This window comes from Mya arenaria, chromosome 14 (genome assembly GCF_026914265.1).
Source record: "Mya arenaria isolate MELC-2E11 chromosome 14, ASM2691426v1".
Classification (NCBI taxonomy): domain Eukaryota; kingdom Metazoa; phylum Mollusca; class Bivalvia; order Myida; family Myidae; genus Mya; species Mya arenaria.
Genome location: NC_069135.1, coordinates 20,044,748 through 20,116,836, shown reverse-complemented (window position 1 = coordinate 20,116,836; position 72,089 = coordinate 20,044,748). Strand labels below are relative to the sequence as shown.

Here is a 72,089-nt window from a genome sequence, read left to right as displayed (position 1 = left end):
ACACATGTATAACAAACGTAACGTTTGAGTGATAAACCTTTTTATGCTTACTAAATAATGCATTTATGAAAAATAGTATTTACTGATTACAAGAGTGTAACGTGTATTCAATAGCTGAAAGCGCATAAATATTAAATGATTGGTGAATGCTAAAAGATTTACTGAGATCTACTATCATAAGGTAGAAATACAGTGTTTTATGCACATTTCATTCAAATTAAGCACGGTATATTTTATAAGGAGCATTGTTTTTTTAGCTCACCTCAGCACAAAGTGCTCAAGGTGAGCTAGTGTGATCGGTCTATGTCCGGCGTCTGTCGTCCATCGTGCGGCCTCAACAATTGGTTATAATGATCTTCTTCTCCTAAATCCCTTGGTAAATTTTAATGAAACTTCATAGGAATGATCCTTGGTTGGTGCTTTTTGAAAATTGTTCAAAGAAATGAATTCCATGCAAAAGTCTGGTTGCCATGGCAACCTAAAGGAAAAGCGTCAACAATTGGTTATAATCATCATCTTCTCCTAAACCGCTTGGTAAATTTTTAATGAAACTTCATTGGAGTGATCCTTGGTTGGTGCTTTTTCAAAATTGTTGAAAGAAATGAATCCCATGCAGAACTATTATTGCCATGGCAACCTAAAGGAAAACATTACATTTTTTTTCTTGGCAAATAATGCCCCTGGAGAAAAATTAACCTCACCCAGTGGGTTATAAGTTCATTAAATATACATTTTGTTAAAATTTAATAGTTATGTAAAGTTTACTCTTGAAACAAGGGCAGCTAGTCTTGCTATATGGTCTCCCTTTTCGATGGAGATTCCGCTACTTTGTATTTTTAATAACGAGGGAATAGATTTTAAATTTTATCAAGTCTTCAACATAGTCACTTCTGAGGTAATTATTGTTCTTTTTTAGGTTCATAGATTAAAATAATTATTATACACTTTATTCCTTAGAAGAAATTTCATTTTTACTTAATGATAAATTTAATAATCAGACTTTTCCATTAAACTTCATGTATATCATTGTAAACTTCATGTAAATTATTCTAAGCTACAATCTTATTTTCTGTGTGGATAGTGAATAAGCCTTATACAGAAAAATTTGATAACCTGTATTTGAAGGATGGTGATGTTGTCCTAGATGGAAGAAGCAATAATAGAGTATAATTGTGTACTAATCTTTGATTTTTAAATCTTAAGGCAGATTATGATTTTATTGGATTGTGCACTGCTTGTTGTTTGTGTATCTATACTAAAAGTTATTTCAGTGTGCAAGCAATTTAACATAGTTTTGTTAGTGTGCAGGCAATTGAACAAAGTCTTGTATGTTGTTTGTGTATCTATACTAAAAGTTTTTTCAGTATGCAAGCAATTTAACATAGTTTTGTCAGTGTGCGTGCAGGCAATTGAACGAAGTCCAGTCAGTGTGCAGGCAATTGAACAGTCCTGTCAGTGTGCAGGTAACTGAAAAAAAGTCCTGTCAGTGTGCTGGTATCTGTACCAAGTGCTGTCAGTCTGCAGTCAATTATCAATTCCTGTCAGTGTGCAGGCAACTGAACAAATTCCTGTCAGTGTGCAGGTATGAGAATCAAATTCTGTCAGTGTGCAGTCAATCATCAAGTCCTGTCAGTGTGCAGGCAACTGAACAAAATCCTGTCAATGTGCAGTCAATCGACAAGTCCTGTCAGTGTGCAGGAAACTGTGACAAGTCCTGTCAGTGTGCAGGCAACTGTGACAAGTCCTGTCAGTGATTATCCAGGCGACATGTTTGACCAGTATGTTTTTCAATTTTGTTTGGGAACGAATATCAAGCTATATCGATTACAAAGGTTAGACTCTTTTACTTAGGTGAGCGATTTAGGGCCATTATGGCCCTCTTGTTTTACATTTAGTCATCCTTTTTGGTATATTAAAACAATTGTATCATTTGTGGTAAATCTTATTTGGGAGTAAGAGTGCATCTGTAAATTAGTTCTTTATTATTAGTTGAATGCAATGTATTATTCAGGTAGAAATAATTTAATGTCTGAACTTGAAAATAATTCATTTTTAAATAATATCGGGATTTTGGTACAGTAGAATCTCTATTTTAAAACTCAAATTCATGGAAACAAAACCTTTATTAATTTCCTTTAAGGAAGTCAACAAAAAGGATATTTGTTTAGATCAAATATCAAAGCTCATTAGTATTTGCTGTTTGTCTTCCTTTTTCCATGAAGAATCACCTGTTTAATACAAGTTAAATGAATTGTTATTATTATTGATATAACTACCTTTATGTTTCTCTCAATGAATTAATATCCTTATCAAGTGAAATGCAAAACTGTTCTAACAAGCAACAAAGAAGTTAGAAACGATCATAGTCATAATCAATGCACAAGTTTATGTTTTGATTTGTCTCATCTACCAAGATGATTTTGTATCATATACTTTTTATGACCTTTTTGAAGTAATATGATATTATTATAAGATCTTTTATCTAACTTTAATGAAAAATATACCTCAAATCAACTGAGTTTGTCCAAGAAAATGCAGATTTAAATTTACGCACATGAAGAAGACTAATTCCAAAAGTAAAAAATTAATCGCAAGACATTGTCAATATTTTACACTTGTACTAATAATGATACTTCCTATTTTAAGACGTAACGGAAAATATACAATTACGTATGATTATGTATGTTTACATAAACGATAAATACATTTGGAGGATTAGTCCACTTAAAGGTCACTTTGTAATCAAACAAATACCATGAAAAATGCATAATTTTAGCAGCATTCAGTGAAAATATCAATATTTTGGATTTCAAAATCAACTCTTAGTTATGGGAAACGTATTTTGTATTTAACATATAGAAAACAGCATAATACTACATACTAACAACTGATAAGCCCCGCCTAATCTGGATGCTGATTGATCAGTCGGGTATCTACCGGCTAGTTTGACTGACAGGCCGCGTCATGTAAATTTGATCAAAAACAAAAAAATACACTTAACTGCCAGTGAGTGCTAGAATATCTTATTCAAATTCAATTCAGTCTTAAAACATTTATATGTTTCACAAAGTGATGATCTATTAACATCGTCCTTCCAATTTTGTCTTCAGCAATCAGCAAATTTCTAGTTTTAAGATGATGCATCAATTCTATATTTATATATCTAACATCCTGGGCAATCCAACCATAACCCAAACTATACCTAATACATATGTCTTTAATACAAAACTGCCAGGTATGCCTACCTTAAAGTGACACTCTCCTTCGGAATCAATACACACATAATATGTTTAGCTATTTTGAGTGGTAAACCTTTAACTACTTACTGAATAATGCATTAATGGAAAATATTAATTACTGATAACACAATTATATCTGTGTATTTAATAGTTGAACACGCAAAAATATTAAATCATTGGTGAGTGCTAAAAGATTAACTATGATCAACTATCGTCTCATAAGGTAGAAATACTGTGTTTTCTGCACCTTTATTTCAAATAAAACTCGATATCCTTCATCAGAACATTTGTTTCAACATTTATTCATTTGTTTTGGTGTATTAAAACATTTGTATTAATTGAGGTAAATCTTATTTGGGAGTAAGAGTGCATTTTTAATAATCAATTACTATAAGCATTAATCCTTCAACAGTAGATAAAAAAAAACAATTATAGAAAGTACGTGATGTCAACGCCATGTATTTATATTTTATGATCTTAACAATGAAGGCATGTTTTTATAACCTGAACTGTCATAATTAAGCTACACTTTAACAGACAGTTTTGACATATTTCTTTTAGTTTTTGTCTCAGAATCAGCTGATTTTGGTATCATTGCATTCAATTCAGTCATATAAGATATCTCACAATATTCGATTGGGAAACTGCCGAAAATTTCATTTTTTCTTAAAGCATTAGTACTTCTTTTAGCCATAAAATATCATTTCTCCAACATAAATATGAAAACCTACAGTCTGATATTTTGCCAGTAATCTTGTATCACTTAAATTTCCAGACATTTAGGCAAAAATTGGCCCATTCCAATACAAAAAATAAAAAAAAGTTGTCAAAATGGCCAATCTGTGAGAGTGCAGCTTTAGTATTTCAAGGAAATTAATCTTTCAACATTATTTTATGGTTTGCATCAATATTTTACACATTACATACTATGTTCATCTAAAAAACAACAATTATTTATAGAACTCTGAACCACGATTACAAGATTTTATATTTGTACAGAATGACAGCATTATGCTTTCTTTTTAACACTCACTCCAAATTGTTTAAGAGCATTACGTGTTAAACATAACACATTTTAATTCCGATCAATCGTCAATTCCATGCGTATAAAAATAACAGATAATTTGCAGATTACAGTTGCAGTAGTTTTATTCCATGTCTGACTGTAACGTTAAAAAAGTCAACATTTTGGAGAGGAAGGTGAATTGATTCACCACCATTATAGCTTTAAAGCAACATTTCTGTAGAATTCTAATTTGCAGTTTTGTGATAAATGTATTCAAGGTCTGACAGTGATTTTGAGGAAGACAGTCTTCCAGAGAAAAGCAAGAAACCACGGCATCAGACATCCGGGTCCAAAAACAGGAGCCTATTGTCTTCGAATTATGTGGATGGAAATACAGGTGCGACAAATATTTGGTTTAAAAGGTACACATCTTCCTGATCGTTACTGGGTTATAAATGAACAAGAGTGTCATGGAACCAATGTTTGTCTGTTGTTGTTGTTGTTTTTTCGGTGTTAATGAGGCATACCACAACTATAACTAATGCCAGAGTTATGGGCCTTGCTGTACATGTGCTTATTGTCTCGGGCGACATGTGTACCAAATTCAAGTTTAAATACATAAACTTTGAGTTATCTTTTTTGCAAGCCTTCATTGACAAGGCCAACAACAATAACAAGGCTATGCAAATATCAATATTTTTTTATTTGAAAAAAAAGCTAATATTTTGAAAGAACAAAGATTTTATTTAAAGTCACACAGATATTAGGTAACCAAAATGATACCACCTGAATTCCAATAATGAAATTGAATTTACAATGAATTTAGTCTCTATTTTCTTTTTTCAGACTCTAATCATTGGGTGGAAGTGTTCGTTGCCAAGGAACAAAAATGGCTAAGTATAAACTGCGTCTAATGTCTAAAATTCAGCATTGTTGGATAATTGGTTACAGTTTGACTATCCATAATCGGTTCCATAGATCAATCGTTTTTTTTTTCATTTTTCTTTAATTGACTAACCGCAAACAATACAAGAATAAAACTTCAATAAATAATTATTCTTGTATTGTATGCTGTTGAGTCTATGGTTGATTATGACCAATAACAATCAATTGTTGCCGATATCAGGCCCAACCAATCAATTTTAGAATACAATCAATAATGGGAACATCTCCATCTTAAAATATCTCTTGTTATAATTAGTCAGAACATGTACATATAATGTTGTTAAGAAGTATATGTAATACTCTTGCCAGTGATTTTTGCTTCATTTGGATCATTAATAATGAAAATTGCTAAATTAGGAACTGAAATATTAGGAGGTTTTGATTTGGTAAAATGAAAAAGAACTTAAGTTCTTGTTAATAAAATGGTTGTGTTGTTGTTGGTAATTTCAGGCATAGATGGGGAGAGCTTGCAAGTGAAGAAACCTTATGAGCTAGAGAACAGAGTAACACCGCCACTGTCTTATGTGATTGGAATATCTCAAGCTCGGAGTCAGAAGAAATTGATTTCTTTCTTCTTTTTGAGTCTTTGATGGTTAGAACTCAGCCACTTTCTTTGCCATGGGCTTATGTGGTGGGAATACCTCAAGGTCAACACCTAAAGAAATTGAGATTTCTTTGGGTTTTTTAATCTTTGATGGGGAGAATTGAAAGGTGAGGCAGGCTGAAATTGTTTGTGCCTTCAGTTTTAGCGCACAATCAAGCTGGCATCACTGTATTCCATTATGCCATAGTATTGCCCTAAGGTGTTTTTTTTATAAAGAACCCTTACTCCCTTTATAAAAAAACATTGAGGTCAGTAAATGTCTTATAAGCCATTGGCCCGTATGCTATTTCAGTTTCACAACCTACAATAATATATGAGTCGGATTTCTTTAGCATAGATGAACTGACTGTATGACTATATTTTGTAATCAGATGGCCACCTAAAGGATGTCACAGCCCGCTACGCCAGCCAGTGGTTGACTGAAACCAGAAAACTGAGAGTAGATCGAGACTGGTGGGGGGAAACACTGGCGCCATAGAGCAGCCCAGACAAACAAGCAGACGAACAAGAAGACCAACAAATGGCAGCAAGTCTACAACAGCAACCCATGCCCACCAGTGTGGGTGCTTTTAAAAGCCATCCCCTGTAAGTCAAGTCAAGTCAAATGAAGTATAAATTTATTGTCGGGTACTACAAGAACAGTTTAACATAAGCTATAAATAACTTTGACCGACCATACTAAATAAATATGATATATAATTACAGTACAGTATATAAACAAAATAATAATGAATAGTATAAAAATAATGGTCTACCATTTAGTTATAAGTGCATACCATTAAGTGCAGGAATAAAATATTTTCACTTAAAACATAATTTTATTAATTGAAAAACAGTAGTATTTGCACAAAAGGTAACTAAAATTTATTTAAATTATAATACCACAAATCAAAAAGTCAAACCATGCAGGTAGATATCATAGCATGAACATCGTTACAGTAAGTCAAGACTGCAGCTTGAAATGACAATGATATTAACCATAGCAAAATTGCTAGGAAATGAAATTATAATTTTAAATCTGATATTCAAATGGGGACCTTGAATATAGATGTGCCCAGAACAGAAGATGAACTATGGCTGTGATCTACCTCTGTAACTTTAAGCTGTAACCTTAAGTGACTTAATATTTAACACTGGCTTGATTACAGCTTTGAAGCCATCTAATCTGACAGATAACCGATATTAGAAATAGTATATACTAGGGCTAAATAGATGTGAGTCATCAACAGACTCTTGTATAATCCAGGGCTGTTAATAATGAACAGTCTCAAGTCTGAGTTCAGACTCAACATCTTCATTTCATTGTAACATTCCTTCTAGAAAAGAATTGATAGTGAACTTTGCTGAATTATATTACTGTTTGAATATTAAGGTATTATTTACATATCTATTTATGTTCTTTCATAAAAAAAGCTTTGCCCTTGTCTGTCCGTCTGTAAGTATATTGCGAACTTGTGTCATTCAAAACTCCCAAACTTTATTATTTAGAGTCATGAGACCTTAGGGGAATGTTGTTGAGATGAAGAAGTTGTGCACCTAGGGGTTTCTTTTGTAACTGGACATAGTAAGGGGAGTGTTATGGCCCAATGAATACCAAAAATTGGCATTTTCGAACATGACCATACCCCTTAATTGACCTTATATACACCTTTGCCACACCCATTAAGTATCCGTATATCCACATTTGCTATAGCATTAATTGACCATATATACACCTTTGCCACACCCCTTAAGTATCCGTATATCCACATTTGCTATAGCATTAATTGACCATATATACACCTTTGCCACACCCATTAAGTATCCGTATATCCACATTTGCTATAGCATTAATTGACCATATATACACCTTTGCCACACCCATTAAGTATCCGTATATCCACATTTGCTATAGCATTAATTGACCATATATACACTTTTGCCACACCCATTAAGTATCCGTATATCCACATTTGCTATAGCATTAATTGACCATATATACACTTTTGCAACACCCATTAAGTATCCGTATATCCACATTTGCTATAGCATTAATTGACCATATATACACCTTTGCCACACCCATTAAGTATCCGTATATCCGCATTTGCTATAGCATTAATTGACCATATATACACTTTTGCCACACCCATTAAGTATCCGTATATCCACATTTGCTATAGCATTAATTGACCATATATACACCTTTGCCACACCCATTAAGTATCCATATATCCGCATTTGCTATCGCATTAATTGACCATATATACACCTTTGCCACACCCCTTAAGTATCCGTATATCCACATTTGCTATAGCATTAATTGACCATATATACACCTTTGCCACACCCCTTAAGTATCCGTATATACACATTTGCTATAGCATTAATTGACCATATATACACCTTTGCTACACCCCTTAAGTGACCGTATATACATCTTTGCTACACCCCTTAAGTGACCAAATATACACCTTTGCTATACCCCTTAAGTGACTGTATAAACACCTTTGCCACACCCCATAAGTGACCAAATATACACCTTTGCTACACCACTTAAGAAACCTTATATGCATCTTTGCCACACCCCTTAAGTGATCAAATATACACCTTTGCTACACCACTTAAGAAACCTTATATGCATCTTTGCCACACCCCTTAAGTGACCAAATATACACCTTTGCAACACCACTGAAGAAACCTTATATGCATCTTTGCCACACCCCTTAAGTGACCAAATATACACCTTTGCTACATCACTTAAGAAACCTTATATGCATCTTTGCCACACCCCTTAAGTGACCAAATATACACCTTTGCTACACCACTTAAGAAACCTTATATGCATCTTTGCCACACCCCTTAAGTGACCAAATATACACCTTTGCTACACCACTTAAGAAACCTTATATGCATCTTTGCCACACCCCTTAAGTGACCAAATATACACCTTTGCTACACCACTTAAGAAACCTTATATGCATCTTTGCCACACCCCTTAAGTGACCATATATACACCTTTGCTACACCACTTAAGAAACCTTATATGCATCTTTGCCATACCCCTTAAGTGACCAAATATACACCTTTGCTACACCACTTAAGAAACCTTATATGCATCTTTGCCATACCCCTTAAGTGACCAAATATACACCTTTGCTACACCACTTAAGAAACCTTATATGCATCTTCGCCACACCCCTTAAGTGACCGTATATACACCTTTGCTACACCACTTAAGAAACCTTATATGCATCTTTGCCATACCCCTTAAGTGACCAAATATACACCTTTGCTACACCACTTAAGAAACCTTATATGCATCTTTGCCATACCCCTTAAGTGACCAAATATACACCTTTGCTACACCACTTAAGAAACCTTATATGCATCTTTGCCACACCCCTTAAGTGACCAAATATACACCTTTGCTACACCACTTAAGAAACCTTATATGCATCTTCGCCACACCCCTTAAGTGACCGTATATACACCATTGCTACACCACTTAAGAAACCTTATATGCATCTTTGCCACACCCCTTAAGTGACCAAATATACACCATTGCTACACCACTTAAAAAACCTTATATGCATCTTTGCTACACCCCTTAAGTGACCAAATATACACCTTTGCTACACCACTTAAGAAACCTTATATGCATCTTTGCCACACCCCTTAAGTGACCAAATATACACCTTTGCTACACCACTTAAGAAACCTTATATGCATCTTTGCCACACCCCTTAAGTGACCAAATATACACCTTTGCTATACCACTTAAGAAAACTTATATGCATCTTCGCCACACCCCTTAAATGACCAAATATATACCTTTGCTACACCACTTAAGAAACCTTATATGCATCTTTGCCATACCCCTTAAGTGACCAAATATACACCTTTGCTACACCCCTTAAGTGACCGTATATACATCTTTGCTACACCCCTTAAGTGACCAAATATCCACCTTTGCCACACCCCTTAAGAAACCTTATATGCATCTTTGCCACACCCCTTAAGTGACCGTATATACACCGTTGCCATACCCCTTAAGTGACCAAATATACACCTTTGCTACACCACTTAAGAAACCTTATATGCATCTTTGCCACACCCCTTAAGTGACCAAATATACACCTTTGCTACACCACTTAAGAAACCTTATATGCATCTTTGCCACACCCCTTAAGTGACCAAATATACACCTTTGCTACACCACTTAAGAAACCTTATATGCATCTTTGCCACACCCCTTAAGTGACCGTATATACACCTTTGCCACACCCCTTAAGTGACCAAATATACACCTTTGCCACACCCCTTAAGAAACCTTATATGCATCTTTGCCACACCCCTTAAGTGACCAAATATACACCTTTGCTACACCACTTAAGAAACCTTATATGCATCTTTGCCACACCCCTTAAGTGACCAAATATACACCTTTGCTACACCACTTAAGAAACCTTATATGCATCTTTGCCACACCCCTTAAGTGACCAAATATACACCTTTGCTACACCACTTAAGAAACCTTATATGCATCTTTGCCACACCCCTTAAGTGACCAAATATACACCTTTGCTACACCACTTAAGAAACCTTATATGCATCTTTGCCACACCCCTTAAGTGACCAAATATACACCTTTGCTACACCACTTAAGAAACCTTATATGCATCTTTGCCACACCCCTTAAGTGACCAAATATACACCTTTGCTACACCACTTAAGAAACCTTATATGCATCTTTGCCACACCCCTTAAGTGACCAAATATACACCTTTGCTACACCACTTAAGAAACCTTATATGCATCTTTGCCACACCCCTTAAGTGACCAAATATACACCTTTGCTACACCACTTAAGAAACCTTATATGCATCTTTGCCACACCCCTTAAGTGACCAAATATACACCTTTGCTACACCACTTAAGAAACCTTATATGCATCTTTGCCACACCCCTTAAGTGACCAAATATACACCTTTGCTACACCACTTAAGAAACCTTATATGCATCTTTGCCACACCCCTTAAGTGACCAAATATACACCTTTGCTACACCACTTAAGAAACCGTATATGCATCTTTGCCACACCCCTTAAGTGACATAATATTCACCTTTGCTACACCACTTAAGAAACCTTATATGCATCTTTGCCACATCCCTTAAGTGACCAAATATACACCTTTGCTACACCACTTAAGAAACCTTATATGTATATTTGCCACACCCCTTAAGAAACCAAATATACACCGTTGCTACACCACTTAAGAGACCTTATATGCATCTTTTCCACACCCCTTAAGTGACCGTATATACACCTTTGCCACACCCCTTAAGTGACATAATATACACCTTTGCTACACCACTTAAGAAACCTTATATGCATCTTTGCCACACCCCTTAAGTGACCAAATATACACCTTTGCCACACCCCTTAAGAGACCGTATATGCATCTTTGCCACACCCCTTAAGTGACCAAATATACACCTTTGCCACACCCCTTAAAAGACCGTATATGCATCTTTGCCACACCCCTTTAGTGACCAAATATACACCTTTGCCACACCCCTTAAGAAACCTTATATGCATCTTTGCCACACCCCTTAAGTGACATAATATACACCTTTGCCACACCCCTTAAGAGACCGTATATACACCTATGCCACACCCCTTAAGTGACCGTATATACACCTTTGCCACACCCCTTAAGAGACCGTATGTACACCTTTGCCACACCCCTTAAGTGACCGTATATTCATCTTTGCCACACCCCTTAAGTGACCAAATATGCATCTTTGCCACACCCCTTAAGAAACCTAATATGCATCTTTGCCACACCCCTTAAGTGACATAATATACACCTTTGCCACACCCCTTAAGAGACCGTATATACACCTTTGCCACACCCCTTAAGTGACCGTATATACATCTTTGCCACACCCCTTAAGTGACCAAATATGCATCTTTGCCACACCCCTTAAGAAACCTTATATGCATCTTTGCCACACCCCTTAAGTGACATAATATACACCTTTGCCACACCCCTTAAGTGACCAAATATACATCTTTGCCACACCCCTTAAGTGACCAAATATACACCTTTGCTACACCACTTAAGAAACCTTATATGCATCTTTGCCACACCCCTTAAGTGACCAAATATACACCTTTGCTACACCACTTAAGAAACCTTATATGCATCTTTGCCACACCCCTTAAGTGACCAAATATACACCTTTGCTACACCACTTAAGAAACCTTATATGCATCTTTGCCACACCCCTTAAGTGACCAAATATACACCTTTGCTACACCACTTAAGAAACCTTATATGCATCTTTGCCACACCCCTTAAGTGACCAAATATACACCTTTGCTACACCACTTAAGAAACCGTATATGCATCTTTGCCACACCCCTTAAGTGACATAATATTCACCTTTGCTACACCACTTAAGAAACCTTATATGCATCTTTGCCACATCCCTTAAGTGACCAAATATACACCTTTGCTACACCACTTAAGAAACCTTATATGTATATTTGCCACACCCCTTAAGAAACCAAATATACACCGTTGCTACACCACTTAAGAGACCTTATATGCATCTTTTCCACACCCCTTAAGTGACCGTATATACACCTTTGCTACACCACTTAAGTGACATAATATACACCTTTGCTACACCACTTAAGAAACCTTATATGCATCTTTGCCACACCCCTTAAGTGACCAAATATACACCTTTGCCACACCCCTTAAGAGACCGTATATGCATCTTTGCCACACCCCTTAAGTGACCAAATATACACCTTTGCTACACCACTTAAGAAACCGTATATGCATCTTTGCCACACCCCTTAAGTGACATAATATTCACCTTTGCTACACCACTTAAGAAACCTTATATGCATCTTTGCCACATCCCTTAAGTGACCAAATATACACCTTTGCTACACCACTTAAGAAACCTTATATGTATATTTGCCACACCCCTTAAGAAACCAAATATACACCGTTGCTACACCACTTAAGAGACCTTATATGCATCTTTTCCACACCCCTTAAGTGACCGTATATACACCTTTGCTACACCACTTAAGTGACATAATATACACCTTTGCTACACCACTTAAGAAACCTTATATGCATCTTTGCCACACCCCTTAAGTGACCAAATATACACCTTTGCCACACCCCTTAAGAGACCGTATATGCATCTTTGCCACACCCCTTAAGTGACCAAATATACACCTTTGCCACACCCCTTAAAAGACCGAATATGCATCTTTGCCACACCCCTTTAGTGACCAAATATACACCTTTGCCACACCCCTTAAGAAACCTTATATGCATCTTTGCCACACCCCTTAAGTGACATAATATACACCTTTGCCACACCCCTTAACAGACCGTATATACACCTATGCCACACCCCTTAAGTGACCGTATATACACCTTTGCCACACCCCTTAAGAGACCGTATGTACACCTTTGCCACACCCCTTAAGTGACCGTATATTCATCTTTGCCACACCCCGTAAGTGACCAAATATGCATCTTTGCCACACCCCTTAAGAAACCTAATATGCATCTTTGCCACACCCCTTAAGTGACATAATATACACCTTTGCCACACCCCTTAAGAGACCGTATATACACCTTTGCCACACATCTTAAGTGACCGTATATACATCTTTGCCACACCCCTTAAGTGACCAAATATGCATCTTTGCCACACCCCTTAAGAAACCTTATATGCATCTTTGCCACACCCCTTAAGTGACATAATATACACCTTTGCCACACCCCTTAAGTGACCAAATATACATCTTTGCCACACCCCTTAAGTGACCAAATATACACCTTTGCTACACCACTTAAGAAACCTTATATGCATCTTTGCCACACCCCTTAAGTGACCAAATATACACCTTTGCTACACCACTAAAGAAACCTTATATGCATCTTTGCCACACCCCTTAAGTGACCAAATATACACCTTTGCTACACCACTTAAGAAACCTTATATGCATCTTTGCCACACCCCTTAAGTGACCAAATATACACCTTTGCTACACCACTTAAGAAACCTTATATGCATCTTTGCCACACCCCTTAAGTGACCAAATATACACCTTTGCTACACCACTTAAGAGACCGTATATGCATCTTTGCCACACCCCTTAAGTGACATAATATTCACCTTTGCTACACCACTTAAGAAACCTTATATGCATCTTTGCCACATCCCTTAAGTGACCAAATATACACCTTTGCTACACCACTTAAGAAACCTTATATGTATATTTGCCACACCCCTTAAGAAACCAAATATACACCGTTGCTACACCACTTAAGAGACCTTATATGCATCTTTTCCACACCTCTTAAGTGACCGTATATACACCTTTGCTACACCACTTAAGTGACATAATATACACCTTTGCTACACCACTTAAGAAACCTTATATGCATCTTTGCCACACCCCTTAAGTGACCAAATATACACCTTTGCCACACCCCTTAAGAGACCGTATATGCATCTTTGCCACACCCCTTAAGTGACCAAATATACACCTTTGCCACACCCCTTAAAAGACCGTATATGCATCTTTGCCACACCCCTTTAGTGACCAAATATACACCTTTGCCACACCCCTTAAGAAACCTTATATGCATCTTTGCCACACCCCTTAAGTGACATAATATACACCTTTGCCACACCCCTTAACAGACCGTATATACACCTATGCCACACCCCTTAAGTGACCGTATATACACCTTTGCCACACCCCTTAAGAGACCGTATGTACACCTTTGCCACACCCCTTAAGTGACCGTATATTCATCTTTGCCACACCCCTTAAGTGACCAAATATGCATCTTTGCCACACCCCTTAAGAAACCTAATATGCATCTTTGCCACACCCCTTAAGTGACATAATATACACCTTTGCCACACCCCTTAAGAGACCGTATATACACCTTTGCCACACATCTTAAGTGACCGTATATACATCTTTGCCACACCCCTTAAGTGACCAAATATGCATCTTTGCCACACCCCTTAAGAAACCTTATATGCATCTTTGCCACACCCCTTAAGTGACATAATATACACCTTTGCCACACCCCTTAAGTGACCAAATATACATCTTTGCCACACCCCTTAAGTGACCGTATATACACCTTTGCCACACCCCTTAAGAAACCTTTTATGCATCTTTGCCACACCCCTTAAGTGACATAATATACACCTTTGCCACACCCCTTAAGTTACCATATATACACCTTTGCCACACCCCTTAATTGACCGTATATACACCTTTGCCACTCCCCTTAAGTGACCGTATATACACCTTTGCCACACCCCTTAAGTGACCGTATATACACCTTTGCCACACCCCTTAAGTGACCGTATATACACCTTTGCCACACCCCTTAAGTGACCAAATATCCTACCATATGTGCTTCACAGATCTCTTAACTTCTTTGATTCTATTACAACTTATTATGTTTCATTAGATCGCTTTAGTATGTTACGTTGCGGAAAGGCTGGTACTGCAATTATGATTAATAAGCACTAGTGCAAGTATGTAACAAAACTAGACAATATTAACAACAATCAAATTCTCGGAATTGAACTTAAGATTGATTATCACCTGCCTTTATAAATATTTTGTATTTATATGCCTGCTTGTAACGATCTTGATTTGTACAAAGAAACTTTAAATGATGTGAACGCCCTGTATGCATTCTATTCTAGAATAGGCGCCGTCATTCTAGCAGCTGATTGGAACGGGCGAATAGTTATAGGTGTTATGTCACCTAAATCTGTACTGCTAAAACGGTTAGTGCATCAGAATAACCTGCAATCTGCTCAGAGTGTGGATGAATCAAACGCTGACTTTACGTTTATTCCTAATCGTACGGTACTCGATCATGTATTTATTGAAAAGTCAACGATCAATGACGTGTGCTCATACAGAACTCTATCACCTGATCAAATCTTTACGTCAGACCATCTGCCTATATTAATTTATTTTAGAATACAAGCGTCAATTACTTAATCCGATATGATCAGTAAAGGACAGTGAATGGACGAAGTGCACACACGCTCATTTGGTAAATTACAAATCATTTATAGCCCTAATACTCTTATTGACATACTCTGTAACAGTATAGTAACGTGCGATCCGGACGAGTTAAACGAGAGACTCGTCAGTGCACTTCATTCAGCCTCGGCACACCATCCAGTAAGCACTTTTAACGAGCATGTAAAACCATACAGGTCTGCGGAGGTAAAGCATTTCTATGTGCATGCCCGGCGTGCAAAAAAAGGAATGGTATGATCAAGGTAAACCCCGCGACGTCCATTCGCAGACTCTACGGGACTATAAAAGCGCCAAGCGTGAATTCCGGCGCACACAGCGACACCATCGTGATATGTACGAAAACAAAGTGTTTGATGACCTTGATAAATCCGCTGAATTGGATCATAGAACATTTTGGAAATTATTGTGCGCAAGAAGTAGCAAAAACTTCGAAATATGTATTTGTATTTCCGCTGATAACCATTCTTACAAACATGAAGAGGTCGCTGAGGGATTCAAACACCATTTCTCGAAAGTATTTAGTACGATGACTGATAAACTAGATACAAGGCAACAATACGAATTAAAAGACTATTTGCAAGAAGATACGTATGCCACGAACACTATTACTAAAATAATAACATTCACAGAGGTGAATAATGTCATAAAAAGCCTTGCACGAAGAAAAAGCCCAGGTTTAGACAACGTATTAAATGAACACGTAATTAACGCAGGCGCTGAGTTCACTTTGGGATTGACCTTACTGTTCAATAGCATTATCGCAAACGAGCGCGCCCCGTTATCGTGGCAAACGAGTGTCCTCATCCCCGTCTACAAGGGAAAGGGTAAGGATAAATCAGACCCCGCTAGTTATCGGCCAATTTCTATGATACCATGTTTCTGTAAAATATTTGAAAAAGTTATCCTCAATAGGCTTAACACATTCACAAAACTAATGAAAATGGACTTCCCTTGCCAACACAACACGGTTTCCAGAAAAACTTAAGTTGCATATCAACGTCCTTTAACTTTCAAGAGACTTACAATATCGAACGTGACAGCGACGTCTACGTGGCGTGTCTGGACAAGCGCGCCGCCTTTGATACCGTGCGGCACATCTCCTTAATGCTGAAGCTCGGACGTCTGGGCGTCAGGGGTAAGCCCCTTCGCCTGCGTTAATCGTCATATAATAACCTGCGTTGCGTCATCAAATAAAGCGGCCAGACATCTAAAGCCTTCGAAATCGTGCGTTGGGTCTGTCAGGATGGGGTCATGTCTACATTTTTGTATCTAGTCTACGTCAATGAGCTACTCCATACTCAATTTGCAAAGGAGATGTCTGTTAAATGTAACAACCCTTCATTCGCAGACGACATTTCCTTACTAGCAACTTCCCCCAACAGTCTGCAGAGTCAAGTTGACGTCGTATATAGATACTGCCGCCGATGGAATATCGAAGTTACAAAATCGTCAACCATAACATTTTCAAAACGTCGTAGTCCCCTCCCGAGAGTGTCGTCTATGGTGACGCTCTGATATCAAATGCACCTTTTGCAAATCATCTCTGTGTACTTCAACAGTCCAACTTGAAAATAGGCGAACGAATAAATGGTATAATTTAAAAGGCTCGAAACTCACTTTTTTCAATTATTTCACAAGGCGTTCACCCCTTATGCGTGAACCCTCTTACCTCAGTAAGTTTGCATAAAAAGGTTGTCCTACCAACACTTCTGTATGGATCTGAACTAAGGAATGACATGTCTAAATCCGATGATAATAAAATTGATGTCTTCCAAAAAGAAAATTCATGGATTGTCTACGCGTTCACGTTTAGATATGGTACAGTCTATGCTAGGGCTACACAGAATATGTTCTGAAATTGATAGTAGAAAGCTTATGTTCTTATCCCTTCCTGACCATTGTAATACGAAACAAATATTTACTTGCAAGTTTTATATGCATATACGAGATAGAAACACAGTTAGATCAGGATTCATTCCCGATATCTGCTATATTCTACAAAAATATAATAATGTTCATATGATAAATGATTACATTGTTGAATCTGTTTTGCTATCCAAATACGCCTGGAAAGCACATGTATGTCAAAAGAACAATCAATGCTTATGAAATCGACATGTGGGACACTAGAATAGCAAATAATCCAGAATTTATGTTATTTCGTATACTGCATCCATGTATCCAACCATGTGTCATTTACGTCGTAAGTAAACAACGATCAGTTCGAAACACGACGCTAGCTATTGCCAAACTATGGTTCAAACCAACTGGCTCAAGAAACATGTACTGTATAAAATGTAATTGTATTTACCAAGAAAAATTGTCGCATGTAATTGCCGAATGCGACAACACTGTCCACCTACTTAATGAGTTTTAGTGCATGTATTGTCAATTTGTTCAAATGACTTTGTAACCGAACTTGTTAGCCTTGATGCCATTGGTTTCTGTCTGCGTCTCTTTGGCGCTCCTTTGCCGCCATTACTTGATAGTTCGGATGGAAATGCATTCCTTAACGCTTCGTATTCTTTCACTGTGAAATGCATGAAAGCTTACTTCTCACAGTAGAAGTATGGCTGATGTCTAGGTACATGTACACTTATAAATGGCCCTTAGCATATATTGCTGTTTTCCGATACAAAAGTGTTAAATCATTTTCATGCGTTCAAGCAACGAGGATTACTTACTCAATTATGTATTGTATATTTAATTGTATATCGACTGGATATGGCACAATTGTTATAAAGTGTGTGTCTCCATTGTTAACATTATTTATTCTGTGTTCATTAAAATACCTCCTGTTTCGTTTCGTATTTAACACATTGATCACCTTGTTTATTTGTTTATATTTATTATTTCGTTCATATATAAACATTTGGCAATAGTTTATATTCATCATATCAATGTATATGCATGTTTATTCACCAAACACCTTTGCATGTGTTTTGTCTATTTTATATGTATTTTCCTATCTTTATAATTGGAGGCATTAAAATATTGAATTGAATTGAATGGACCATATTTCTATCATTGTCACAGAACTTAAGTGACCATATATACACCCTTGCCACGCCCCTTAATTGACCACATATACACCCTTGACACACCCCTTAAGTGATCACATATACACCTTTGCCACACCCCTTAAGTGACCACATATACACCTTTGCCACACCCCTCAAGTGACCATATATACACCTTTGCCACTACACTAAGTGACTGTATATACACCTTTGCCACACCCCTTAAGTGACCATTTATACACCTTTTCCACACCCTTAAGTGACCATATATACACCTGTGTCATACCCCTTAAGTGACCATATATACACCTTTGTCACACCCCTTAAGTGACCATATATACACCTTTGTCACACCCCTTAAGTGACCATATATACACCTTTGTCACACCCCTTAAGTGACCATATATACACCTTTGCCACTACACTAAGTGACTGTATATACACCTTTGCCACACCCCTTAAGTGACTATTTATACACCTTTTCCACACCCTTAAGTGACCATATATACACCTGTGTCATACCCCTTAAGTGACCATATATACACCTTTGTCACACCCCTTAAGTGGCCATATATACACCTTTGTCACACCCCTTAAGTGACCATATATACACGTTTGTCACACCCCTTAAGTGACCATATATACACCTTTGTCACACCCCTTAAGTGACCATATATACAGCTTTGCCACACCCCTTAAGTGACTATAAATACAGTTTTGCGTCACCATTAAAGTGACCATATATACACCTTTGCTACTCCCCTTAAGTGACCATTTATACACATTTTCTACACCACTTAAGTGAACATATATACACTTTGCTACACCACCTTAGTGACCATATATACACCTTTGTCACACCACTTAAGTGACCATATATACACCTTTGTCACACCACTTAAGTGACCATATATACATCTTTGTCCACCCTTAAATTACCGTATAAACACCTTTGCCATACCACTTTAGTGACCAAAGCTGCATCTTTGCCACACCACTTAAGTGACCGTTTATGCACTTTGGCTACAGCACTTAAGTGACCGTATATTCACCTTTTCTACACCTCTTAAAATACCATTTATACACCTTTGCTGCACCACTTAAATGACGGTATATACTTTTTTGAAGCGCCACTTAAGTGACGGTATATTTACCTTTACCACTTAAGTGACGGTATATTTACCTTTGCTACTCCACTTGAGTGACAGTATATACATCTTTGCTGCACCACTTGAGTGACCGTATATATACCTTTGCTACTCCACTTGAGTGACAGTATATACACCTTTGCTGCTCCACTTGAGTGACAGTATATACATCTTTGCTGCTCCACTTGAGTGACAGTATATACACCTTTGCTGCTCCACTTGAGTGACAGTATATACATCTTTGCTGTACCACTTAAGTGACAGTATATACACCTTTGCTGTACCACTTAAGTGACTGTATATACATCTTTCCTCCACCTCTTAAGTGACCGTATATACACCTTTGCTTACACCTCTAAATTGACCTTAAATACACATTTTCTTCACCCCTAAGTGACTGTATATTTACCTTTGCTACACCCGACTTAAGTGACCAAATTCACATTTGCTACACCATTTTTAAATTCCCTGATAAACACATGTGTTACACTGTTTACAAGTGACGTAGACTGCTTGGCCCAACTATTTTCACTTGTCCTCAAATATGCCTTTGCATAAACCATTTTTATATGGCCGTGCAATCTTTGAAGTCATCTAGTGACCTCATAAATGCCTTCGCTGAATCCTCCTTTTCAAGTAACGCCTTTGACACAATATAGCGGCCGTCGACTTGAGCTGAGGTCATATATATTGAGCATAGGTTCGAGACCACAGTAGTTTCTGAAAATCATAGAGGCAGAGACTGAGAAGAGGTAAGAAACGCATTAGCGGATGTCTGAGATTGAGTAGAGGTGGAGGATGCAGTAGAGGAAGACGGCCAATCAGAGGTCGGAATTGTAGTGAATGTTTGATATGTGGTAGAAGTTAACTGTGTAGCAGAGGTTGACGATGGTATGAAAGTGGATTAAATGCCGGAGATCAGGTGGAGGTGGAGGTCAAAGATGGAGTTGAGGTTACAGATGGCACAGTTGACAAAGACTAAGTAGATTATGCTCTGATGTAAAGTACGGAGAAAGACCAGAGTATGAGAGGCATAGTGAACAGTTTTGAGAAAAATCCTTGGATTAAGATGAAGTTTTGACGATGAAGCAATGGCTTTCAAGAGACAGAACAGATGTCGATGTTTGAAACAGCAAGGATTACTGTTGTCGGCCAAAATGAGACAGATACAGGCCAGAGGATTGAGCAGAATTTGGCGATTTAATAGGATAGAGTAGAGGTTTAACACGCAATGTTCATGTATGTCATAAGAAAAGTGGTCGGATACCGTGGGTGAACTTGCGCACTAGAAGCAATGGTTGGACAGAGTAGAGGATGGTGACGGAACAGATACTAGAGGTAGCACACTTGTAAAGATTACCTTTATTATAGTAAGAAAATGGTAAATGGTTTGGTTTGTGACGGAGAATATACTGAAGGTGGGGACTGATCATTCCGAGAACAACCAAAGATGAAGCTAATGATATAAATGGGGCAGTTTTGACATCGAGGCAGCAAAAAAAAATGGAAGTCAGTGTTTTCGTAGGTACACTTTGCAAGAGTTACCTGTTACATGAGTAATATACCTAGTTTTGTCATAAAATTAAAACAAGAAAGCATGTTGAACTTTTCGGAATTTTACTAACTAGCTTTTCAAATTTGTCAAGTTCGTTGCTTCTGATATTTTTTTCAGAAATCAAATTAACACAAAAACATTGTTGTTGCATTCCTCATCAAAATTACCTTAAATGCATGTAAGGGGTAAAATAAGTCTACGTCAGGTTTCCTGACCTATCCTTTTTTGGCCCAAGCTTTAATCTGTTGAATGCGTTGACGCTGCTGAGAATATTTTGATATTTTTGTTTTTAGTGTTGTTTGGCTTTTAACAATACCAGTTGTGCTTATACTGATTGTATAGATGTTCCCAATCATATATTAAATGTGTTTTTGGAACAGAAAAAAAACACTAGAGAAACAATTTGCCTACTAAAAAATTGAGCGGTCACTTGAAGTGACACATGCCCCCAAAAGGTTCTCGAATGTATTCAAAGGTCATTTAAAAAGAAAAATAGCAATGAAACGTGTGGATACAGATAAGGTCTTCACATGTAGCAAGTAATTGTAAAACCTGTCCATACAAGAGAATTTGACAGTCACGACCATCTATACTTTGACAAGTGTGTCCTCAATAGGCCTTGCACAAAAAATATTGTCTTGATATGTCAAGCCGCATGTGGCAAGATATTTTAAAATATGTTCATATATGAGAAAGTTACAGTCCAGACATGACCACCTATACTCTAAAATATGTCCATACAAGAGAAAGTTACAGTCCAGACATGACCACCTATACTCTAAAATATGTCCATACAAGAGAAAGTTACAGTCCAGACATGAGTACCTATACTCTAAAATATGTCCATACAAGAGAAAGTTACAGTCCAGACATGACCACCTATACTCTAAAATATGTCCATACAAGAGAAAGTTACAGTCCAGACATGAGTACCTATACTCTAAAATATGTCCATACAAGAGAAAGTTGCAGTCCAGACATGAGTACCTATACTCTAAAATATGTCCATACAAGAGAAAGTTGCAGTCCAGACATGATTACCTATACTCTAAAATATGTCCATACAAGAGAAAGTTACAGTCCAGACATGAGTACCTATACTCTAAAATATGTCCATACAAGAGAAAGTTGCAGTCCAGACATGATTACCTATACCCTAAAATATGTCCATACAAGAGAAAGTTACAGTCCAGACATGACCACCTATACTCTAAAATATGTCCATACAAGAGAAAGTTATAGTCCAGACATGATTACCAATTGGTCTGGTCCATCCTTGTCTTTATATGCCGGATTCCATAGTAAAGAAACACTAAGTCGTGATACGAGAAATTGAGACAAACGCATGGACAGACATTCCAACATTTCTTTATGTGGTTTTCATTTCTTTAAAAACAGCCTTTTAACACGTATTTTATGTGGGTTTTCAATAAATAACGTAACAAATTAAACTCAATACCCTAAAGTCAGTGGACACCTCTCCTTAACACCCCTACATTGGCCCGGGCAGGCGGTGCAAATTTAATATGCCCACCTTCGGGGGTGTTAACAAAAAAAGATTTTAGACGTCCCTTCCAATTTCTTTTGGGCATGAAACCTGAAACAAACATTTTATTTTTTACGCTAATGAACATTTGAAACCAACTTTTTGCATAGAGCCGAGCTGTTGCTTCTTGAAAGAAACAAGAAAGTTACTACCTGGTTGCCAAAGGGAAGTGATGTCATCATGGGAAGTGATGTCACCAATCATAGTTACTTTTATACTTTGAAAATATTGTATTTAAAGTCTTAAATAAAAATGAGATTTTAAAACAAAGAACAGAATATTGACATGTTTGATGACATTTTATTTTATATTTACAAATGTTATGAATACAACAAAATTACTAAGATGGTAAGGTGGAGAAATTATGCATATTGATAGAAGCACATATGAATGTTGTGAACAGAAACACTACAGGAATACAATGTTTTGTCATACTTCAACTAGGTATTATGGCAACATCTAAATTCAACAAAATAATATGACTAGCATAAAATTGTTCAAGTCTATCTATTTATTTTTTCATCTTTTTTATATAACCTTACAGGGATAAAATGTACACAAGTATATAAAAATATCCTCAGTGGCAAATTCATAATTTAGGGAATACAATAAATTGGAATCAAATGCACACAAGAATATAGAAATTTTCCAAGTAATAACTTTCTACTTGAGCTTGAAAATCAGACATGTAAATGAATGATTTTCAAAAATAATTATAGAGACAATTTCATTAAATCTTCGATTTTCTTTATCGACACCGATTCATGTTAAAATGGAAAGATTTGTTTCATTCCAGATCATTCGGCACATCAAGAGTAGCCTTATGGGTAAAACTTAGAAGCCCCCATTTTAATGAGAATCGTAAGGCTTAAGATTGTAAATTTCCACCTGTAACCCTCTTTTGGACGTAAACTGCTTCAGTAAAAATATAGTATAGATTCTGCTTGTAACCTAATCGGTGTCCCGAAGCACTCTTGAGCAGCGTAAGGTTCAAGCCCAAGATAACTTGATGAAACAAAACCTAGAAACATGTTTTGGTTGCTAAATTTATAAGATTTCGAAGACAATTATTGACAATCCCTGATGCCTAAATCAACAACCTCCAATTTGATGAGTTATTTTAAGTTAGATCATCAAAAACATTGACTTTGTTTTTAAGGCCCTTCCTTAGTATTATGAACAAGTTCTACTGACAAGATTTTTTTTATATTATACTGAATTCAAAGGGAACCATATGTTTAAAAAAGGGCAAAGGGAAATAATAATTACAATAATACAAGTGTGTGCAGTTGTCTACCTTAAAAAAAACCTGATGCTAGAAGGGCTGCAGCATTTCAAGGGCCATAAACAAGACTTGCATATCGCATACACAAGACATGCATATCGCATACACAAGACATGCATATCGCATACACAAGACATGCATATCTCATACACAAGACATGCATATCGCATACACAAGACATGCATATTGCATACACAAGACATGCATATCTCATACACAAGACATGCATATTGCATACACAAGACATGCATATCGCATACACAAGACTTGCATATCGCATACACAAGACATGCATATTGCACACACAAGACTTGGGGCCAGAAGAGCTAATTAAATGGGTTGTGAAAGTGCATAAATGGGCTTTATACATGTTTCGTACAAAACTAGAAAACAAAAGATGTTTATAATTAACAAAACAATAAAATACTGACAACATGACTTCAAGTTACTAATATAGAAACTCATAAAAAAACACACAAACATATTCACTTATAAAAATATACACTAAACATTTGAACATAAAAACAGAGTCACAAAATTAATATCAAAAATCAAATACATGCACATTCAATGAAAAAAAAAAAATGATACAATAAAAAAACTATTCTACGAAATTATTTTTTCTGTAATACAAAACTAAGCTGACCATTGGTGCAACAAAATAAAATTGTAGCGTGGCCTTGCAATTAAATCATCAGCAGAAAGCTCTAAGAATGGCTCAAACTGAATTTACCCCAACCATTATGGTGTAACTTCAGGTCAGCAGGCTTTAAATCAACAAGTAATATGAAGATCCAATTGCAATTGAGCCCCCACCCCCACCTAAAACAGCCTTCTTTAACATTGTTCTCTTATTGAACGTGAAAATACAATAATTCCATTCATCAAATTAGTTCCTATTTATAGTTCCTTTTTTTATAACAGAAGATTCATTATCATGATTAATAATCAACAAAAAAGGCATAAAAGGCCGAATTCCATTGAGAAAACATTTAAAATGTAATATTCAATAGTATAAAAGTCAAAGAACACAACACAGAAAGTCTATTGCACATGCATACTATCATTAATATGTACAAATGTATGTATTGTATTATAAACATCACCTAGGAGTTATCACTAATCTACGCTTACACAACAATGAAACCTAAAACAGGATACAGTCATAATATTCATGCCTATTGTTAAAATTCATTGTCGGTCACCCAGGTGCTTTCTTCCATTACACTTCATACATACTGTGGGAGATTTGACAGACAAACACTCGTTTATATGAATATGAATAAGGCAGGGGAGGACATTCTTCTTCCAATGAAATCACTTGTTATATTCAAATACTTTTCAACAACCCTGTGTTGTTAGTTGTCTCCACAGGCGAGTGGTCTAAGTAATTGTTTTAAAATATGTAGTGATGTGGCAACACAGTTTAATTTTATTCTGTTTCTACGGGAAAACATAAGGTGTGTCTGTACATATTTCAGCACTGGTTCCTTGTGGAATCAATAAAACTGCCCCATTTATTATTTGTGATTATTAGATTTTCCTAGCCAAATCACCCACAGTATAAAAGAAATCATAGCGCAGTTGTGTGTCTTTAGCAGTATCTGACTATGGTTTAAGTATACAAGCACATTTATTGCTAAAACAAAATGACAGAAAATGTAAATATAAGTGCAAATAAACAGTACAAATAACAAGCATGTAAAATACATAATTTGTTAACAACTGTTTCCCAGTGTCAGATCATACACATAATTACTTGTCTTTTAAGGCAATTCCAATGTGTTTCACTTTAACTCACATGGGAGCCTTTTTAAAGAGTCTCCATGGTCAGTATCACTCAAAGATAACTGCTTTTAAACCTAGTCACACTAGATTCTGTTCACCAATTCAGTGTAATAAAAAATGAAACTGGCAATAATTAAAAGGTTTTTGGATTTCAGTACATTTCATTAATATCGTAACAGAAAATGATTCACAACCTAAAACTTTAAAAACATATATTCTACAATGAGGTGTCAAACAGTATTTCAATTTCATGAATCCAATTTCAATTTCCCATTCCGGGCTGATAATTACTGTCTGTTTGATTTCCCACGGGCATTCCTACTGTAGAACTCCCTGCATTTTGCCCCATTTGAGTCCCTTGGGGAATGTTTCCTGTTGGGTGCCCCATTCCTGCTTGATTTCCATACTGAGGTTGAAACGGCATTGGATAGTATGGCATTGGTGCCATCATAGGGGGGTACGGATAGGGGGCAAAGGTGGGATACGGGAACATTCCCGGTTGCATCATTCCCCCCATTGGATACATGGACCCTCCTGGGAAATTCCCTTGTTGGGACATGTTCATGTTTGGCTGATTGCCAAAATTAGAATTCCTGTTGAACTGGTTGTTCCCGAAATTAGGGTAGAAACCTTGATTCTGTTGTGAGAACATGTCAAAGTTCATCTGTCCCTGTTGTTGTTGTAATTGTCCACCCGTGATGTTATTTGCCATAATTGGTGTGGAACTACTATCTGCGTCTATGTTGACAGAGGGATTACCCTGATCAGAGGATTCCCCAGAGCTACCTTGACTGTTTTCATCCAATGCGGACAAGAAGTTTTCATCCGTTTCCGTCAACTCTGACAAGAAACTTGAATTATTGTGAATACCACTCATTGTAAAGTCACCCATATTCTGGCTATGAGGTGTAGCACTATTCTGATCTGCTTGGCTCATAGCTGTTCCAGAACTCATTCCTGAATTACCGATTCCAGAATTCATGCTTGCATTACTAATTCCAGAAATTGTGTTTGAAATACGAGCTCCAGAACTCATGCTTGAATTACCAATGTTCATACTCTGGTGTCCAAGTCCAGGCAAGTTACTGTTGTTCATATTCATTCTTTGGTTATCAATGTAAGCTGGTCCACCAAATCCTCCGTAGATATTCTGATTATTTGAGAACCCTTGTCCTTGGTTCTGCATCATTGGCTGGTTCACTGAACCTTGACCTTGAGGCAACATTTGATTCTTATTCTGACTGGACACAGTATGTGAATTATCAGGCAATCCAGGGTTGAAGAATCCAGCATTACTATTACTATTATTAGATGGCAAATTTGATTGGTTCATAGACTCTGTGTTCATTGGCTGAACTGTGTTAGACTGGAACTGATTGCCACCAGAAAACTGTGACATAGACTGGTTATTCTGCATTCCATGACTCCACAGATTTTGACCACATTGACCATCGCCTCCAAAGTTAGAACCATCACCCATACTTGCAAGACTAGCACTAGAGCCAGACAATTTCATTTGGTGCAGATCAATCTCTGATGGTCGCATGGGTAGAATTCCTTGGTGTGCCAAGTTACTCTGAGGGGGTACCATTTGACCAAAATGCTCATTCTGCACATCTGGCGACTGTGTTCCAGACATGCTCGAGTCTGAGGGACTATTCGACAATGAGAACTTTGGAGTACCAACTCGTTTCATCCCTGGCATTTCAGTACCAGAAGGAGGTTTTCCACCCTTTGATCCTTTATTCATATCCTTTGCTTTAGATTTTGCCGAACTCTTTCTCTGACCCTTTTCTGCTTTAGCCTTTACTGCTGCTGTAGGAGTTTTGTTGAATTGTTGAGGAAGCTTCAAAGCCTTCATATCAATTGGTGGCAAATTCCATGCTGCGTCTGTGCTCTGCTGAGTTTCCATCTTTGGTTTGGAGTCGGCGTATTCAGATTTCTGCACCAATTGCTTCAACTCACTTTCTGGTTTAACCTCATTCACTTTAGGTTTCAACTCAGCAGTGGCTGGCTTAACTTCCATTGGCTCTGGCTTATCATGAGAAGCTGCTTGCTTGTTAGCAATAACATTAGCACTTTCATAAGGGGCTGCAATAGTTTTTGCATTCACATTGACATTCTGTATGGCATTTTGCACCTTGGGTTGTACGTTTTTGATAACCGTCGTCCCTCCTGAGAAAGCAGGACTTTTTGAGATGATTTTCTTATCTCCGCTGGCAAGATTTTGAAGAGTTGTAAGGGAACTAACTTTGGCCATACCACCAGTTGCGCTACTGGTATTGGTATTTGGTGCAACAATTCGGATCTTGGCAGCACTTTGAAGGGCAGAGCTGACTTTTTGTGACTGTGCAGCTATTGTAGCAATTTGAGTGGCTGAAGTCGGGGAAGGTTTTACGGTGACTGTAGACGTGCCAGACCCAGTTCTGTTTATGGTCACAGGTATGATAGTTCTGACCTGACCTGGTCCTTGTCTTATGATTGTTAAGGGTTCTGAAAAGAATATTAATTACCATGATTCATTATCAGAATTACATCAGAAATTAACAGTAAAATGACTACTAATCGGCTTAACATTAAAACTTTTTGTTTTATTACAATAAACCCTTTAACATTTAATTATTTATCCTTTTATTCTATAAATGTTTTCTTAAAAAATCCTCCTTACAAAGGAAAACCATTTGTCCAGACACATATGAATTATTCTTTAAAAGGATAAATTAACATTTGACACAATATAAACATTAATTTAAACTTTTGCTCCATTGAATGGGAAATGTGAATCTATGTCTACTTACTTGTGGTAGTGCCAAGACTAGGCCGTATGTTAGGCCTTATCACTGTCACACCAGTCGTAGTTTTCCCCGAAGACTGAGCGCTAACAGTCGTTGTCATTGTTGGCCTAACAATTGTTACTCCTCCTGTACTGAGGTTTGATCCCGTGTTTGCGAGAGTATCCAAAGGTGAGTTAGAGTTTGGTTGTGGCTTTGATCGTACAGCAAAGATTTTGCCGTCGGGTGTGCGGATGTAGACGCCTTTCGGAGTTCGTATAACGAGGACCTGTTGACCTGCTGGGATTTTCTTGGGTTCAGAGGTGCCTGCCTCTGTGGTGGTGTTGGTACCCGGTAGAACAATTTCTGCAGAGGAAAGATGATTTTCAACAAATCTCATTTGACCTCAGAATTTCACAACAATCCGAAAAACCCACAGAACGTTACAATATTGGAGACCATTAAGATTATCTTTTAATGATATAATAAAAAACCATATGTTCAAGAATACTTAGGATTTAAGGTAAAATAAACCTTGCACAACAATCATAAATTCCCATAAAAGGTTAAGATTTTGACTAAAAATCATGTTGTTATGACTATATTGTTCTTGACCTTTACTTAATTCCTTTCTCTATTTTCTAAGGGAGGATACAACATTAACTTATATTTTCCGAGATGGCGGACACAGATAAAGCTTTTATTCTGTTCAACAAAATTTAGGATTCAAAGCCATTTACTTTTCAAAATATACTCTACATGTATAGTAGACAGCATTTATCCTAAAAAAAAATCTACAAGGGCAGAATGATTTGGAATAAAAGCACAAATTACTAACTCATTAAAATCTAACAGCTCATAATTGTCAATCCTTTAAAATAGCCTTGGATTTGTTTGAGTATGAGGCATCAATGCCAAAAGATGGATTTAGGGGCTAAGACCATTAATCATTACTTCAAGCTACTTTCAACTATTTTTTTATGCCAATGTATGAGCAAAAAAACGATCTTTACATCTGTACAACAGTCTGAAATAAAATGCTCTCCATCCTGAACATAACTGCTGAAAAACACATTAAAAAAAACTGCACACACACACACAATACACACCTGTTGTTGTAAGAACCTGGTGAACTGAAACCCCAGGCTTAAGAACCGTCGGCGCGGCAACAATCTTGGGTCTCATCGGGACTGGCGTGGATACCATCGGCTTAACACTAGCGATGGGTCTCTGGACCATGCCACCTCTGCCCCTGGGGATTAAATGGTATTGTTTAAGCTTATGCAGGTAGTTGAGTTTTATACATGCATACCAGTGGTTTTTAGAAAATTATCAGCGCAATAACAAGAGCTGTCCTAAGATAGCCCACTCGACTGTGTCGCTTTGTCTTAGAAATTAATAAACACTGTGATGTGACAAAACCAGATTTTCAGTGATTGAAAGAACTTCAGGCTTTGTTGTGATATTCAGTTTCAACTGATTTTTTTTTTTACCTTGACTCTAGGTGCCCCAAACACAATCACATTGAAGTCCTCCTTAAGCTCTTCCTACATACCAAATTTGGTCACAATATGTCAACCCTAACTTAAGTTGTTTAAGTACTGAATGGTTATCTATTTTATGTAACAGTGACCCTAGGGGCTTAAAACACACAAACACACAAAAATGTCTTGAGGTTAACACCCTTACAAAAGGATGTCTTTCGCCCAATATCAGGGTGAACCATACTCATTGAAAATGCCTGGGTGTTAAAAACCCTTTCACCAAAACTCTTATCTAGACCTCTGAAAAGCCCAGCCCCAATACAAGGGCCGACTATTCAAAATATCTAAAGTTAAATCACTAAAAAATATCATTTATTTTTTCATGATTTTCTTAAATCTAAACACTCAAAAATCAAACCTGATTGTTCCTTGATAAGCCCCAGCCCCAGCCCTGGGGTAGTATGCCGAATATGAGGGTCGACTATATGAAACATTTAGACGCTTCTCCATCACGTAGCTCTGCTTTGCAAGACGCTTTTCCTTCATGGTCAGTTTCAACTCTTTGCGGTCGATAAGCAAGGATTCGTGTGTAAATGGTTTCTGTAATGAAATTACTATTTTTTAAACTCTTTTTCATTTACATGCAGGAAGATTTCTATAATGTCTGTTTCTTATCTCTCTTTGCCACAAGCAATATATTTATTATATTTGATATTTAAGATGCTAATCTCTTAAATATTATATTTTGCAAAACTGCTTTTAGGGGGTGCATGCGAAAATCGTCAGTTCTCAAATATCTTATAAATACAACAGAAATGTATTTATACAAAAACTCAAGTTGTCCTGTTAGTGCAGTGGTAAGCGCACTCCTCTTCTCACTAAGGCTACTCGGGTTCGATTCCCTGACTAGGCGCATGTGAGTTTTGTTAGTGGCCACCAAGCTGGACAAGTGGGTTTTCTCCAGGTACTCTGGTTTCCCCCACAACACAAGACCACACTCTCGCGCAACATCGTTCCCACTAAGTACAACTTATTAAAACTTTCTCCACATTCTTTGTAAAATATGTAATGTTTAATATAACTCTTGTTAAGATAAATGTCAAGTCAGAGGAGCAAGAAGTATATTCAGAATAACAAATGAAAACCCAAGATACATACAGAGGTAAGCCAGTGTCCCTGATTATGGAGCATGTTACACAGGCAAGTGTCTGATGCATACTCTGAGAGATCCGAGAAATCCACCTGATCAAACTCCTTGTTCTGAAATAGATACATAAATGTTAAAACAAAGATGTAAGCCAGTGTCCGTGGTTATTGAGAATGTTACACAGGCAAATATCTGTTGCAAACTGGTCTTGCAGGTTCAGCTCATCTACAACAAAGGCTGACTCACTAGTTTGTCCACATGTTCCTTCATAACACATACTTCTTTACCTGGTTTGCTGGTTCAATTCATTCACAACAAGGGCTGACTCACCTCATGGACCATTAATTTGTCCACATCTTAGTTCTTAAACTGGTTTTGCGGGTTCAATGCATTCACAACAAGGCCTGACTCACCTCATGGACCATTAATTTGTCCACATCTTAGTTCTTAAACTGGTTTTGCGGGTTCAATTCATTCACAACAAGGGCTGACTCACCTCATGGACCATTAATTTGTCCACATCTTAGTTCTTAAACTGGTTTTGCGGGTTCAATTCATTCACAACAAGGGCTGACTCACCTCATGGACCATTAATTTGTCCACATCTTAGTTCTTAAACTGGTTTTGCGAGTTCAACTCATCAACAACAAGGGCTGCCTCACCTGCCAGACCACTAGTTTGTCCACATCTTACTTCTTAAACTGGTTTTGCGGGTTCAACTCAACTAAAACAAGGGCTGACTCACCTCATGGACCATGAGTTTGTCCACATGTTCCTTCTTAAACTGGTTTTGCGGGTTCAACTCATCAACAACACGGTCTGCCATGCCCTGTTTGTTGACTTGACGATCATAGATCTTCTTTTCCATTGTGTTTTCTGTCACAAGACGATAGATGTAGCTTGGCTTTAGCTGTAAGTTGACATATAGAGGATATCATTTTTATTAACTAATTTCTTTTGGTTTGAGCATGATGAAAGAATCACTCTCTGGTCTGTTTCCTGGGTAGAAACCAGTAATGGTGTCCATTTTAGAGGCCATGAAAATATACCCAGGTTGGGATTGAAACTATGACCTCTTTGGTGGGAGGCAGACATCTACTACTTTCTCAACCCCTTTGGCCATTCAATATGTAATTTATTAAACAATTTTTCCAAAACTATTTCACAATAACAAACCTTAGCAAGGTTTAATCAATTTTTCTTAACAAGATTAATAATAAATATAACAATGAGCATGAATGTGGTATTCTTTTTGAAATTTAACTATTTACAGTACTAAAAACATAAACCATTGCTGTATAGAATGCCAATTTACAACACTATTAATTTTTGCTGTAACATAAAGTTATTTTACTAGTTTAATATGAAAATTAAATTATTTCATGATAGCAACCTCATTTCGGATATTAACCTCATTTTGGATATTAAATATTTGACATCACACTTCAACCAATGGTTTTACTTACCTGTCCAAATCTATAAACTCTACAAATAGCTTGACAATCGTGACAAGGATTCCATGAAGCATCCACGACCACTACACGATTGGCAGCAACTAGGTTAATACCAAGAGAGCCCGCTCTGAAATTGTTGAATACTTATGTCATATATGATGAGTATTAGTGCAATTTTGGTCTATACATTGTAATGAAGGTTTAGCCCTCCTTATTAAACTTGGGTAAAATCAAACACATATCACTCCTGCCCCTAAAAAAATGTGACATAAATCAATTGTTTTGGGCATGTATCAGCTGTAGCGATTTTTAGTAACAGAAGGTATTTTCCTGCTTTTTATAGGTGAATTTTGAAATATCTACATTGTGGTAATTTGGCCAAACAACATGTTGTTTTTTTCAGAAATTTTGTTTCAAATAAATATTAAAAGGACATACCGATTTAACATGTGGTTAAAACGAGATGGTGGCATATCAATAATACTCACATTGTACATTGTTAAGGTAACTAAAGTGCTATCTTATCAATGATCATCAGACAATAACATCTTAAGATCAAGATGTTGATTAAAGAACAGGTTACCAACTTTATTGAACATTATCAAAATAACAAAATCAAATAAAAAAAATGTAAAAATTGACCAATAAGCGATCATACGACAATTGCCTAAATAAGATGAGCCCCAATAAGTACTATAAATAGATAAATAGCGATAAGACTTTGAAAACATAACTGACAGAAATCCATTTCAATAACAGAGATGTGATTAACTGAAACCATTTCATTGGGGGTCAAAGGGGGTGAAGCACTCTGGTTAAAAAGCTAAACTGGCTTTTTGAGGGCTCTCCTAACTTCAAATATTTGAAGCAATCTGGAGTGTCAATACTGACAACAGAATTATCAACCATAAGCAACCAGTTAAATTTTGTTTATCCGTTTTCCATAGGAATGGGTAATTATTATCTTTTGGTCCTTGGAGCTATTAGACTCGCAGAAATCAGCAGACAAATCACATCTCTGAATAAAGCTGGTATTTCCAATTGATGATTTATTACCTGGTAGACAGCAAAAAGAGCCATTTGTTTGTTTCGCTGTTGAAAGAGTTTATCAGTTTTTCTCGCTCTGTGCTTGAAGTACTTCCATCCAATCCTGAAATAACATTAGAATTCAATCTATTCCTGGTTAACAAGTTTGTACAGTGGAAACTCACTAAACCGGACAAGGTCCGGACTGGGCAAAATTTCCGGTTTAGTGAGGGTTCCGGTTTAGTGAGGATTTGATGTACGGAGTAAGTTTACTCAAAATATTAACTGAGTTAAACTTTAAAGGCTTTTGTCCTGTAGGGACAGTTCAATTCTCCGACGTTTAGACGGAGGTTGAGACATGATTAAAGCACTTGCAAAAGTGATAAGCATAATTAAACATTTCTGCGTTTTTATAATCATCTTTTTTCCAAGTCTTGAAATAAAACAACTCGCGTAATTTAATGCTTGATCAGTATGTTTGATAGTTTAATTAACGCACCGCTCTAATTTGATTCAATCATAGAAGTCTTTAGATAAAACAACCCTTCAAAATGATCACTAAATAACCATTTCTAGTTCTTTATTTTCAGCAACACACAAATTAATGTTTCAATCAATTTTCTTTTCACAAGTTTGATTATCGTTTGATTATCGTGCGACAGTCAATCCACAGCGCAATCATCATTATCGATTATCGAGTTAACACAATATCGCAGGTGTAATATTTAACGACCCACCGGCTGTCAAAACAAAGTGACACGCGATTCGCGAATTCCTAATACACAAAATTATTTTGACATGCTTGAACAAATAAACGTCCGGTTTTGTGAGGTAAAATTACGTTGACAAGTAACAAATTTTCTCGATTTTTTGTCCGGTATCCGGAATTCCGGGGTTCCGGTTTTATAGGGATTTTTAAACTTTGAAAATAGAAGGGAAAAATCGGGACTCTGAAAAAAGTCCGGCATCCCGAGGATTCCGGTTTTGTGGAGATCCGGTTTAGTGAGTTTCCACTGTGTAACTTTTTTATAAGAAAGATAAATTTCAAACAGAGACAAATTGTTTGAATAGTTTGCAAAGTAAAAAGTGCATGATTTGTTTACAGATAAGAAATATTAGCAATATTCTGGTGCCATTTTTGTTTTGTTGTTGTTTAATTTCATCAACCAATGTTGTGTCCCTTCAAAGCTGCACTCTCACAGCTTTACAGTTTTAACAACTTCATTAGTTTTTGTCTTGGAACGAGCAATTTGTGAGTAAATATCTGCATATCAGTCATAATAGACCTCTGACAACAGATCAGATCGCAGATTTTCATATTTCCATTCAAAAATTAATGTTTTACGGCTAAAAGCGTTACTAACGGTTTAAGAAAAATGCATAAAAAATTAGTTATTGAACTTAAATATAAAAGTCTGCAATCTATTTTTTTGTCAGCAGTCTTATTTTACTGGTTCACATGCATTTATCGCATATATTGGCCCGTCAAAGACAAAAAAAAAAAGTGGTCAAAACATTCAATCTGTGGCAGTACAGCTTTAAGGCCAAAAACATCTGTCTGAAAAACTTTTGATAAAATACTAACAATTATCTATCCCATCAAAATCTTTGAAATGATACCCAAATCAAAAGGTCACCAGGTATTCAATATACACATTATTGAACATATATTACTTAAAATGTCAGATATTTTTCATTCCAACTTTAGTTTTAGTAAAAACTTACACTATACATCTGTAGTTGAATTAAGCACAAGCCCACAGGCCCTGCACTGGTATTATACATTCAAGACATTTTTATGTACAAATATTTATATAGCAGTGATTGTAAAAAAATGTGATGCCAAGCACAAGTGTCAAATTTTAGGCTTGTTCATCCTTAGGTCTAATTTTGATGAATATACATACTGAAGTAATTCTTGTTCCTACACCATAGTTCATCCAATTCTGGCCTGGGAACTTTGTACTTGGAAAGAAACTCCTCGATCAGGTTAAGAGTAAACAAGCTCTGGCTGTAAAATATAAGAAAGGTCATGGAATATACTGTTCTGCACATATACTTGAATACACAATAGCTGGTCTTGTTATGACCTAGGCATTTAGTATTTGAGTGGAAAGAAACTCTTCTATCGAGTTCAAAGTGTACAAATTTTGGCTTTTAAATTGTGAAACAATTCTGACAGTAAATTTCCATCAAAATATCATATTAAGATGAGAAAATGCCGGATTGCCCAAAAAATGAAATTTTCTCACATTTGGCTCATAAACCATAACCTCACACATGCTGTTAATTTTTTTCTTACTTTTAGATAAGATTTTTTAATGTAAACACATACTTTATACTTTTTAACAGTTGACATTTGACAGACTACCCTGTCATATATATATATATATATATTCACAACAGTTAAACCATAAGATATTTACTAGTTTCATAATAACCCTTGACAAGGAATTGCATGCTAACTTGGACTCTTTATATTCATTTGTTAAACTAAGTAGGTATTTATTGACATATGCTGCATCACATCTATTGATGGCTTGCAAAATTATTTCACTCAGAGAACGTTTAATTTTAAAGATATTTGAATGAACTCCTTCAAATAAGGATTAACTCTTAGGGAATGTTCCTGAATACACTTAATGAAATCAGTAATGCATATCTAAGGATAAAGACTTAAAAAGTACTGCTTGCATATTGAGCATTAACCACCGTCCCAATTAGCTCATTCAAATCATTGGCACCCACCTGAACACAAGTATTTTGTCTCCCATCTGTAGTGACTCTGAGATGAGGTTGAATAGTATGATCATCTTCCCTCCATTCTCCAACATACCAGGGACATAGTCCTTGAAAATTTCATTGGCCTGAAATGAACATATAATTTAAGACATACAGAATATCAATGTAACAAAGAACAAGGAGAAGCCATGAGAGATATGTGTTATAAAGAGTAGCCAGAGAGAAAGGTGTAACAAAGAGTAGCCAGAGAGATAGGTGTAATAAAGAGTAGCTAGATATAAAAAAGAGTAGCCAGAGTCGAAATTAGCACAAGCCCGCAAGCCCTGCACTGGTAAAATGTCTTCCGGGCTTGCTCAATTCTGAATATTATATGGCAGGGCTTGTTCATAAATATGATTCCATGCAATAGTATAAGAATTCGGGCTTGTTCATCCAAAAGTCTTATTTCGATGACTGGATAGGTGTAATAAAGAGTAGCTAGATATAACAAAGAGTAGCAAGAGAGATAGGTGTACAAATGAATAGCCAGAGATAACAAAGAGTAGCCAGAGAGATAGGTTGATAAAGAGTAGCCAACCAGATTGGTGTAAGAAAGAGTAGCCAGAGATAACAGAGAGTGGCCAGAGAAATAGGTGTTACAAAATAGCCGGCAAGATAGGTGAGACAGAGAAGCCAGAGAGGTAGGTGTAAGAGAACGAGTAGCCAGCCAGACAGGTGAAACAGAGAAGCCAGAGAGAAAGGTGTAACAAAGTAGCCAGAGATATAGGTGTTACAAAGAAGCAAAACTTATTTGGCATTTTGCAAACATATATCCAAATATTGGAATGTATTTAATCTATAAATAGCATACATACCCAGTCATATGTAATTGTAGGTTCAGATGATCTTCCAAAATTGGGTAATGGCATTGGTCCAACCATGTTTGCCACAGTAGGGACTCCTGGTGCTGGTACTGTGGGCCCAAGTGGCGCTACAGGAGTTGAGGGACCTTGAAAGTACAAAAGAACCAACTAGGGTTATGCTCATCACCTTCCAACTGCTGAACTTAAGCATATAAAACCTTTTTGTTTTTGTACAAAGATTTTTTTTATTTCGCTCATAGTACTTTACACTAATAACTAGACGGCCAACTGTACCAAAGTACAACAATCCTTATTATAGGACACCAAGTTTGGTGATAAGTGGTTGTACCTAAAGCTAATTCAGAGAGCAAACATTGTGAAAATTCAAGGGTCATAACTATGGAGTGTCTGAGGCAATATGGCCGATTAACAAACTTCTCCCAGATAGTATGCCCATACACATTCTAACCAAATTTGGTGATGATTGAACAAAGGCTTCTCATGTTATTGAGCAGACAAAATACCGGAGGCAATGAACTATTCTCAACAGGCATATAAAAACTGTTTGATGACAGTTATATTAAACTCCAAATAAGATATCACTAGAATACATTCAGAAATGGAATTATTCCAACTTACCTGCCACTGCACCTGGTGTTCCTTGCGACCCAAAGCTACCAGTAGTATCTGAGGCTGGACTAGCCACCATAGGGGTAAGGGGGTTGGGCGTGGCCGGAGGGGTCTCCTTCTTGCCCTTACCCCCTGCCCGCCCCCCTTTCTTCTTGGGCTCTCCCGTCTCAATGTCAAGGTCATTATCATCTAGACTCTTCTTCATGCAGTTGTAGAGAATGTCAGGATGGTTCCATATCTAGAAATACATGTGAAGAATGATTCTAATGGTTTTATGATAAAAATAGAAGTAACCATGAAGTTTGAACAATGTAATAAATGAATTTATGGATGCCAGAGTAAAAAGCCTTGTTATATATGTACTTTATGGTGTCTGGCAAAATGTGAATAAGTTTACCTTTAAATATATAAATCTTAAAATGCTTTATGGGTTATAACCAACATTAACATGTTTTACAACAACAAAGCAGATAACGAGACAAGGCTATAAAAACACATTGATATTTTTCTTAGAAAAAACACCCCAGAACAGCCAATAAACTGATATTAAGGGCTATTCCATACAGGGGAGGGAAATTATTTGAATAGTATATGGGTGGGTGTCTTTTATGCTAATTGGGACCCAAAAAGGGTAAATATGCTTCTGTAGGGAGGTTGCATAATTGTAAAGTGCCTTCCCCCTGGGGGTTATAACTTATATGTATAAATGAAATGACTCTAATGCATGTTCTATTGCTTGGATATGTTAAGGTCAAAATCTTTAATCCGTCTTACCTTGCAACAGACAGAGAAAGCCTTGAGAGGGTTGTTATTAACCCATCCATTAGACTCAGAGTCTGTCACGGACTCCATGAATTTATCATAGAGCTTCTGCTGTATGGGCGACATGCGGATCTTGAAAACATACTCTTCCTTTGGAGGTAGAGCGGCTTGAAGTACTGTGTGGCCTCGTCTGAAATAGTTTTATACATATATTTTTATTTCTTATTCATTATTTGTAATGCTACAAAGTAAACTTAACATGTTTTTCTGAGCAAATACAGAAATGGTTTAAAAAGAATATTGCCACTACTACAGCAACAACTTCCTAAAGTATATGATGTACTAGAAATAGGCGCCTTTGATTTTTGTGTTGACATCCTTTCCAGGTAATACAAGTATAAATACCATTCCATATTTAACCATTTAAAATTCATTGGAGCAGCACTGAACACAAGCTTACCTTTGCACAAATCCTTCCAGCAGACTATGCAACACATGGGCCCTATATCTCATTAGCCGCATATCCTGCGGAGTACTGTCCACACACTGCCCATTCATGATTGGCCGCTCAAACATGTTACAGAACTCCGTCTTATTTCCGAGGAAATTTGGGCGGACAAAATCCACCATGCACCAGTATTCTATCAGGTTGTTTTGTAGTGGGTAACCAGTTAGCACTATTCTTCTCCTGAAAAATAAATGTACAAGTTAAAGAATGTTTTGGAGGAACAAAACAAATATGGCAATAACGTTTCACTATCTTTCATAAAAGAACAATGCATCAGGTATGAAAACATGCCTAGAATTTTAAGCCCAAAAATTTAGTTTTAGGATCCTGGGATTCTGGCTCAAAGCAGGGTAAAGGGGCTTAGACCTCTCTTGAATTTGTTTAAAACATTTTAATGCAAATGTCCAACGGAACAACATTATAATTGTATGTGAGTCTGAAATTTAAAGACATCCAGACCTGTGTCCACTGATATCTCGGGTTTAAGTTTGAGACCTTGGGCTCTGAGAAGTGAATTTAAAATCATACAAGAGATGTCACAGAGACAGCGCGCTCGACTATTCCGCCGCTATTCGGTGTATGGATTGAAATGTTTTGGCCAAACATGCATGGATCACTTTAAGATTAAATTTCAATTCAATACATGATGTGTTGAGATATTTACATAAATTGAATTGGAAAATATTTGAGGTGGTACGCAAACTTTAATGTTAATTCTAAGTCGAAAATGGGCATAATTCTGTCAAAATGCTCGATACGGTGAACTCCTCCTGTGTACAGGTTGGGGGCATGATGGTGAACAAGCGTGCAAAGTTTCAAAGCCATATGTCAATGGACTTTGAAAATATTTGAGGTGGTACGCAAACTTTAATGTAAATTCTAAGTCGAAAAAGGAGCATAATTCTGTCAAAATGCTTAATACAGTTATCTCCTCCGGTGTACAGATTGGGGGCATGATGGTGAACAAGCGTGGGAAGTTTCAAAGCCAGATGTCAACGGACTTTGAAAATATTTGAAGAGGTACGCAAACTTTAACGTAAATTCAAAGTAAAAGAAGGGGCATAATTTTATCAAAATGCTTGATAGAGTTACCTCCTCCTGTGTACAGGTTGGGGACATGATGGTGAAGAAGTGTGCAAAGTTTCAAAGCCATATGTCTATAGACTTTGAAATTATTTGAGGGGTACGCAAACTTTAACGTAAATTCTAAGTCGCAAAAGGGGCATTATTTTGTCAAAATGCTTGATAGCAGGGCTTCTAAAAACGGGTAATTTGCCGTTCTTGACCGTTTTTGATCAGATCAAACCAGACCGATTTCAGTTTCAAAAAGTGGAAAAAAAACGGTCCAAAATTTTCTCATTTTTTTATAATTTCGGTCCAAAAAGTCAGTAAAAATGGAAGAAATTGTAATACCGGTACACAAACATTCTTGGGTCATTCACACATTCAAAATTATCCACAATAAAAGTGTCCTAGTTACCACCAGACCAATGCGACCAGTTGCTTTTCCCGCAACGGTGAACACTGGATATCTGTTAATTAGCAGTCGTTTGCAATCGGTTCAATCACGAATACTGGTAGGTCGCAGAAGACACAATTAAACAAATTATGTGTTAATTATGTGCTTGCATTAAGTGTTAAAATCAGTCCATATTTTCATATGGCAATATGCCATGTTGTTGTCAATCAGTGCATGATATATCCCATTGTTGATTACCAAACTGTTAAATTTAAATTGTAATAAAGAAGCATTGCTGGTTAAAATGGTTTTTAAGATAAATGCAATTGTCATTGTTAATCCGCGAAAGCATTAAAATTCCGAATTAATTAACCTAGTCATATAGGATATCAACAGCAACACGCTTGATTAACTACAGAGTCTGAAAGCTGAGTGGGCCGCTTACGTCATTTCAATTCACAGTAATGAAAAATTTGTTGTCTATATCAAACTTAATGCCCCGATTATAAATCTAGACATATATTATTATTTCAAGATTATCAGTTAAACGTTGACCCACTGTAGAAGAATTAAGCAAATAAATCATAATACTGTTTCACTTTTTGTTGTCTGACCGCTTCTCGCCGACCGCAGTTAATTACGATCGCAGTCGTTCTTGTTAGAAACGCCGCAGAACTTGATGAGAATTTCATTTGAATTAAGCTTGTATAAATGACTATCTAAATCGGCTATGATGGCTCTAGAGCCCTCTTACAATTTGCCACATCAAGAAAAAATTACGCGAAAATGTGTGACATTTCTATATAATCAGACTTTTAAACAAGTCTTTCTTTTTTCGGGGCGGGGGGGGGGGGGGGGGGGGGGGGGGTCAATGGGTCTGGACCAATTCCAGTTCCAAACTTTGAGAAGCCCTGCTTGATAGAGTTACCTCCTCCTGTGTACAGGTTGGGGGCATGATGGTGAACAAGTGTTCAAAGTTTCAATGCCAGATGTCAATGGACTTTTAAAATATTTGAGGTGGTACAAAACTCTTACAAAAACTTTAACGTAAGTGGTTACGCCGACACCGAAGCAGACGCTCGGGTGACTAGGATAGCTCTCCTTATTCTTCGAATAGTCGAGCTAAAAATGTTTTAAATATATCATGAATGAAAGAAAAAATAAAAAGTGTCTGATCATTTTAACCGTTTAATTGAAACAGATGCAGCAATTTCTAGCATTATTGCTCAAGCAAGAAAACCAGAATAAGCCTCAAAACATGTGTGTGTATGGGTCCTGAACATTATCCTCCATGATGCATCATCAATAACAGTAAATTTTTCTCTGTAAAGGACATAAATTTAAAATCATTTAAGCCACTAGAAATTTGTGTTACAAGCATGTTAGTTTTGGCTTTGATTAACATTTTACATGATAATGACCATAACAATACTAGTGTTATGTAAACACTTTGACTGTTTGATGAAGAATCAAACAAAAACAATATGTTTTATGGTATGCATAATTATACTTGCTTTGTTTTAATCTGTTTAAGTGACACAGAGATTCCAGCGTGAGAATTCTTGATCCTGTGTCCTTCGTCACACACAACCAGATCTGGGCCAGGGTTGACCAGGGCCTCATGGATATCTAAAACACAGGCAACAGCATATGGAAAATAAACAAAAAATGGATATGCAAAACATAAATATCAGGACACGATGCACCATTGTTTGTAAAGCAGCTTTCAATAAATAAATAAATAAATATAAATTAAACGAAAATATCTAGTTGATATTGGACTGAATTCAAAAATGTACTTTATGACATCATTGTTAATTTCAAACGTGAACTATTGGATTATGCGATCACATATCTAAATCAAAACAATTTCAGGTGAAAAAGCTTTAGAAGTGCAGCAGATTTCAATTTGACTTCCAGTACAGTAACATTTTAAAAGTAAACAACATCAGTAATTTTTTTGGAATTATTTTTACCGCCTTGCAAATTGGGAAAAAAAGTTGAATTTGGGAAAAATACAAAAATCAGGCAAATAGCTAATGTAATGGCAATTATACATTTTTTAAATTTTTTATGCATTCATAGTGCTGTGAAAAACATTTGAAGTCTTGTCAAGATTGTGTTAATATTTCAAGAAATTCAATGAAAAAAATGGACAGCTAGAGGGCAGTAAATTGCACCAAAAAAAAATCACTGAACATAATGACAACAACGTTCTGAACAATGGACCCAATATCATACAGGAATCTTTACCACTGGGTTGAAGTGAGTACCAGTGTCCATTATGACAATCAATAAGAAAGTTGTTCAGATATTACCTACACAACCAGACCAAATCTCCCACTTAGTGATATAAAAAGAATTTTAGATACTAAAGAAATGTAATGCATCCCTTTAATATCATTCTTAACATAATGTTTAAACTGTTTACAACATGCAACACAATTTTCTTTCAGTTCCAAAAGGGAATTCAACTAGAAAAATAACATAACTAAACGATTGACCATTTAACCTTTATCTAGAGAAAATAACTCTTTTTTAATGCAACCATGTTAAGCTTACATCCTAACTTTTTACTACTGATTGACTTGAAAAGGGGCACAATGAAGGTATCACTTGAGATAGAAGTGACTGCAATTCACAGTCAAATCCAGACATTGGAAGACATGAAGAAACAGAGAGAGATACAAGAGACCTTTTGGTTCTTCTTTAACGTGATCGGTATAAAGCAATGATACATGGGATAGAACTTTCCTGGGTCAAACCAGTACTGAGTACATCATCTTCCCAGTACTGCTCTTTAAATGCCCAGAACTAGACAAGAGAGCTACTGGTACTTTTAAACCTAAGACCTTTCACACCATAAGCGACCGCTCTACCAATGAGCTATTGGGGCGGTAAATTCTTTACAAATGATGGACATTAAATAAGGCATGCCAAAAAAAAAAAGCCCATACTCATCAACAGGTTCTTATCCCGATCTTCGGCCTCGACATCAATAACATCAGATCCAACTTTCTTCTTCCCCTTGCTCTTCTGTAAATGTACCTTCTTGCTGGAGAGTAGCCGATACATCTCATAGCCAAGCAACAGCACACCCCCAGTCTTGTACCATTCACCTGGAATTGGAAATATTTTTATTGGTATAACAAATTACTAAAAGGAGTAATAAATTCAAAAATAACTTTCTTTAACAGTGAGTAAATACCAATGTTATTTATTTATATCAATGTGCATTTTATGTTGAGGTGATCTCAAGTATAAACATTAAATATTTATTGTCAACATTTCTTCTTTACTCTATACATGTCTAATGTAATGAAAATTAAATAAAGTAGATACTAGTTATATCCGGATGACTAGCAAACAATTTAATCCTGTCACTTGCATACAAATCATTTCCTGTCAGTTGGTAATGTGACCAATTCTGCAGACTACTTTAGAAATACATAGAGGATATTTGCGGTATTTATTTCCTTTAAACAAAACATCTAAACTAAAACAACAGTGCCAACCAAAAAGCTCCAATTGTGTTATTTCACACATTTTCTTTCCTTCCAATTAACATTGAGTTAATAGGTCAGATTATGAGTCAATGATTGTAATTTTTTCGAATAAAGTTGCCAAAGTATATGTGAGTGCAAAAAAAATGATTTTATTGAAATTATGTTCCATGTATTTTGTTCAAATAGGTACTTACTAACAACTTTTGCTCTCGCAGGTGTATTCTTGTAAATATCATTCAATAGGTAGGTACGATATGGACGGGGGTCAGTTTCGGATTCAGGTAGGTTATATTTCTCACAAGTCTCCTTATCCGGGACCCACATATTGAATTCGGCTAACCAGTTAGCGAGAGTGTTTATGGGCACAATAACCATGACCGATTTTGCACCAGTGTGACGGAGAAATATGTCGATAAAACCGACCATCTGGATTGTTTTCCCGAGACCCATGCTGTGTGCGAGGATACAGCCGAAGCCAGAACTTGTCTTGAATCTGTTGATGCATTCAACCAAATTGTCGTACAGGAATCGCACTCCACCGATCTGTGGAAAAAACAACAACTCTTAGTCATGAAGTTCTCCACAAGCATTTGATTACTCATTTTCACACATTTTTACAGGTTAAGGCAGTCTAACAGTTTGTTCATTGCTGTTGCCTTGTTTCACAATGGTGTGATAACAGTGAATTTAGCGTCCAGGTAAGTGTGAAAACTGGAAAGAATTTATATTAGCAATAGATATAAAATAAATTGACAAATAAGATTTAAAAATATTTTAATTTTTAATTTGCAATTATATTTCAATAACCCTGAAGGAAAAACTCATAATCAACGTTATAGAGTCCAATCTATATACAGGAAGTAGTCAGGGGTTATCACTTTCTCAAGCAAGGGGTGGTATTCGACTACATCCAAAATAAATAAGAAGTATATTTACTCCTAATTTTTAGAAACTTGTTTTCAAAAAAATATGAAAAAATAATAATCATGAAATCACTATTTGTGCTGATGTTATGGATGGTTGTGTATGTTTCTAATTGTATGCCAATCTTCAATTATTATGAACTAAAGAGCTTGAAGCATTTTAAGGTTTTCCTAATTTGAAGCGTTTATGCATTCGATTTTCCAAAGGCCTCTTCCCAATTTGTCTGAACCCCCCCCCCCCCCTGATTCCTGTAAAGCTCTGTGACATTTGGCTCATTACTTTTTGAGTAATGACATGAAAATACATGCTCTATAGGCTATTTTCTTAACTAAGGCAGGGGTTATAACTCTACACCTATTAAGCTAAGCAAAACATACAAAACCCAGGTGCACAACATCCCTGTTTTGTGACTATGCCTAATGAATTGTTGGAGATACTGATAAACAAGATTGCATTATCTATAGTTATGGGCCATAACTCTTCCCTTTACTTTGTGCAGCCACACAAAACTACAAGGGCTTGTCTCAAAAATCGACGGTGTTGTTTCTAACGGTATGTCAATCTTACATTTGAATAAATGAGCATGAGCATTCAACACAGGGAAAAAGCCCTGATAGTAATATCATCTGATTATTGCAGTAATTTCCCTATGTTGATGATCACAATCATACTAAAAGGCCTGGCGATATATAAATACAGTACAATTGAGTGATTTTGAACTTGAAAAGATTGAATTAACATTTGAGTATTGTGTATAAGGGCTATTCCAGTCAAACATATAACCCCCGGGGAAAGACAATTATTTGAAAAGTATATGGGTGGGTGTCTTTTTTGGCTAATTTGGACCCCGAAAGGGTAAATTTGCTTCTGTAGGGGGCGGCATAATATAGAAGTGCCCACACCTTCGGGTTTTAAGCTTATCAAGAATAGCCCTTAGACACAAACACTACAAAATTTAGAAAATTAAAGCGGCTTAAGATGTTTGAAAAGGATAGATTTACAGATTCTATCAATTTGTTCTAGGTTGATTAAACTAAAATATACAATAATAATTCATGATCACAAACCTGATGAGGTTTTATACACTTTGCAACCAAAGGTGAGAGGTAGATATCTGGATCGGATGTTGGATGCCCGACGTTAACGAGAACCCTCCCATGCTCGTCCGGCACGTTATACTGGTCGTTGATGTGACTCCCGCTATTATTCACATCCTCAGCCTCAGCAAAATCTTCATCACTAGCATCTTCACCCTCGTCCTCATCTTCATCACGGACCATAACAACATCATCGTCATCCTCGCCACTACTGATGTCAATTACGCCTTCTGTAAGGACAAAAGTTTTCATTAGAAATATTTGGTCAATTTTATAAAACTTATTATGATTTAAAAACTAAAAAAAGTTGATTTTGTTATGATTTTCCTATAAACAATCAAAGCATTTCATTAAAAAGAACTTAACTGTCTTTTACCTATTTCATACAAACTGTGATGAAACTAAGCCCTGAAAGACACTTTCAAGTTGTTTAGAAAAGTTAACAGCCATCAGGCCATCTCAGAACGGCAATGCTTGGATTGACTCATATTTGCTGCTTTGGACTCACATGGAAATCGATGAACAAAATAAGAATTCAGATCAAACGGATAGATAAATAAACATTTTTCACAAAAAAGTACGAAAAATAAGGGGCTTTAACAAGAAGTATAAACAAATAGGTATTTCTGAAAACAGCCCGCATTGCTAAATTAACTTTCTTACCTTTCCTAGGTTTAATAAAATCGTCTATAGGTTCTTCCTTAATTTCAACCTTGGACATGACATGATCAGCAGTCTTCTCTGCTTCCTCTTCCGCAGCTGTACAAACAAAAAGGAACCAGTTATTTGGAATATCAAACTATCTAAACAATACCGGTGTTGAGTGAAAATACATACACATTAAGAATTGACATGATGCCAAAACACCGGGATCAACCAGGTTATTCATATTTGTTCAATCAATGCAGAGATGTTTTACAAAACATAAGAGAAAACAAATCAGTCCAATAAACAAACACTATCATATAAGGATTTAATAAAGTGATAAGTTTAGAATATTATTTTGAATTCACTCTGAACGAGAAAGATTCTTTAACTTGCATGTTCATTTATATTTTAACAATTTTACTTTCAATATATAGTTACAGCATGTATGTTTTACATGTAAAAAAACTCAATTAGGCGTAAATTAAAAGTTTGTTCGGCATCCTGACTGATGAACAAAAATATCCATGACCTGAAAGTCTTTTAAGTCTCTGGCTCCGCTGGTGATATTTTCTTTTTCACATTTTATAACATAAATAAGGGGTAACACAGTAGCTAAAACAACAACAACGAAACTAGAAACACCTTATAATGTGGGTAGCGAAAGGTGTAACATTTCCATTATTGGCCATTCTCATTAATCACACTTACATTAAAGAACCAGCAAAAGGTCAAACTAAATATTTATATTGTATGTGAGACCGTACATTTCCATTACTAGGCGCAAGCATCCAGAAAACTTACACTGGAGAAGTGATTTCAACTGACTGTCCTTTTCTTTCTTCGGTTCTCTCTCTGTCTGTAGCAGTGCTGCTAGCTGCTGTCTCTTCAACTCCTGTAGTCGTCGTTGACGGTCCAACTCAGCATTCTGGGCATCTAGCGTCTCCTTGTCGAGATTTGATTCTGTTAAGATTTTCCTGTAAACAAACAAAGCATTTCGTAACAAAAGAACTTTAATTCACATGGACGCTGCAGTGCCTTCATGTACATGTAAACTCATTTAGCTAATTTTCAAAATATGAGATAAATGAATAATAAAATTTAGTCAAGAGAAAGAAAGAAATCAGTATATACCTTTAAGTATTGAAAATTTAATGGTGGTTTTGTGTATGTCAAGTTTTGAATACATATTAATATGTCAAATAAATCACAGTGAATTTAAAAAACTGCCAATATTTAAGTTTTCAGACATGTGTTGAGACAATGTTTGAGCCAATGAAACTAAAAATCAATCTCTAATGTAGAATACCTGATATTTTTCCTTGCATGGTTATCCCCTTTCTTTTTCTCGCCTCCTTCACCCTTCTCCCCCTTCCTTTTCCGTTTCTTTTTCTGTTTCCCCCCCTCCCCGTCACCCTCCGCATGGTCCCCTTTCTTTTTTCGTTTGCGTCTCTTCTTTTCCTTTGGGGCCTCACCTGTGGGGAAAGAGCACATATAAACAACTTATGGGTGAATCTTTGGAGAATTCATAAATCTGAAAAATCTGCTTGGGGCAAGGGGTCTGCAAAGGCCCTCCATGGGTACAGGGCCAAACTCTGGTTAGCCTGGGGTCCATTAAGGCTATGCTCCCAAGAAGCTCTTAAAAATAACTTTTTTAAAGGGTGTTTAGCACCATTATCAAAGTACTTAACTGAGATTTTTCAAGCCGAATTTCTCTTTCCATTTGTGTGAATAAACATCAATTGCAGTCAAATGTATATGTTTGCAAATGCTCAGTTAAACAAGAAGCATTAGTCAACAATTTTCAACCACAGAGATGGGATGTCCACACAAATGCATTATTATCATGATTTTGAGTATCATGTTCCATGAAAACATATTCAAGTAATAGAAAATTAGTCAGGGTTTAAGTTTATGCATATATGTAGCTTTTGGTACAAGGCAGCTGCTGATGACCTCAAGGCTTTATGACAGAACCAGGGTTTTTTCCCTTTGACAATTCAGCTTAGAGTCCAAGGACCCTCATGGTTGACTAACTGATACATGTAATTTGATACATTACACGACATTATATACCACAAAAGTTTATTGCAGTGGTCCCATGGATGTACAATATTATTTAAGTTGCCCGTGGTTCATGACAAGGAAATTGAATCAGGGACTACTGGTAACATTTGCTACATGAGGGAAATCCATGCAGTACCTGTATCGGAACCTATTTCTTTAAGAATCAGACCAGTGTTAAGCCTTAAATTTGTCATATCATTCCCTGGCGGTTCCTGCAAGGGTTTACCCCTCTCTCCCCATTAGTGTTAAATCAATTGCAAACACCAGCTTAAAATTGCCCTACCATCCCCTGAAGGATCCTGCAAGGGTTCAGAAGGTCCGGCCTCCCCCTCACCAGTCTCTCCAGCCATTCCCTCCACTTCCATATCCATATCTGAAAGAAACATTAGGTTATATTGATTATTGCCAGTGTCATCTGCTCAGTCATTGATAACATGTTGCATACGAAGCATTATATTGGGATAGATTTTTGCTTGACATACGAATGCCTGGTAAATACATGCCCATGTACATCATTGCCATTCATCCTTTATCATAAGAAGTTAAATTAAAAAAGAAATTAACAGATTATTACATCCTCATGTATTGCGGAAACTAAGATTATCATAGAAATACCTAACAGGCTAAAACACATTTACAGGTTACATTGTAAATAAAATAACTTCAAGAATTACAAACAGCAGCGACCTGTTTAGTCATAAATGGAAATTACATTTTCATTATTTTGCTACATATGTGCGTTAATTGAGCCAGCACTAAAATGGACACAGATAGAAACTCATCTTTTGCCATTTGTGCAGTTTATAAAGATTTTAGGTTATTGCAAATATGACTTTGATCCTTACATGAAAATGAGATCTGGTACTCTGGTGACTGAATTTTTTTTAAGTATACATATTAATGAATGAGAGTTTTGGAAAAGCATTTTATTCATTACCTGCAGCGAGATTGCCAAGTGAATTCAGCGCTTCATTGATATCTTCATCCTCGCCATCATCTTCGGTGTATTCTGCATCGCTATCTAGATCCTCATCATCTTCATCTTCTTCTTCGTAATCTTCATCATTATCATTCTCTTCCCCTTCTTCATCATCAGCAAACTCATCAACACTTTCCTTGATCTGGTCGTCAGTATCTCTAATTTGTTCATCCACTTCATTCAGCACTTCACCGAACTCATCACCAATATCAGTTAACTCATTAGAAATGGCTTCTCTATCATCAGCTATATCATGCTCATATGGCTTTACCACTGTATTTCCATTTTCTTTCCTATTCACATTCATTTCAAAGTCTAAAGCTTGTCTTGAATTCTGTGAATATATCTGCTGTTGAGGTACAGGTTGAGCACTCCCAATATTTGCTTTCTCTGGACTAATGTAATCATTATTTATCATATTATCATCATATCCATCATCGTAACCTTCATAGTCAAAGCCCTCTGCACCAAAATCTTCAAAATTTTCATCAGGTGTCTCACCAGCTATTGCTTCTGCACCTTGTTCATAATCTGGTTTAACACTTGCAGTTTTATTTTCAGCCACATTCATACCAATCGCTCCAAATTTTATCTGGTCCCAAGACGGAGTTTCCATTTTTTGCCTAGCAGATTTCTGACCTGTATCTGTGTAACTTTGGTAAGACTCTACTGAACTTGCAGCACCAACACTTTTCTTATTTTTGAACGCTTCATTTTTGCTATACTCAGAGTCCATGGTGAAATCTTCAAACTGTTCGTCACTGAAATCTGCATCCATTCCTTCAAATTGAGAACTCTGATTATCTCCAAATGATGGAGCAACCACAGCGGATTTTGCTCCTTCCATTCTGGAAGAAAACAGTATGTGCAATGATATAGACATAGTTATTATAGTATGCAATTTGAGAATGATTACCTTTGGCAAACAAGCTAACTTAACTTCTAACCATTTTTACCACTATGTTTTCAATCTAACATCAGGTCTTACAGGTTAAGCAGTGTTTGTGAATTTGAGCAAGCCCAAAAAAATATTAAAACAAGTACAGGGCTTGCACTAATTTTGACCACTGACTACTATAAAGGAAAGAAGAAACTTTTGGTAAACAAACAAATTGCACTTGACCAATGCAACTCGTATTTAAAAACAATACAGCCAAGATTATAAAAATTGTTACAGCCAAGACTGGTGTATGAATGTTACAGCCTAAGGAAAAGTCATTAAGTGCAATTATCAATAATTATGGCTTATATTTTTGTTACTTAGTGACATTTGTAAAAATTAAAACAAGCCAGTATCAAACCTAAAATATAGTAAAGCAAATGAAAGAATCAGATCCTTTATTGAATAGGGGGCTAAATCAGTAGATCTATAACGGCCCAGATTGGTGGACTAAAAAACCTTTATGTAGATAGGTAAATCTGTCTACACTGTATGTAATCCATAAAAACTGCCTCTTTGATAAATGTCAAAATGTTGAAAAAGTTCCCTTAATGTGCATTGTGGCTAAACAATATGGTCTTGCAATCTGGGCCATACTATTCGCCAACCTGAGCCGTGTGGTTTGACAAGCTGTGCCATATCATCCTTAATCTAGGCCATATCATCCAAATTAGGTAGCATTATTTGCCAGTATTGTTTGTATGTATGTATTTCTTTAGATCTTGCGGTCAAGGATAACCCGTGAAAGTGCAAGCACTCATTTCCAATGTGGTCCTTTGTTTTTGCTGAAGGGGCAGCACGCTGAAGAGACAGTGGTGGGATACAAGGAAGTCGGGGTGCTATACCCTAGCTCTTTTTGAAAGAAAATCCTTGGTTCTTTTACATGCTAAGTGTAAAGCACCAATACATGGGGTACTTTCCTGGGTTAAACCAGTACTTAGTACACCACTTTTCTAAGCACTACCCTTTAAATTTCCAAGCGCCAGGCAAGGGAGCTATTTGTACCAACTTTTAAAGTCTTTTGGTATGACGCAGCCAGGGATCGAACCCACGACCTCCCGCTCTGTAGGCGGACACTTAACCACTAGGCCACGGAGATGGTTTACTAATTAAATATTTTAAATGTCACTGATTCACAGAAAGAGCTTTATATAGAAAAATGTACATATAAATTCAGCTACATAAAAATGATTGGAAACCATAAACTATTACTGGGTGTTAACTATTGTAAATCATCAATCAAGCTTTTTTTAGCCCGGATAAACCAAGGGAAAGCTCTGATTCAGCTGATCAACTTCCCAGTTTGATAGTCTTTAATACTCCCCGCAACTGAAATCTGTTACATTTAATTTTATTGTTTCTTACTTCATCTTTTCTATACATCAGAGAACACAGTTAAGGATCATCCTAAAAGATATGACAACTATTCTTAATTTAACATTTCATGAACTTGAAACAGTATTAACAGGAAAATTGGGAACACAATATGATGTCTGATAATTTACCTGATTATGTAACCGTTTATAACAAATAAGAATATATTAATGTCCTATTTCAAATGAAGTTTCTATTGGCCTTCTTATGAAATACATTCCATGACTATTAAGGTAATGGTTGATCTTAATTACATAACAAATTAGGAAAAATTATCATTTTTCGGTATTTTAACAAAGGAAACCGCTTACATCAACGATTCTTAAAAAGAAAATTACGAATGATTTCAATATTTTATAAATGTACTCTTATTTGAAAACGCTATAATATAAAAGATGTTTAAAAAAATCGGCGTAGAAACACTTTCTTTTTGACATTTAAGTCAGATAAATAAAACTGTATTTTTTCATATTTATGATGTAAGCATTTAAAAAAGGTTACACCACAACATTTAAAAGATAATTGTTTGGGTTAAGCGCCACGCGGTAGTTACTTCCCTTACAATAAATTGATCAGAAATGGCGGATCGCTTCCTTCTCTGATATCCCTGATGTCATGCAGTGTACTGTATAGTCAACCTAATTTTTGCATAATACATAAAACGCAATAAATCAGTCACTACCGAATGCGACAGACAAGAATTGAAGGGAATGGTATTCCTAACCGTATACAAAGAAACATAAAATCATATAGTTTTAAATAGGTACAATATTGGAACAAATATTTACAAAAGCCATTTCTTATCATATCCATGCAAACAATTTTAAAAAGTAATATGGATTAGATCACTGTTTAAAGTGATAACATAAACTAGTTTCCCGGCAGAACGACCAGTTCATACGCGCACGGTTCCTATAGTTGACATTACACTGTAAAATTGTTGGTTCTTTCAAGAGAATAAAACAAGGCCAATAAATAGTTGGTAAAATTTTAGAATTGATTTAGCTTTCCATATAAAGTCTCTGGAAAGTAGTGATAAGAGGTGGTACTCTATTAATCATGTAATTTACAACATTCTGCTGATGAAACAGTAGCGTTCAGTAGGCATGGTTGCTCATATAATCTGGTCGATCCCTACCTACAGGTAACCATCCAAATCTCTGACCGGCCACCGTCCCGACAATATCAACACCTATCACTGTGTGGGAATCTTAATTGGAAATGCAAAATCGTAACACATTAACAAATATTTGCCGAAAAAAACAACACAACTAGTAGTTTGGATTCGACTAATGTAAATGATATATACATTTAAAACAGTCACACGTCGATATAAGCCCTTGTTATTCAATTTGATTTGTTTTATTAATATTCAAAACGCGACTGAAATATGTTCTGGTATTTGAATGCCACATCTTGTCTAGTTGGTGTAATCAAAACCCATTTTCCGTGGAGACAAAGGATAAAAAATATTCAGTGAAACAACTTATAATTCTCAATTTGTTCTATTCGTTTAAGTCTTAAATGATTATTTGCACATTGAGCATTTTCAAATGGGACCTGTCAAGGTGCAGATCGGCGTTCTAAATTCCAAGTAGTTTTGAGTGCACCGGCCTTATTTCCTAAATGAGAGGCGGTTCCATACATGACTGTCCTCAAAGCGAAAAAAAATCTTCCCATATTTAGTTGTTCTTTCTGGTGGCACATCTACAGTTTTCATATTTGAGATTTAAATTAAATGCCATAAAAGCTACACGGCTTGAACATATTCTGATGAGATAACGTACAAGGATTCATTTGGACACTTGAGACGTGGGTTTACTCTGCTAACAAAACTATAAACAAAAATTGCTTTTGATAGATAACTGTAAACAGTAAAACTTGATACTTAACACACTGTGAGGATTCAATATCGTGACCAGTATACACGATTTTAAAGTTTTTAACATATTTTATTTTTGTTTAGAACCAAATATCAAAAATTCAGTTATGCCAAGATATACAGATAACGAACAAATAACACATAACATTGCCACGTTTAAAATATATGACTCTGGGTACTTTACGAGCAAAAGGAATCGTACTGTCACCCGCAAATGAACCCAACTTACATTCAGGGTCATTACTAATGGTTATGGATGTGAGTACGTAACACAATAAGTATTGGAAATGATTAGATGCAACACATACTCACATACATCATAGTGAGCTATTCTGATCCAGACCGCAAACCGTAGAAGTTAAAATGTACTTGCAATTCGACAATGAAAGATATCAATTGTTCATCATATCTGTGACCAATAATACATCTGTAATCTTACTCCCAGATCATATTCAAATTTTCATCATAAACTGTTATGATAATATGTTTCCAATGAACCTTATCTCGTTCACCTTCATTTATTTTATTTCCTCTCACTTTCCCAATCACTTCGTAATAATACTATAAGGAAAACTACATGCACAAGCCCAGTAGCAAACACAGTGAACAAATAAACTGTTTAGAAACACCTAACGCTTTGGCCTTAAGGACATTGGACAAGAAACACATACTTATTCGTACAAATAACATGTATACCAAAGAATAGTACAAAAGGTATTTTTTTATATTTTTTTGTAAAAGAGATTTAAGAGTTTCGCAACATATTATTACATTATTTTTATATGTTTTTTCTGTTATTTTCTAACTGCTTAATGGTTTAGGGTTTGTATACTGGGCTAAAAGTTTGCTGCATTATTACACAATTATGAATTCTTAAACAAATCTTAAGATATTATGTCAGTGCCATTAAGTATATATATCTGATATACGGAGGTGTCTCGATCCAAATTTTGATATGACGCTATCCACAGAAGTGTTTCGATCTATTACATGATATGGCACTTTCTAAAAAAGCGTATAGATCCATTATTTAATATGACACTATTTACCGATTTGTCTCGATCCATTGTTTAATACGACACTTTCTAAAGATGTGTCTCGTTCCACTATTTGATATGGCACTATCTACAGAAGGGTATCAATCCCTTATTTGATATGACACTTTCTAAAGATGTGTCTCGATCCACTATTTGATATGGCACTATCTACAGAAGGGTATCAATCCCTTATTTGATATGACACAATCTACAGAAGAGTCTCGATCCCTAATTTGATATGAAACTATATACAGAAGGGTCTCGATCCCTTATTTGATATGACACTTTATACAGAAGAGTCTCGATCCCTAATTTGATATGGCACTATCTACAGAAGGGTATCAATCTCTTATTTGATATGACACTTTCTAAAGATGTGTCTCGATCCACTATTTGATATGGCACTATATACAGAAGGGTATCAATCTCTTATTTGATATGACACTTTCTAAAGATGTGTCTCGATCCATTATTTGATATGGCACTATCAGCAGAAGGGTATCAATCCCTTATTTGATATGACACTATCTAAAGATGGGTCTCGATCCCTTATTTGATATGGCACTATCTACAGAAGGGTCTCGATCCCTTATTTGATATGACACTATCTAAAGATGTGTCTCGATCCCTTATTTGATATGGCACTATCTTCAGAAGGGTCTCGATCCCTTATTTGATATGACACTATCTACAGAAGGGTATCAATCCCTTATTTGATATGACACTATCTAAAGATGTGTCTCGATCCCTTATTTGATATGACACTATTTACAGAAGAGTCTCGATCCCTAATTTGATATGGCACTATCTACAGAAGGGTATCAATCCCTTATTTGATATGACACTATCTAAAGATGTGTCTCGATCCCTTATTTGATATGACACTATCTAAAGATGTGTCTCGATTTATCATTTGATATTACACTTTCTACAAATGTGTCTCGATCAATATTTGACATGACACGATCTACAGAAAGGTCTCGAACCCTTATTTGCCATGACGCTATCTACAGAAGGATCCCGATTCCTTATTTGATATGGGACTATCTATATATGTGTCTCGATCCACTATTTGATATAACACTATCTACAGAAGGGTTTCGATCCCTTATTTGAAATAGCAATATCTACAGAATGGTCGCGATCCCTTATTTGATATGACACTATCCACAGAAGGGTCCTGATCATTTATTTGATATGACACTATAAACAAATGTGTCTTGATCCACTATTTGATATTACTTTATCCACAAAAGCATCTCGATCCATTATTAAACAAATCCGCTGCATCTCGAAGGGGATGTTGCAATGTACTTAAGGTAGTATATGGTATGCGCATTCACATTTGACAAAACCTTTGTTTTAAGATAAACTTTTAAAGATTCCAGATTTATTTATACAATATCCAGACGGGCATGTAGAATGCAGACCTTACAGATGAATCAATGCATTTATTATACTAAAACCAACATAGAACAAAAATAAATTTAAATATCTCTCTTATATGTACAGTGTGTGTATACCACGTGATAAATTGTGTCATAGATGCTACGTCGTAAGGCAATATTTTGCCTTGAATGAAGACTTTAAACCAAGATAACTTCACTATTTCTTCACCATTTTTATTGAATCATAGCGCAGTCTCCGCCGCTTAGGGAGCCCCGTCTACTGTCTTACCAGAGTTTGATTGAGAGTTTAGTTTCTTAAAACACTTCGACAAACCTTTTCATATTACGGCCGTCTGACGGAGCACTGTCAAACCATTGCTTTGGAAACAAGTTTGTCGAAGTGATTGATGAAACTAATGCACCAGTCAATTGAAACCACGGCCCACCATGTCCGGTGAATAGCGGGGACTTTGACTTTCGGTCTAGCCAACCCCGGGTAAAATCCCCGCACTGCGGATACGAACTGATGGTAAAATCCCCGCCAAATGCCCCGCACCCCAGGGACCCCAGGTAAGGCCCATCCCCAGCTATATTTTGCGCGAAGACAAAACCACCGCATTCACCCGGCACTGCGAGGCCACCTGAAAGGTAAAAACACCGCCCATTTCCCCGGCTATCCCCGGTTTACCGCCGGACCTGGGGGAGCCGTGGTTACAATTGACTGGTGCATAATCACCTTATCAAACTCCGGTAATAAAACTAAGGCGGGGCTTTTTAAGAGGCATAGACTGCCTTTTGTTTCATTTGAAATGGTGTAGTAAAATAAAAGTTATCTTTGATTGATGTCTTCGTTTAAGGCAAAATGTTGCCTTCCGATGTAGCATATATGACGCAATTTATCACGTGGTGTACACACACTGATGTATATAACTCAAGTAATATTTTTTGGCATAGCTTAATCGACAATATCAAAAACGCTGCATGATTGAAAACACAACGCAATTAGACACAGACAGCCCCAACATATTCAGACGCATATATGCTGACAGTTTTGATTAAACTGACTTTGTTAACATTGATATAAGGAGACAGTGTATTGAACGTCATCAAAGAAACGCTCTATCCGGAAAATTGGCATTGAAAGAAATAAAGTAACAAATGACATTGGGTGAAACTGACTCGCATATTCAATGTGGTGGGATCGACAATATCTTCCACTTAATAATGGAGCACAGAACGTCGTCAAATTATGTTGCAAGAAAAACCAACATTTTTTTTCTCAACTCAACAAAAAATAAAATATAGACGATTTAAAACATTCTGTCGAAAGTTTCACAAAAAACTTGCATGTATCCCTTTGATTCTCGTTTTTGAAATGTACTTCCAAAACGCTAAACATCGATCAAATGAGTGAATGGGAGTGGCTTCTTTAGCCCCAGTTCCTTTTATCCTCTGTACCAAACATTTGATTTTATTCAATGTTCAGTTTTGTTCATAGAAGAAATTATGTGCTTTATTAAAACTTGAATACTTTACTTTCTCTTTGTTTAAAATTGTTTTCGGAAAGCCCACTTGGTAACATTGAAACTACACTGGACTTGCTGGGGCACGTCCGTGAAAAGGAAATACATACTGCTGTGACTTGGCGGTGCTATTATACGTCACGCAAGATAGATAGATATATATATTTATTTCGGAAAGAAATACATGATACATCGTTAACTAAAACAACATGTGTAAAAAATTCAAACATTGTTTACAACATGAGCCCTAAAAACATCACATGGCCACCAACATCAAGGATGACACAAAAAAGAGGTAACTCTTATTTCCGTTGTTGTCCTTTTTGGCGGTGGCCTGACATTTAGAGGCAAAATTAACATTAATAGGGATATATGTCACCTTGTTTTATACATATATTAATACTGTATCACAAACTTAAATATCACTATTGCTTGGAGATTGTATCGCAGAATATCACATCAAGTTGCTAGTACTTAAACCATCGTGTATTGTTGTAAGATATAAGGTATCCCGGCTATAATAAACTAGGAAATGGCGTTTAAGGGAAACCTTACAGGAAGACAAATTGTCAATATGCGTAATTTAAGGCGGTAACCTTTTCCACAACGTGCTACCTATAAAGCTGAATACCAGACAAGTTAGCCCCAACACTAGTGACAGCAAAGGCGCCCTTATGGCTAAGCTTCATGTTATTGTGAAATAAATGAGCACCCATGTAACTTGGAGCAACACCAACTTTAATTTAAACATGATGAAGCATAATCTGTTCAACACGTTTGAAACACGTTTGATTACAACTAGTCAGTTGAGAGAAGTAAAGTTCTTTATTGATATTACTTTTGTGATTCAGATTGAGTAAAAATCTCATTAAATGATTTTGGGTTGTTTGTAACTTTTTTTAAGACCTGAATCAATATATCTTATTACAAAGTATATGCATAGTCATAATGACACAGAATTAGAGACATAATAAGACATAATAAGACGTTTTTTAGTATGCTGGATAAGGTAGTCCTTTAAACAGTACAGAAGCATTATACTTTTTGAGAACTGAACAAGCCCTAGTCTCCAAAGATAGATTTTGATCCCAGATAGAACCCATATACTAAGAAGATGAACCCATGACATGTAACCTCAAGGTTTTGATCTGACTTCAGTTTATATTTGAGCCAATAAGACTCTGTTTTACCTAGGTGTAGTGTCAACTCATTGTCAAATAGCCATTGAGTCACTAACCTAAGACAACTATAAACAACTTCTAAACAAGAGTTTTATTTTTACCAGACCCAAGTATGCCAGAGTCATCGGCATAAAGCAGAAGTCAAATTTTGACCACAGCTGACATGTGATTTACATATACTAAAAATAAAAGAGGTCCAAGTACAGACCCCTGCTGAACACCACATGGAATATTAGCACTTGCAAAATGTATTTTTGCTACATAGACAAGTTGTTCAATGTTTGGGAGATATGATATGAACCAACTCTAGAAGAATCATGCTTACTAGATAACCCATATCCATTTCCAGCCTAATAAAGTCAGTTAAATGAGTAAAGCATGTGTCAGTTAAGAAACCACTTTTGGAACTGGACAGAAAACAATACAGTAACTGTTTACTTTTAAAGTTTAATTCGACCTGGTCATAAACAACTATTTCAAAGACTTTTGACACAATACTTAAACTGGAGACAGGTCGATAATTGCCAATATATCAATTTTCTTAAAAATAGAAACAGCTAAAGCTATTCTAAGATCAAAATGAACAAGTGACAATAATAAGTACTGAATAAGTGACAAATTGATTCAAAAAGGCCCTCAACCTACGCGCATTGCAGCTGATAGGTACTTGTTTGTTCAATTTGTTTACGTGATTCAAGAAATAAATAAACCTGTGCCAGACCTTTCGCAGCTTAACTTGTATCTATTTCTGCAGGAATATAATAGGGTATGCTTTCTATCTCTCACTATAGCCATTAGACATCCATACCTATTACACATTTCCGGATTTGGTGTTCACTCCTCAAGTTCTCAATCAATGCTTCGGTTGTACTACGATAGCGTTCTCTACTACATCGAACCTAAAGTAATAGTAGGTGGTCGCTCAATATACACTTATTAAATGCCTCGTTGTCTGGTATTGATAAACATTTAACTATATTCTGTAATCCTTTTATATTCTGTTCGATCGCTTAATACCTAGCTTTTCAGGTTGCTGGTGATTTCATCTTCGCCGCTATACCTATAGCTCTAATAAGAATAAAATAATTATACTTTTTATGTCCTACACTTGTCAGCAGATGAATAATTATATTTGTATTGTGACTTACTTCGTACTTGCATTGAACACTTATTGACACTGTTGTCCAATCTTATATGTCGTTATATTGACATGTATATATTACCTCAGTGTAATAAAGATGTCTGTATTGTATTTTATTGTTTCAAGTTTTATAATTTTGTTCCAGAGTTATCATGAATGGTTTTCTTATCATAAATGACATTGTCATTATGCCATAACGTCATTATATTTTTTCGATGAAATTTAAAATAAAAAACTTTTGACTTGACGTTTCGCACAATTTAAAAAAAGAAAAAAGAATAATTATTTCTTATTAGACATAGTCTGATAGATACAGTTTATCATAGCAAATAAAACTGACTCTTTGAGGGTTTTTTATTTGTGTTTAAACAACCAGAATAAAGCTTTATTTGCATTAGAACGTTATTACTGATTTTATGTTCTACATTACGTACAACGTGTGATTCATGTCATGTATTGCATAGCCCATAATTGAAAATAATTTATCTCAACTTATCTAGCTCTTGAATTCCACGTTGTGTGCAAATAAATAGAAGTAATTTATTTCAGCAATGTGCAAAGTGTTATCAAACGTATTTAGACACAAAACTCTATAGAAGTACGAATTTTTTCTTCTAATTCACAACAGTTTAGATAACAAGTGGAACAGGAAGTATTTTTTAAACGATTGACAATATTTTACATGGTACGAAATTCATTAACCACAAACCAACATTTGCCTAAATAAATTCATTAATTTAAAACGATGTACGTCCGTCAGTTCGGATATTTTGATCCCGGCCGGAAACACACGATATGTATCATTAACACTCTTACCCCAAATAAGACTTACCACAATTAATAATATTGTTTAATATTTCAAAAATGATGAATAAATGGGGAAAACAATGTTTTTTTATGAAGGATACCGAGTTTAATTTGAAAGAAATGAGAATAAAACGCGGTATTTCTACCTTATGAGACTATAGTAGACGATAGTAAATATTTTAGCATTCACCAATCATTTAATATTTTTGCCCTTTCTGCTATTAAATATACTGTTACAATCTTGTTATCATTAATAAATATTTTCCATTAATGCATTTTTTAGTAAGTAGCTAAAGGTTTATCAGTTAAAATTGATGTTTGTTATACATGTATATGTATTGATTTTGAATAAAAGTGTCACTTTAAGTTGATATTGAAATCTGCGTTGTTTTCAAATACCTCTTCTATTTGTTACATGCGTTTTCTAATGCCTTTCTGCGTCAATCTTATCTGCGCAAGTATATCGATATGTATTTTGAGTTTATACCAAAGTATTAGTAATTGCTTGTTATTAAAGCTGCACTCTCACAGATTGATCGATTTGACAACGACACATGAATAACGAAGATTTCAATGCAAATTAAGCTTGATTCCGATTGGCCCTAACGAAATACACCATATGTAGTGGTGCAAGGTACTAAGGCTTGATAGATCCACAAAACAAACGTATTAAATTTAAGCAAATGATTAGTATTTTAACTGGTAAATTTGCGACCACGTAACTATTAATTAGACACTCATTTTTATAGGCTTATATATAGTTTTATCTGTACACAAGTCATATGGTTTTGTTTGTTTTGATCATATAAGTCGAATGAGTTAAACATTATAATGCATTAAAATTAATGTTTTTCTGTTGTGCATCTATCTACCCTTTACCCTTAAAGATAATTATGCATTCACCGATTCAATTAAATGTTTTAAACGTATTTGTCTTTAAATCTACCGAATCAATAAAGGCTGATAGCTGATAGATTACCCAATGGCCCCGTTTTATCAGGATATCTTAGTAGTAAACCTTAAATAGTTCTTATTTATGGAACCTGGTTTCCCATTTTGAAATTCATTTCTTCAGAAAGCTTTAACGTTTGTGCCAATAGCTGTTCCAGTAGCGATGAAGTCAAACGGCATTAAAATGGCTTTATTATTGCCATTACTGATTATTCTTATTTTCCAAGGTTGGTACACTTACATTTGTTTATTTGGTTGTTTTCAAAATTTAGTTTTAAAACGAAGTACATTATTTGCTTGTTAAGAAATTTGTATATATAAATGTTTGTTTGACCATAATAACTGGCTTTGAAATAAAGCTTATAAATTGTCGGCTATCTGACGTCGAAACATAGATTTGTAAATGGGTTTTCCTTTTTATATGTATTCCCTATTTATACACAGTAAAATGTTGTGTATGCATTTTTATGTTTGAATTAATTATATTCTACGTATATAAATAAAGTTGTGTTATGAATTGTTATGTGATCGACATATATACATGTAATATATATAACATTGCTTTATCCTAATTTATTTGCCACCTGGTTTCACTTCTTATATATATCTTTATCTTTACTGTTTAAAATATTACTGATCTTTCGTTTTCCTGTCCCCAATATCACAAAAATACTCAAATCAGATTTCAGACTCAACTAATTTTGCTTCATAACATCAAACGTTTTTATAATCGTATATGATTTCACACATTTTAAAACCGCATTCTTTCAAAGACTATGTTGATTTTAGTTAGTCAAGATTTCAAAAAAAAATCTATACAGTATAAAATGTAATTGACTAGAACTAACATTTTGTAACAATTACTCAAGTATATTGTTTGCCCTTGAATTAAGTTTCTTTGAAATATTAACGAAATGCGTACCATCAACATATTCTATGAAGAATTATGTTTTTAAAAAGAGTAAAAAACAGTCAAGAATTTAAATTATACTATGCTTTTATATGGTAAAATGAGCTGACATTGAGATTTGACTTGAGTATATTTGTGTTTAAACGACAACATATATCACACATCTACTTACTATGTTACGGTTGCGAACAGTGGTTCAGCCCCTTTAGGATATGTATAGAAAAAATACAAAAGGGACTTCTGAGCTAGAGACAAAGAGCGGACATTGTGATAACAAGTAAGAATGACTCGTTATTTTACTCACTATCATGATTATGAGGGCCTACGTGAGAAATCGGGGAATGCAGTGCCATATAAATATGTTTAATCCTCACACGTATTTCGGCTATTTTGTGAACATACTGTTAATGCTATAAAAATAACTATTCTCGAACGAAACACATGCATGTTTACAAAATGAAAGAAGAAAATGTTCATAATTTTTCATCTGAATTTCACTAAAGAAGCCTACATTTAAGAAAATAGTGTTGTTGTTGTTTTTTGTCGGGAATGAATAAGGCCGCCTGTTTACTGGAAACGCATGTTTATACTCATTGTCTGAGTTGAGCAAGATCCAAAAGCCAGGTAACTTGAGCCTAAGCGTGGATGCTAAGCCAATAAGCTGTATTATAGTGCACTCCACTTTGGATTCCTTGCAGTTCTGTATTTTATAAATATTATGAAGATATTGTTGTATTCGTTATATCCAATTATTATGTATATTTAAATTGTAATTCAGCTGATAAAGGTCGCAGCAATCACAGGTATGTCAGACTAATCATTTTAAAACATTTCGACTAGTTTTTAACTCCAATCAGAGTTATAATAATTCTAGGGGTGAAAGCGAAAATGACCTATCTTCTTCGTTATTTAATGTCACTGAGAACCTTTTCGCATTCATTCCTCGAATCAAAGAAATATGTATCATTTAGGAAATATTAAATAGACGAAAAATTAGTTAACTTTTTTTTCTAGATTTCATCAACTTTGAAATCTAATCCGATCGGAATAATGACTGATAGTGTTATTTTACTGTACATTTGATAACTATTTGCAATGTTTATTTTTATTGAGGTACACTTTGTACCGACATTAAACACACGCTTGGCTTAGTGTTAGTGGAAACAGTAAATAAACTGACCGCTAATAAACCGATTGACAGTGTTATTTTTCTGAACATTTCATTGATATTTAGTATATTTTTTGTGGCGATACACTATTTACAGACATTAAGCACAAGTTTGGCTTAGTTTTAGTGGAAAATATTGTGTATTCATACAATAATGCACTGGTTCCTGGACCCTCAAGAAGCAAGGAAGCAGTTTACTTATAAGCGCTTTTCAACGCAGGCGTAACACAGCATGAGTAAGCACAACTATTAAGCCAATTAACTTCCAGTTCGTCAATGCTTTTTTAAAATCCCTCACCCTATTTTTTGTCCAACTTTATCATTGTTTCATAATATAACACAACAGCAGAATGCTTTATCATAACGATTCAATAAAGACACAAGCGCTTTGTCCACTTAATATATAGAAATGAATGGGTGAACATAATTATATTTAACAGAACGAAATAGATTGTAGTTAGATTCCAACCTCAAACAACAAAAACCAGGATTTGCTTCGCATGTGACTTTCTAAATTGGAATATATAAAAGAGTAATACATATAACACATGTTAATTTAGTAACGTGTATTGCTAAGAATTCAGCGTTCGAAAATAAAAGATATTTCTTGCCAAAACGTCCATTATTATAGAGAATATACGCATTGGCTCAAGCTCCCTAGCTTTTGGCTCAAGCACAACCCAGGATAGGAGTATAAACATGCTTATTCCGGTAAACAGGCGGTCTTATTCATTCCCGACAAAATAAAAACACTCGTTTATACTGATTTTATCTCAGATACTAATTTGTTAAAGCTTCTTTAGTGAAATTCAGCTGAAAATTGATGAAAAATCTACTTTCGTTTGTTGCATGCATGCGTTATGTGGGAGAATCGATATTTTAACTCCATAAACGTTTTCCAAATAACCGAAATACGTTTGAGGATAAAGCATATTTATATGGAACTGCATTCCCCGATTTCTCAAATAAGCCATCACAATTGTGATACTAGTTAATATAAAGAGTTATTCTTACTTTTTTAGTTGTTTATGATGTCCGCTCGCTCTTTGGTGTCATTATCTTCTCTTTCTATACAGATCCTTAAAGAGCTGGAGCTACTGTATCGTTCGCAATCGTGTTTGTAGACAAAATCAATGAAATAAAATGAATATAAGTAAAATAGTCTACTAATACCACCATTACAAGTTCAATTTGATGTTTATATAAAAAGACTACAGAAGTCCAGTAGTCAAAAGCTAACACATCAACCCCGTTCAATGACACAGGGCAAAGTCAGAAATACAGAACAACAAAACCTACACATCCACAAAAAACAGACAACAACACAATGCATGAACATAGAGTGTTTTCAGAATTGTTGTGGTACCGCCTTGGAACGGTCACCAAACTGTAATTTTACCGGGAATTAAACTAATTTCCGAGCACATCCTCATACTTATTTAAACAACCCCGAAAAAGAAGGAAGGCAAATGGTAAATCTTGGGAACATCAAAAACATATGCAATCTATTCAATGAAAACATGTGTATGCACAGATACTCATACTGACAATAGACACGGAAATACAAGTATAGAATGAATATCATTCGAAAAAATGCCAAGTTACATACAAACAATATGTTTTTTTCAGTAAATGTGTCTTTTTTCACTCTTTTGTATAACGGACCTTGACTCAAACATCCGCATGTATTGGGAATGGCATTTAACAAAACATTTTGGGGTGCATTCAGACTCTAATTATAATTACGAACATATTTAACGGAGTTTGCTTAAACGAATTATCATTGTCTAAGATGACTCATTGCAAAACAAAAAAGGTAAGGCTATGAAATAAATTTTCTGATACTTCTAGCAACAATGAAGTTTGAATTGCTATCGTTTGTAGTATTAAAAGCTGTGCTATCTCTTATGGAAGTATGTATTAAGGCTGGTATATCTAAATGACATACTCACAAAATATTGTCATTCACAAAAAGGCTAGTAATTTTAAAATGTTATTTTGTTTCATTTTTATTTTAAGAACAATTTTCCTCTTGCTGTTCACACATCATATCTCCCTTTTTTGTATGTATTAAGTCCGGTTCAGATCAATTAACTTTTGTTATACAAACTGATTTATATGCACCTTAAATCTTTTTATACGACAAACAACACTAGACACACTTTTATACAATAAAAACAGAAACTAGCAAAATGTTGCTTAAATAATGATAATGGTCTTCGAAGATGTCATTCACATTTGATTTCAGGGGCAAGACAGACCAAATGTACGTTCTAATATCACTTAAGGTATAATGTACCTTAAGTAACTTATTTTACATATTAGGAACTAGCAAGCAATGCTCTTTCAAATGATTAAATGGGTTACCAAGCATAATTTTATAATGAAGGTTAATGAAGCTATCAGAAAACAAGCTTATTTGTGTGTCGATTCCTTAAAATGGTCAAACAGATTTATTTGAAAATGCACTTTTTAAAGGGAATGTACACCAGATTGGCACCAAAAAAAGTTTTTTCTGTAACGAATCTCAGGACAGTTATTTAATAAAATGTTTTATTCTTTGATATCATAATTGTAAAAATAATAACAAAATGTAAAAAAAAAATTGAGTCGGAGACCGGGTTCGAACCGATGTCGCCAAAATTGCAGTCCAGTGTTGTATTCACTGGGCTACGACGGCTTATCGTAAACAGTTGGAATATTTAAGCTATATACCATATTTGGTAATATCACGTGATAACATCGACTAGCCAATCACGCATAAGGAATGAATTATACTAGGTAGACATACACGTGTTTAAAAGACTTTAGCAAACAAAAAAGTGCGTCATTAAAATCACTAAAGTGTTTAATATAAGTACTGAGTTAAAATTATTGTTTGATCTTGAAAGTCGTATTCGATGCTAGAGCTTTGTGTAGTCTACAGAAAATTCACATGCATTGAATACAACGACCCGGAACAAAACGCAGTACATCCGTTTTTATAGGGTATAGGAAGAACAGGGTTTTTTATTATGTATTTTCTTTCAAGTATAGATATTTGTTATATGACATCGCATTTCTATATTCTTATCTTTTAAGTGCATGCACATTACAAGAATACGACGACCGTGATAAAAACTTGCATAAGCTCTTCCTGTTTAAAAGAAAAATCAAGATGAATTGGGTAAATTTTAGTTTTGTTTTACAATTTATGATCGCACTTATAGATATCGGCGACGATAAGGACTCATTCGGGATCACTAGGTACGGTGATTGTAAAGGATTAGGGTAAGGGTTAAGATTAGAGTTATTGTAAGGTTTGAAAAAACCCCAAATAAACGTCGATTGAGTGATGTTTGCGGTATGTAAAAAAAGAAATAAGCTAAACAAAAACAAATTACAGATTGACTTTTAAGGTGTGTGCATGCATCTATGAAACATATAGACTTAAGAGTGCGGCTTTTAAGTAGAACAAAATAAATCAAAAACTATACTATTACGGTTGTTTGTATTTATTCGTGATCGATGATTCACTTCAGGTTTCTAAATAATACACATGAACTAACTGTTTGGCTTCGTAAAATACAAACGTTTTATTAATAAAATACTGACAATCATTACTTTTAAAGAACGTCAATATATCTGAAAGGTTGAGAGCAGAGTCGTTGCGAAGACATATTTTCACCATTGCTATAAGAGCAAGCACTTGTTGCACTCGCTTCTTACAAGGGTTGGATCAAAGTCTGGTGCATTTGATTTGGTTTGTAGTCACAAAGCCGGACTAGACATTCAGTAGATTTTCTCCGGGTTCTTCGGTACCACCCACAAGACCAAACCACACTAATACTATCACAAGAAAAATAGAGTTTAAAATATAATTTCATATTTTCAGGTACTTTTGCCCTTGGTTCTTTACACCAGAGCACCGCTTTTTGTTACGGCGTTACTCCATCAGCCAGTAATTTTATGTTTTCTTCGTGTCCACATGGTGAAGTAATTGCAATAAAGGCTTTTACTGTCGCCTACAAAGCAGCGGCACCAAACTGCACTTTGGACAGCGTTCCTGATCAACATCAGTTGGATCCATGTTGTTCGAGCGTAGACGAAGAAGACTGCCAAATAACTTATAATTTTGAACCTAAAAATAATGTTCAGTATATAGGAAAATGCAATGGTAATCGCAGTTGCAACGTCATGGGATCTACTGTTCCACAGGGATGTAGTGTGGTACATGCCAACTATTCAAACTATATATATATGAACTACTTTTGCATACCTGGTAAGTTTCGTCATGTAAAATGTAATTAAGCCTTCACGTTCAGTTGTGTTTAGAAATCCTTTCTGGAATGGACGTCCGTCAAATTAACAAACAGCATCCAGGTTTGAAAATGATTGGAATTGTTCATTGACAGTTATAGACGTGTAACAGTGTCATATTTCATATGTATCTAAAGGTATTCCCGACATTCAACGGGATTATTTCGACTGAATATTATTTCAAGTTCAATCTATACGATATCGATATTTAAGCACATCTTAGAAGTGACTGAATGCATAATGTTTGTTCATAATGTTTATTTTTGAAACTGTTTAGGAAATGAATCTGACATTTTTATTTGGTGGAGTTTGGGTTATCTTTTAGAGACGAGTATTCTATTCAACAAATCGGGAACGATAACATCTTCAAGCTTAGGGCAGTCGGTTTATCTGCAAAGTCCCGGTTTCAACAACGGTCAAATGATCCCGTCGAAAGAAACTTTGTCTTGCTCTGTCCACACGTGTGACATTGGCACAACACTCTCTATAACACTCTGGCAGATTGTGTTGGAAAAAAAGTAAAATTACCAGTCATCTTTGCTCGCATATTTGATATCTTCATTTTATGGTGTAAATAGTTTAGTCATTTAAAAAGCAGTAATGTTTATGTGTACCAACATGAGTTTCATTATTTTTGTTAGGTGCCATTAGAATTAGTAAAAACTGAACGTTAATTTCTTAAGGTGGGGTCAGTGCGAACAAAGACTTACAGTGAGACGACATGACAGTAGTATCATCTATGACTGGCAATGTCAGAACAACACAGCTACGCCGCAATTATTGAACACGACAGAACAGTATCTCATAATCCGTCTAGAGAACAACCTCACTTCTAATTTAGGTTCGTTTTGGCTTGGATTTGCTGGTAAGTTTCTCATGGTTTAGGAGTAACAACGTGTATTGACTGGTACCACTTTAGCAACGCCGTTGGAACTGATAGTTTCAATAAAGTTTTAACTATAAAAAACATTTAACGCAGTCATATATTAGATAAACATTATTTTAATACGATGGTTTCTTTCATTGAAGTACAAATTACTCAAAACAAATGTGCTATTTAAAACAAAAGAGAAATACCAAAATATTACTATGATAAATGTAACACATGTCAATGCAGACAAATGGACTCACAAACAAAACAAAACTCAAGTTAATAATTTGAACATAATTATTGTCTTCCAGTTTTTGTTGGTCTTGCAACGTAAAGTGAAAAACAAATATGGCATTGTTTTTTATCCTACAGGATCGTCTCAAGATAGTAGGGTAACAGTATCATGCCCACCTCCTGAAACGAAGCCATGCGCTACTATGTCTATAACAAGAGATTCAACATCTACACAAATGACGAGCACTACCAGAACAACTGCAACGGATTTAACATTTACACCGATGATGACAACGATTACCTCAGCAACACCAAAAGATTCAACGTCTACACCAACGACGACGACCACGACCACACCAACACCATTTATGTCAACGACTGCTGGACAATCAAGCACTACATATATAGCGATAGATAATCAAACATCAACTTTTACGGAAGAAGCTTTATCTAAATTATCGACCGCAACTTTGGAATCAACAATATTTGACGCATCAACTACATCAGACCGTCAGACAGGTGAATTTTTGATTTATAAAATGATTCGATCAATTTGTTTTATTCACTGATTAACTGGTACGACAACTTTTACAGTACAATTTAGTATGCATATATATTTATAAGCAGGGATACAGAACAAAAAAGCCATTTCACGAATCTCATCGATTAACGATGAAAATCGACGCTTCTTAAGGATATTGTTTTCAAGATATATCCAGTTGGCGCCTCTACGTATAATATATGAACCAATGAAATCTTTTATTTGCTCGTATTTTATTTTCAAATTTTGATTGGTCCAAAATCTAGGTGAAAGTCCATAGTTTACATCTACGGCGAAACGGAGTATGAACTCCGCTAAAGCCGATGCATCGCGGTATTGTAAGACTTACAACGACCATTGCTGTCAATGAACAGTTTATGCTCCTTTCAGAATTTATAAATATGTAAAAGTTAGATGACATTAAGTAAATCCTTAATGATAAATAATTGTTGGAGTGAGCGTAGGGAAGTAATAATTAGATGAAATGAAGCAAAATCTTAATGATAAAGAATGGTCGGAATAAACGTAGCGAGGTAATAGTAAGATGGCAAAAAGTAAAATCTTAATGATTAGGAGTTGGTGGAGTGATCTTAGCAAAGAGCCCTTCTTAGTCCTTCAAATCTTACTTCAGGTTATCTGAGTTAAAAACAACCTCATTGGCTGACTCATTGTCAGTTGAAAACTTGATACATGTTAGTTGTATTGTAAGTGACATTGTTTCGTCGCTGTAGCTTAACTATTTGCCAAGTAACGTTCCAGAAATTTTTATTACAAAGACTTGTCAAATCGGGATTTTGATAAACGAATAGATACATCCGAACGTATGATATAAAACGTTTACATTAATATTACTTTAACGGATAACATGATTCGGATTTTTTCGATAACTTCGATAATTCCGAGATATTTGATTTCTTTAATCCAAAATGTTTGTTGTTCTTTGTCTTACTGACATTACTTTAAAAAGGTCTATATATCTGAAAAGGTGAAAACCGAGACGCGTCGGCGTTACATTTTCACCACTCCTTTATGACCTTGCGCTAATTGAACTAGCTTTACACAAGGAGTTCGATTCCTGGCCTGGGTGCATCTGAGTTTCATTTGTGGTCACTAAGTCTGACTAGCTGTTTAGCAGATTTTCTTCTTGTACTCCGGTGGCCTCTTACAACACCGAACCCTACTCTTAAATACAAATAGTTTAAACCATTTCGGTATATTTTCAGGTACACTTGCCCTTGGTACTTTACACCAAAGCACATCTTCTTGTTTCGGCGTTAACGCAAAAGTCAATAATTTTATGTCTTCCTTGTGTCCAGCTGAAGAAGTTATTGCTATTAAGTCTTTTACCATCGCCTACAAAGCAGCGGAACTTAATTGTACTTTGGGCAACGTGAATGACCAAGATCAGTTTCAACTATGTTGTTCGAGCATAGCCGGAGAAGTCTGCAAAACAACTTTTAATTTTGAGCCTAAATATAATGTTGAGTATATAAGAAAATGCAATGGTAAACGTAGTTGCATTGTCATGGCTTCTCCTGTTCCAAACAAATGT

General features: G+C 35.7%; 2 protein-coding genes across 2 annotated transcripts; one reads left to right on the top strand and one right to left on the bottom strand.

Moving 5' to 3' along the window:
- The first annotated feature begins 4,512 nt into the window (after positions 1-4,512).
- Positions 4,513-6,272, top strand: LOC128215903 (DNA repair protein complementing XP-C cells-like). The gene is made up of 4 exons (XM_052922508.1): positions 4,513-4,642; positions 5,092-5,142; positions 5,641-5,739; positions 6,166-6,272. The coding sequence occupies exons 1-4, from the start codon at positions 4,513-4,515 to the stop codon at positions 6,270-6,272; spliced, it is 387 nt and encodes a 128-aa protein (XP_052778468.1).
- A 17,193-nt stretch (positions 6,273-23,465) lies between these two features.
- On the bottom strand, positions 23,466-52,897 carry LOC128217627 (uncharacterized). Its single transcript, XM_052924892.1, has 24 exons — positions 52,736-52,897; positions 50,249-51,138; positions 49,595-49,684; positions 48,554-48,719; positions 48,049-48,221; positions 47,263-47,358; positions 46,570-46,829; positions 44,773-45,121; positions 44,030-44,191; positions 42,587-42,701; positions 39,566-39,793; positions 39,118-39,295; positions 38,353-38,581; positions 37,726-37,859; positions 36,878-36,996; positions 36,037-36,140; positions 34,160-34,253; positions 33,116-33,230; positions 32,395-32,559; positions 31,661-31,762; positions 30,921-31,102; positions 30,128-30,270; positions 29,046-29,384; positions 23,466-28,740 (listed from the first exon to the last, which is right to left on the bottom strand). The coding sequence occupies exons 2-24, from the start codon at positions 51,135-51,137 to the stop codon at positions 26,510-26,512; spliced, it is 6,663 nt and encodes a 2,220-aa protein (XP_052780852.1). The 5' UTR covers position 51,138; positions 52,736-52,897; the 3' UTR covers positions 23,466-26,509.
- Between the last annotated feature and the right edge of the window lie 19,192 nt (positions 52,898-72,089).

What these genes read in the sequence shown, in the direction of transcription:
- LOC128215903 (XM_052922508.1), top strand. Translation starts at nt 4,513, where the DNA reads ATGTATTCAAGGTCTGACAGTGATTTTGAGGAAGACAGTCTTCCAGAG. An exon ending in TTATGTGGATGGAAATACAG is followed by an intron (nt 4,643 to 5,091) that starts GTGCGACAAATA and finishes TTCTTTTTTCAG; the next exon opens with ACTCTAATCATTGGGTGGAA. An exon ending in TGGAATATCTCAAGCTCGGA is followed by an intron (nt 5,740 to 6,165) that starts GTCAGAAGAAAT and finishes TTTTGTAATCAG; the next exon opens with ATGGCCACCTAAAGGATGTC.
- LOC128217627 (XM_052924892.1), bottom strand. Translation starts at nt 51,137, where the DNA reads ATGGAAGGAGCAAAATCCGCTGTGGTTGCTCCATCATTTGGAGATAAT. An exon ending in GTTGAAATCACTTCTCCAGT is followed by an intron (nt 47,359 to 48,048) that starts GTAAGTTTTCTG and finishes TTGTTTGTACAG; the next exon opens with CTGCGGAAGAGGAAGCAGAG. An exon ending in TAGTCTTGGCACTACCACAA is followed by an intron (nt 28,741 to 29,045) that starts GTAAGTAGACAT and finishes TATTCTTTTCAG; the next exon opens with AACCCTTAACAATCATAAGA.